General features: G+C 45.8%; 4 protein-coding genes across 5 annotated transcripts; 2 read left to right on the plus strand and 2 right to left on the minus strand.

Moving 5' to 3' along the window:
- Nucleotides 1-215: 215 nt before the first annotated feature.
- On the plus strand, nucleotides 216-1171 carry LOC136506715 (uncharacterized). The gene is made up of 2 exons (XM_066501609.1): nucleotides 216-445; nucleotides 666-1171. Exon 2 carries the CDS (start codon nucleotides 763-765, stop codon nucleotides 1063-1065), a length of 303 nt encoding a protein of 100 aa, XP_066357706.1. The 5' UTR covers nucleotides 216-445; nucleotides 666-762; the 3' UTR covers nucleotides 1066-1171.
- A 17861-nt stretch (nucleotides 1172-19032) lies between these two features.
- On the plus strand, nucleotides 19033-20394 carry LOC136506938 (uncharacterized). Its single transcript, XM_066501820.1, has 3 exons — nucleotides 19033-19639; nucleotides 19708-19985; nucleotides 20104-20394. Exons 1-3 carry the CDS (start codon nucleotides 19033-19035, stop codon nucleotides 20392-20394), a joined length of 1176 nt encoding a protein of 391 aa, XP_066357917.1.
- Nucleotides 20395-21991: 1597 nt separating this feature from the next.
- On the minus strand, nucleotides 21992-24967 carry LOC136506801 (uncharacterized). Of its 2 annotated transcripts, XM_066501699.1 has the most exons (5): nucleotides 24508-24967; nucleotides 24298-24393; nucleotides 23066-23169; nucleotides 22824-22960; nucleotides 21992-22276 (listed from the first exon to the last, which is right to left on the minus strand). In XM_066501699.1, the coding sequence occupies exons 1-5, from the start codon at nucleotides 24715-24717 to the stop codon at nucleotides 22194-22196; spliced, it is 630 nt and encodes a 209-aa protein (XP_066357796.1). In that variant the 5' UTR covers nucleotides 24718-24967; the 3' UTR covers nucleotides 21992-22193. The 2 variants fall into 2 exon arrangements, with proteins under 2 accessions (XP_066357796.1, XP_066357795.1); XM_066501698.1 differs by having other exon boundaries at nucleotides 24298-24967.
- Nucleotides 24968-25107: 140 nt separating this feature from the next.
- Nucleotides 25108-31163, minus strand: LOC136506800 (alpha-L-arabinofuranosidase 1-like). The gene is made up of 18 exons (XM_066501697.1): nucleotides 30856-31163; nucleotides 30134-30350; nucleotides 29975-30029; nucleotides 29662-29858; nucleotides 29167-29288; nucleotides 28940-29087; nucleotides 28254-28323; nucleotides 28002-28147; nucleotides 27873-27918; nucleotides 27745-27797; nucleotides 27017-27161; nucleotides 26669-26787; nucleotides 26465-26536; nucleotides 26211-26314; nucleotides 25979-26035; nucleotides 25698-25890; nucleotides 25465-25608; nucleotides 25108-25342 (listed from the first exon to the last, which is right to left on the minus strand). The coding sequence occupies exons 2-18, from the start codon at nucleotides 30308-30310 to the stop codon at nucleotides 25220-25222; spliced, it is 1971 nt and encodes a 656-aa protein (XP_066357794.1). The 5' UTR covers nucleotides 30311-30350; nucleotides 30856-31163; the 3' UTR covers nucleotides 25108-25219.
- Nucleotides 31164-65506: the final 34343 nt, after the last annotated feature.

Here is a 65506-nt window from a genome sequence, read left to right on the forward strand (position 1 = left end):
AGTGGAATCGAATCTCACCGAGGAAAGCAGCACTTCCGCGACGGCAGAGGGCGACAGGTCAGGGCTGCGGCCGTTCCTGGCCATCCGACAGGTCTGGGCTGCGGCCGTTCCCCGCCATCCGACAGGTCAGGGCTGCGCCGACAGGCCGGCCGTTCCTGGCCATCCGACAGGTCAGGGCTGCGGCCGCTCCTCGCCATCCAGCTGGAGAGAGAATTGAGTGGAAACGAATCCCGCCTACGGGAGCAGCGCCTTTGCGGCGGCAAAGGGCGGGTCGCCGCGGCGCCTATTCCTCGGCGGTCTCCTGTGGCGTGGCGGGGCGGGATTGCAGGAGCGGAGCGGGCATGGTTGCTTGGGCCGGTCGCCATTCTCTAGCTAGTATATAAGGCACCGGCGGGCAAGGCAACTAAGAGCAGCAGCCACCGATCGCAATTCGCAGGCGCAGCTGGTCTGATCTCTTCTCCTCTCCTCTTCCTCCCAAATCCTCGCCAGTCGGCAACTAATGTTTTCCCATATTATTGTTCAATTTTCTGCCTTACTGTATAACGCATGCATGGCTGGCTCATCATTCCGTATTTTTCAGTAGTTTTCTGCCGATTTCTCCTCGTATATATGCTTTCCTGCCGTGTTTCCCACTTTCTTGACTCGTCTGCTCGAACACACTACAGGGACACAGCACAAGCATCCAGTCATATCCACGTCTATCCAACTCCGGAAGTGCAACAAAACTACGTCAAGTGCCGTACGAGTACGACTGCGCGCACAATGGCCAACGCGCCTCAGGCCGACGAGCCGGCGGAGCTGATCGCGGCCCCCGCCGTGCCCCTCGGACACGTTCAGCGCCGCCTTCTGGACGCGGGCCGCATCCTCGTGACCGGCGGCTGGCTCGTCCTCATCAACTACACCATCAGCAACCGCGACGGGAACGCCGCGCACGCGCTCGTCGGCCTCGCGCTTCTGCTACTCGGCGTCTTCCTCATCGAGCTGTCACTGGTGGCCGACCAGTTCCCGGGACCAGCAAGGGTTGGCGCCGCCGTCCTCTTCTACCTCTTGGCGCCGGCGAACTAGCTCCAGGGAGGCTGGGAATCAAATTATTTAATTAATAAGCGCCGTTAGTGTGGTTTGCGTTTTGTTGCATTGGGTTGCTCTGTTTCAAGTTCACAAAAGATAAAAGTTGCTCTGTTTCGCTCTGCTTGCATGGCCGGGTGCAATCACTTTGTGGTTTGGGCCTGTACTTTGCTTAACATTTCCACAATCACAGGTTTCCTAATTGTGAATTTGGCTTGTCTATCAGATTTCTTTGGGTTTGGGTTTGTGCATTTTCCCAGTTCCAAGGTTACTCTGACTCTGTTACAGTGTCCGTTCGTTCCGCTGTAAAATTGGCTTGGGAAATGGCCATGGAAGACAGAATTTTAAGGCTTTCACGCAAAAAAAAAAAAGGTTGTGCTGCTTATAGCGAACTCCAGCACTCAAATTCCTAATCTACAGTGAGCTGTACATGCGAGTTGCCGGATTTGACAATCCAGTAACTTTCTTAGTTCTTTCTTTCATGAAGAAAACAAACTGTCAAAAAGAATCTCTCGACGTCACAACCAGGACAATCAGCCAATGCAAGTTGCAGCTCTAGTGCTCTACTGAAGCAGCACAATTCAGTCAGTTAAGGGGGCCAACGCCCAAACCTCGTGGAGACCATAATTACGAGAACAAGGCCCATTTACACCTCCTGCTTAGAATGCAGCTAAGACCAGGACTAGTGGATAACGACATGTTTGTCTTTTTTTTAGGCTAAGGCTAATCTATTCCATGCCAAGAACGAACGTTTGTTGCTGATATGACTAGAGCGCTGCCACTGAGCAAAAGACCGTAGATCGCATATCCACATGTTTGATTGCTAAATAAACTAGATCACTGACTTCGGTCATGTGTAGTAAGTTAGAAACATATAGAGTATTTTGAGATATTTTGGGCCACTTCATGTATTTTTCACAATAGTAGAGGGCAACATTTTTAATAAAAAAATTAGATCCAACAACTATTATTTGCGATGATGACTAAGTTTTTACCAAATTAAATGCTACGTATTTTTCATTATGGAAAGAATATCTAGAATTTACCTTTTCCTCCTACCACGTTTCATGAGGATTGCCACAGAGCCTCCATTGAGGACCTTCTGTCACAATAGTGACTAAGAATCTAATAAACTAAACGGTTAGGATGATTCGTATTACTATGAGAGTGTCTAATTTTTTTTCTAGCGCATCCTGTGGGATTTCACGTCGAGGCTCCATTGAATATGGTGGCACCCATAACATTTTATTTGCTTTGAATTTAACACCGGTAGATGCAGTTAGTTTAGAAATATATATTAGCACACTGTAAGTATCGTGACGTCTAAGATGTGGTGAATTAGGCAACTTAAAATTATACTTCTAACTATGGCCTCTAATTTTCACCTTAGCAAAACCTATGCAAGAAAGTAATCTATCTAAACGTGCAACTACGGTTTTGCTAAGGTGTTGCTATCTCTCCGCAAAAGAGTTATACAACCTAGGTTCCAATCCTATCAACTAGCCTATCAACTATGCTAGGAAAGATGAAGCACACAACCAAGATTACAATATAAATGCGGAAGGTAAAAGGGCGATAGAGATGCAAACTTCCATCGACGACTTTGGTATTTTTACGTATCGAAAAGCACTCAAGCTTCCCCCTAGTCCCCGTTGGAGCCCCTCGCAAGGAATCCTTTGCAAGGGCCAAGCTCCCGGTCGGGGTAACTCCGTGGATAGCCCCGGGCCTTCCCCACACGCAAGTGGGTCTCTGGAGTGCCTCTCCCGGACCGCTCCCCACCGTCTTCACTATCAAGCTTCTGGCCGAACCGCCGCGGGCCTTGTTCCCTTCGATACACGGTGGCGGTCACACCACAAACGCTGTTGGTGTGGTCTTGCAAGACTTACAAGCCCCGCCGAGTACAAATGCGGTGCGCGCAAGTACCTTTGGTTGAGAGGTATGCAAACCTCACTAGCGACTAGACCTAAGCCTAGAGGAAGCACATATGAGAGTAGTCTATGAGCGTGGTCTAACTAACCTAAGCGCTTCGCAAAGCACCGCAAAAAAAAGCTTCCGGTCGAACTGCCGCAGGCCTTATTCCCTTCGATACATGGTGGCGGCCACACCACAAACGCGGTTGGTGTGGTCTCGCAAGACATACAAGCCCCACTGAGCACAAATTTGGTGTGCGCAAGCACCTTTGGTTGAGAGGTATGCAAACCTCACTAACAACTAGATCTAAGCCTAGAGCAAGTGCATATGAGCATGGTCTAACTAACATAAGCGCTTCGCAAAGCACCTATGCTAATCACCTTGTGATCTTAATGCCTTATGCAAGTGGAGAGCTCCAAAGTGGTGCACAAGCACCCTCTTATCTTCCCTCATCTCCCACACCCTTCAAATGGCCGCTTAGGGTCCCTTTTATAGCCCCTAAGTGGAGAACTAGCCGTTGGGACCGAGCTCCACTTTTCCTATGTGGGCAACAGACACACCAGTGTCACACCGCCACCCCTAGGGCGGTGACCCTCCAACGACTAGTTTTTGAACTATCCGTTACAGGGTGGGCACCGCCACAGCTAGGGCGGTGACCAGAAGCAATATTCCCCACTCTCGGGAATAAAAGGGGCAGTGCACCGCCACCCCTATGGCGGTGACCAGGGCGTTGCACACCGCCATGTTCGGTGCCACCTCCTCAGCTGCCCGCTTCTACCACTACTACAAAAACTTTACTGGAGGCGGGCGTTTTCGGTTTCCCACGGTGGGCAAAGCCGTCCGCCGCGGCCTAGAGGCCACGGTAAATCGTGGCTTAACCGTGGCGGGCGGCTTTGCCCGCCGCGGTTAACCGATTTCCCGCGGCGGGCACTTTAGGATGCCCGCCACGGTTAATAGTTTAAAAAAACAAAAAAAAACCAGGAGCCCGTCGGCGAGCCCATTCTCGAGCCCATCGACGAGCCCATTCCCAGCCCAATACCAGCGCCACCGCACCTCGCTGGATCCACCGTCGGGGTCTCCTCCTCGCCGTATTCGCCGCCGGAGAGGTCATCCTCGCCGGATCCGCGGCCAGGGAGGACGACCTCACCGGATCTATGGCCAGGGAGCGTAGATTGACCAGATCCGCGGCCGTGGATGAAGAGGAGGCCGAACCCGCGCCGTGGACGACGAGGGTGCTGGATCCGCCGTGAGGCCATGGAGGAGGTTGTCATCGTCGATCCGCCGCCGGGACGCCTCGGTCTGCCGTCGGGAGCCTCGATCCGTCGCCTTGGTCGCCCTTGGACGAGGTTGTCGTCGTCGCGCCCAGCTGTCACGGCCCCGTGCGCGCCGTCGCCCGGCCGGCCGTCGTGCGCCGCCCGATCGCGTGCCTCTCGATCCACACGACTGGATCTGACCCCGCCGTGACTAGATCCGCCGCCGTCGCGGCTCGATCTGTCCCACCCCCCACGAACGGATCCGCCGCCAAGGGGTCGCTGCGACCCGATCCATGCTTGGTGGCAGGGAAGAAGGTGGAGGGACGCCGGATCCGGCCTTCCCCCACCGCTGGCGAGCCGGCCACGCTAGCGAGACGGGAGTGGAAGGAGAGGGGTGCGGTGAGATGGGAGGGAGAGGAGTGAGGGGAGGGCGAGCTCCACCACCGCGCGAGAGTCCTTCGGCTTCGCGGCCGTCTCACGGCGAGTGGGTGAAACCCTAACACCTCCCTTTTATATGAAGCCCAGTAGATCGGCTGATTTGGGCTCAAAATTGGGCCAGCATTTTACGTGGCGGGCCTTATAGGATGCCCGCCACGGTAAATCGATTTACCGTGGCGAGCATTTTAAGACGTCCGCCACGGTAAATGCCCTATTTACCGTAGCGGGCATCTTAAGACGCCCGCCACGATAAATCGATTTACCGTGGTGGGCTAAAGTGCCCGCCACGGTAAATAAAAAATGCCCGCCGTGGTAAATCGTGGCATCTACCACAGCGGGCAAAAATAGGTGACCGCCACGAAGTGCAAAAATGCAACGCTGCGCATAATCGTTTGTGTAGTAGTGTACTTCTTCGACCGGCCTTCTTTGTCTTTATGTCTTGGACCTCTTGCTTCCCTTCCATGCTTTCAACACTTCCTTTATTGTCTTTCATTCAGTGTTGAACCTTTTCTTCAAGTTTCATTCTTGGTCCAAGTCCGCCATGCAACCTATTGCACTATAAAACAAACACTTGCAAACAAGCTAGTCTAATTTGGTCTTGTTGATCATCAAACACCAAAATCTAAACTAAAATGGGCTTAGGTCCATTTTCCTTACACACACTTTATGACTATTTAATCATTTTCTATAATATCTTATATTAGAAATTAGGTGTAGATTTGAGTGATGTTTTAATTTATACTATATAATGACAGAGGTGTGTAATTTATGTGCAAATTAAGGGTTTAATTTATATTATGTGTCATAATAAGAGAGATGAGTAGCTTAAAATGGTTACTTTATAATATGTTTCATAGTGGTAGAGGTGGACCATTTATATGTAAAGTAAGAGTTATTTTGTGTATTTTAAATAATAGCAAATGTGGGTAGGTTTTTAGAAAATAAAATAGATACATAGCAAGATTTTCCTTGCAATAATGATTAGATTGTACCAAATGAAATGCCATATATTTCTAATTATTTGATAATTTCTAAAATGGACACTTTCTCTTAGCGCATCTCATGAGAATAATGTGTATAATGCGTTATAGGTTCCTAATTGGTAACATTAAAAGAGGTGGACACTTAACTTAATGCTCCCTCTATGTCGAATTGTAAATCGTTTTGGCATTTCCAAGTACAGTAGTTTTTACTATATATCTAGAAAAAATAAAATAACACAATTTAGACAGAAAACAAGTACAATACTAACACAACCTTTAAAAGGTTATTGCGTACTAGTCAAAGCAGTCAACAGTCAGACGGCAGCGCAATGAAAGAGGCCAAGTCACTGACTTCGGCCACGACTGGCCATTTCTTTAACTTCTTCTTTTCTCTAGAGAGAAAACGGAGCTCAGTGTTTGGAATTATGGATTCTGTAATGTTGTTGCAAGGTTTCAGAAGCTATGTCTTTGCAACTTGCAAGTAGTGTCGCTGGCTTCTAGGAGTACGACTGAGTTTTTATGTGTGTGCCTACGCGGCATGGGCCAGACGCCGTTAGTAGGAAAGGAGGCTAAGCTAGAGGAAAGGTGAAGCAAAAATTAAGGAGATCATAGCGGTTAGTAGGAGGAGATGGGCCAGACGCCCGTCGCTGAAAGGCGCAGCGGGTGTGTGAGGCCTAAAGATGGCAACGGGCGCAGAATGCCCGCATGCCCGCGGGCATGGAACCCGATGGGCAAGGATACGGGCACCACTTCTTGCCCGCGGGCACCATCCTGAACCCAGAGGATAGTTCTTCGCGGGCAAAGAAATTTACTATCCTCGTCCACTTATCCGCCAGACCCGCTCCACAGGTCTGACATGTGGGACCTACAAGCAAATATATGTATATATACACGATTTGCTGTGAATCTGTATCTTCATATCTCTTGTAATGTACTATGGTTTATGTATATGCTCAACCTGGCAGGCACACGGGCATGCCCGCGGATGGAGGGCGCGGGCGTGGTTTGTTGCCCGTGGCGGGTCGCGGGCGCGGGCGCGGGCGAGAGATTTAGCTGGCGGGCGCGGGCGTAAGAAGGTAGTATCCGTGGGCACCACGCCCGTTGCCATCTTTAGTGAGGCCAGGGTGGCTGGAGAGACGGTGAAATGGGTGGACGAGCACAGATGAGTGAGGAGAAGAACTGTAGGTACATTTAATCTATTCAAACTTGACAAAGTTTGACATGACACTACTTTTTAGAACGAAGGAAGTACTCAACTAAGCATCGTTTTTGTACTCTCTCCATTCCCAAAAAAATATACAATACAATACAATTTTAGGTTCGAGAGTAGTTCTCAAGTCTGACATATTTTATAGAAAAAATAAATATTTATGTCTCTAGATTGATTTACTATGAAAATATATTTCTAATCATAATAACTAATATGATATAATGATATAGAGAAATGTTAGCATTTTTTATAGAGGTACGAGCAGTGAAAGTTGAAATTTTCTTTGACTGATTTTGTTATAAAATGGAGGGAATATGAGATAACTGACGTGGCACTTTGTAGTATGAGCATATGAGAGCAAGTATAATAATTGGCTTAGAAAAACAAATGCTAATGTGGATGAGAGAAGAGATATGAGAGCTTGGCTCTCGTGCAAGAGCAACAAGCTGAGCACGAATGCATATGGAGTGGTGCATCAATACACTAAGTGAATGTGTGGAGGATTAGAAAAGAAAATGTGGGATATAGGTAAAACTAACTAACAATAAAAAAAGGCTTCTTATAGACAATAAGAGACCATTATTGTATAGTTTGGTTCTATTAACTTAGGCTAATAGCCAAACACTTTACTCTATTATTGGGCTCGCTCCGAGGTGACTTGCCCTCGTCCTACTGTAGTGGCATTTTTTCATCGGAACACAATAACGCATCCAATACTACTAGCTCTGGAGGACACCGTACGTACGTATAGTATCGACCAAGAGGGCAGGTGGACATTCTGCTTCCATCATCCAAGACGTGCTCCTCTTGTTCGTCGTGCATTTCCCTCTCTGCAATGGATAGCTTTCCACCTCGGCGGGCGGGCACGTCCGGGCCGACCCGGTTGCTACGAGAATACATCTTTCTATCTAGGAAACCTGGGCCGGCCCAATGCCTCCTACTCTCAACCTGGCCCGTTACCACAATTTTGTTGCACTGTGCCAGGATGAAGGCACCTTCCGCATTTAATCCCACCTCGCTTGCTCAGGGAGGCAAATCGTAGCTTAAAAATATGAACGAGGAGCGTTGGCATTCTTGACATTCTATGTATCTTCAGCTCCTCGAGAGGAGTCCTACCAGCCTATTCGATCCTGCATAATTTTAAGCAAAAATCCACACCTGCTAACTGCTTGTACGCCTTGCTAACAAAAAAGGAAGTCCCTCCCCAAATATAAGTCTAAATATCAATATAAGTCTAAATATCATTATCAATCGAGGGCTAGAAATTCTGGATACACTCTTCCAGGTTGATGAATTGCTCATAAGCTTATACTGTGAGGGGAAGATTAAAAGTAAAGATGAAAGAGGGGGTGGCCTTTGCATCACCGAGGGGAAGATTAAAAGTAAAGATGAAAGAGGGGGTTAAATTTTGCATCACCGAGGGGAAGATTAAAAGTAAAGATGAAAGAGGGGGTGGCCTTTGCATCACCGAGAGTTAAATTTGGTTTCCTTGTAAAGTGCTCGATAAACCTCTCGGCTCCTCTTTCAAATGAACAAAAATCGTCCCACCGCTACTGAGTGAGACCTCCAGCAGGGTCCACCAGCATGTTGTTAGGCTTGTTCAAGCATGTTGTTAGGCTTGTTCAAACGAAGCCATTTATCAATTACATCTTAAGCCTCCTGTCTCATACCCACCACTATGTAACTCATTCTAGGTGCACCTAGCCAACGCTGCCACAACCAAGAGGAGATGGTGTCACTGATGGCAATAGTCATTCACCGTCTTAATGTAATTAGCTGTGTTGACCAGAGCTCCGATGTGAGAGAGGTTTAGGGCGCTTCAATGAATTGCACCGGGCCAGGTAGTTTGTCAGTGTGCTTTCTCGCCTCGCTGTCCTCGCTGAAGAAGCACAACGAGTTGCACTGCGCCGGGCAGTTTGTCGGCGTGCTTTCTCGCCAAGCTGTCCTCGCTGAAGAAGCACAACGCAGCCGAGACGAATGGTTGGTGGTAAACAACAAATGGGACTGATGGCGCTGAGTGCCCTTCAGAAATTAGGTGAGATTCAAAGTTGTTCCTACCTATAATCTATTGTTTTTTTATTTGGGAAGAGGGTGCTTGGGAAATAAATCAAAAAGGTATTCACCGTACATACTGTAGGTTATGCTCTCAAATTTGGAAACTTTTAATGTTTCCTATCTTGCATACTCTATTGTGTAATTCTTCTATTGTTTATTGGCATCTCTGTCTTAGGATTGCAATTCTTCTTGTCTTCTGTTGTGTACCTTCGATTTTTACTTGTATAATATCACAAATATAAGAATATTTGTTCATTGTTTACAAAAGCATATGACCCTTGTATACATCATTTACATGTTGTATATATTGCCTATTTACTATGTGATTGGTGACCTAATGACTATGATTTAGCTTTTATGACAACACTGACACTTTGAGTCATCCTACCACAACATGACATTACTTGTCTTCTTGGGGTGAAGAGCTCCCCGTGTATATATATAGTGTTAGAGCAACTCCAGCAGACTACCTAAACACACTACCTATCCCCAATTTGGGTAGTGGGGGCAAAAAAATCAGCTCCAACAGACTACATACTAAACCCCCCCAGATTTGTTGGCTACCCAAATTCCCCCTCCCACTACCCATTCCTATTGGGCCAATAGCTAGCTACCCAAATTTCTATTCGACAGTTCCGGTACACGCGCGCTCGAGTCTTCTCGTTTCCGCCTGGTCTTCGTCACCGTCGGCCCTCCTCTGTCGCGGCTCCCAGCGAGGGAGCGACGTGCCTCCCCGGCGCATCCCAACCCAGGCGTAGGCTGCGGGCACGGCTTCTCCCAGACGGCACTGCCCTGCCCCAGACGAGGAGTTCCGTTTTCCCGCCCGAGCTCCCTGGCGGCTCCCAGGAGCTCTGCCCGGTGGAGATCCCAGGTGGCTCTTAGGAGCTCTCCCCGGCGCAAGGCCCTCCTGGCGTGAGCTAGCTGCTGTCGCGGGCAGCCCTCCCCCGGTGCGAGCGACATGGCCGAGTTAGGTAGTTGGAGGAAGATGGCATGTGTATCCCACATGTCATCCTCTACTAGGATGGATTTGGGTAGATTGTTTTAGGTAGTACTGGTGGAGTTGGGAGCAAAATTTAGGTAGTATGAAAATGGGTGGCTACCCAAATAGAGAAATAGGTAGTCTGTTTTAGGTTGTACTGCTGGAGATGCTCTTACATGACCGTTGGATTAGTATTAAGTGCTCACCATCCAAAGCATCACATATAAAATATGTTTACTCTAGAAAAATAATTATCCTTATCGAAATACTAAATATTTCATACATTCTAAAATATCTAGTTCTAGAATCTTCTCCACTTCACCGTGAATCAAGGTTAGTATCTTATTTCTTTTTCTATCACTATGTTTATTCAGGTGCGTTGGATTGGGAATATGTTGTACCATTACCACAAAAAATATGTTTTGAGTGTTTATCTTCATAACATTCTGTTCATAGCCAATTGTCACTAGTACTACATATGTTCAATGAACAATTAGCACTAAAATGTGAAATCAAAGCAACCAAGCCTAGACCATAATAACCATGTTCATGTGGCTCTCTATTCTACCACGTCTTGCCTGTGATGCGTTTAAGATAGCCTTATAGTCTTCTAAAATAATCTATAGCAACCAACATGAAGGGATGTCCCTTTGATGAAAGAGGATGAATTGACCAATGAAATATAGCTCCCATACTCGAAACGACCAAAACTTGATAATAGGATGCATCACCACAGTAAGCACCAACTGAATATTACCAAATTGTTGACACTTTGCATCCTTTGTAGTAGCGGAAACAATCAACAATCATAGTGGGGCCAATAGAAACTAGTCCAGCCTAGCAACCACTTCATTTTCGGAGTCGATTGATGTGTACCACATATGTCCCCTCGAACCTCTCCCATTGCCACTTTAGGTTGATTAAAATCTAAACACTTAAGAAACAAGTCTTTGGTAGTTCTTCGATATGATTCATCATTGACTGAAGCATACTTAAATGCAACCCATTGAAATTTTTTAATAACTTTAGCACTTGGACCACGTGAATAATCAACAATGGAAGTCCTCTAATCACCTAAATTGGTTTCAAGTTCATTTAAACAAATTTGGAGTCGATTTGGTACTTTATAAGGAAAACTGGCTGGGTCAGCTTGGTTGGTCAGTAGCCAGGGTCAATAGGGAAAACTTGGCTGGTCAGCTAGGCCAGTTTTGTCAGCCTCACCTCAATTCTATCATTTTTCATTGGTCTTCCTTTGATATGAAAATTTCACCTTTAATGTCAAAGCCCAATGCTTGTTGAGCCAATATATTTGCCTTATGTTGGTGTTTTATGGACCGACCAGTAAATTTAGCGCCGTGCTGCTCAAGGGAGTCGATGGCTAGCACTCAAGACACAAGGAATTTATACTAGTTCAGGACGAAGCCCTAAGTCCAGTGCCGGAGACTGCGAGTACGTGCTCAGTTCAAGTGTTCCAAACGGCTTACAACAGGGGGGATGCAAGCTAGGGTTCTACGGATAGAAGGGATTCGAGATAGGGAAAATCGAATGTCTAAGAAGAAAGCTCGGCTCCCCTTATATAGTCGCGGGGGCCAGGATACATGTAGAAGTAAAGGGTTCCCCCGACCCGAGTGGTCGAGAGTCCGAGGGGAGGGAGGAGTCATCTAGCTTGGGCAGTAGTCCATCCTAGTCTTGTTCTGGCTTCTGTTCACACGTCCGGGTATGGTCATCGAGATCTTGCTCCCCACGCCATGGCATGGCATGCCATGGCGGCACTGTGCCAGCCGTGGCGGCACTGTGCAAATGGTGGTAGTTCACCTGCTCCCTTGTATGATGTGAGCGTGTAATGGGCGTCATGGTCTTTGTCCTGGCGCCCATTTCTTCAGGATGAAGTCATGGAGCCACTGTATGGGGAGAGCGGTTGTCCCTCGCAGGCCGCCCGCTCTCCTGGTCGTGGCTATGTTGCCCCGACCTCTTGTGGTCAGGTCATGGGCATAGGATTCGGCTGGTTTGGAGGGAGTCGGCTCCCGGTCATGATTCTCATATCGTAGTGGGTATGGTCGTACGACCGTCCATAAGGTTAGGCAGGACTTGGATGGTGTAGAGCCACACGAGGTGATGTAGCCGAGCCCCGGGTGTCGTCTTGTCTATCAGAAGGGCGCAGCCCGAGGGATGGCTCTCTACACAGGGTCTGACGGTCTAAGGGGTGGTCATACTTCCCATACCCGGTGGAGTGCACGCGTGTGCGCGTCCCGTCCGGGCAAGCGCATTTGATGTGTCCACCCACCTCTCGTCCTTCCTAAGCCGTCAAGGCAAGAGGTGGTCGAGGTGTCTGTGCTGTGTATGATCGGGAGACGAGAGAGGTCAAGACGGGCCTCATACGGCTCGGGAGAGGAGAGGTCGAGGCAAGCCGTGGTTAGCTGGGCTCTGACCAGCTAGGCCGTCCTAAATGATTCTCTTATCCATGTCTTGGGGTACCCTGGTTACGTACCCCCGACACCTTATTGTTTTCATGCCTTGAAATATGCCAAATTTGGAATTCATCAAAATAAGTAATGATGTTAAGGCATTTATTAAGATATACATTAAATGATCCTTCTAAACATTAAAATAAACCAGCAACTTGTTGTACCACTAGGTAAGAATCAACCAAGGCTTCAACATGTTTAGCTTTCATGGATTGCAAAATTTTCAAGCCGAACAAGATAGCTTCATATTTGTCTTGATTGCTAGTACAAAATAATTCAATTATCTTGAGGTCTCAAAAACAATACCATTGGGTGAAACAATTACCACTCCAATGCCTTGACCTTCTTTACAAGCCGATTCATCGAAACAAAGTTTCCATGGAGCAAAACTAACATAGCTAATTTCATCTTCTACATCAATTCTATGTTCAACAATGAAATCAGCGAGAATTTTGCCTTTTAATGTTTCCAAAGGTTCAAAAGCCAAATCAAATTCAGCTAGTGCGTATGCCCATTTGCTAATCCTTCCGCTAAGGATTGGCCGATGTAACATATGTTTGATGACATTGACTTGGTAAGCAACCACACAAGTATTATATAAAAGATAATGTCTCAACTTAGTACATGTGTAGCATAACCATAAGCACAAATTTTTCAACATGGGCATACCTTGTCTCAGAATCAAGAAGGTGCCAACCAATATAAGTGATAACCTTTTCTTCTGTCAAAACAACACCGATTACCTTTTCTTTAGTAGCAACATATAATTTGTATGGAGCTCCTTTCCTAGGTGGACGGAGAGTAGGTGGTGCTAATAAGTATTCCTTGATCTTTTCAAATGGTTCTTACTGCTGTACTCCTTCAATTAAATTCAGCTTCATTATTCAGCCGAAGGATACAAGTAAAAGGAATAATCTTTCCAGACAAGTTCATGATAAACCTCCTCAAGTAGTCCCGCCTTTCGTAGGAATTTTTGTAAATCCCTCTTGCACTTAGGCGCCCAAACCTTCTTGATGGATTTAATTTTCTTAGGATCAATCTCTATGCCTTTCTCTTGAATAATAAAGCATAAAAAGTTATCAATCTATACACCAAAAGCATATGAGTGGATTCATTTATAAACTATACTGACACATTCTTTCAAAGGTGAGACGCAAATCGACTAACAGCCTGTTCGTTTGGCTGTGGCTTGTCGTAAATGATCGTAAATTTCCAGCCGGAATAATATTTTTCTCTCACACAAACCAGTTAGCAGTACTTCTTCATGAACCAACAACAAAACGAACCAGCCAACCGAACAGGCTATAAATGAGATGCCTGTATAGCGGGTTTCATCACAATATCATATATGAAGACTTCCGTGATGACACCAAGCAAGTCATAAAAAAATAGATTCATAGCCCTTGATAAGTAGCACTAGCATTTTTCAAGCCAAAAGTCATGACAACCCACTCGAAGATATCAACAAAACTAGGACATATGGGCCCGTTCGCTTAGCTGAAAAAATAAGCCTAAACACTGTTCCGGTTGATTTATTGTGAGAGAAAAATACTGTTCCGGCTGAAAAAACAAACTGAAAAAGACGGATTATAAGAGAAGCGAACAGGGCCATGAAGGTTGTTTTCAAAGTGTCCTCTTCAACCATACAAATCTGATTATTTTTAGACCAAGGCAGATTTGGCCAAAGAAACTAATACGATGACAAAGCATGCTTTTTAGCATAGTGTATCTTTGACACTTTTCACTTAATAATACAAGGATAATTTTTTTTTTAAAGTAAGCAATATATAAAAATCATAATATAGATTCCAAAAAAACTTTAATGCCAATGAACAGTAAAAGATCATTTTCATGCTTTGATAAAGATTAATATGGTTGTAATATTTTTCAATAGTACCTATGTGTCGTTTGTGGGTGGTAAAAAAAATCTATACATTAACCGGACTGCATAAAACCGATGCAGTACAACAGTAGCAGTTAATTTAGTAGTACAAAGGCTCTGTTCGCTTTGCTGAAAAGCCATGACTAAAAGTATTGTTCGTTGATTTGTTGTGAGAGAAAAACATTGTCCGTTCGCTAGAATAGTACGGCTTATAAGACAAACGAACAGAGCAAAAAAAAAAAAAAAAAAAAAAATCCGTACGGGGCATCATTATGTGTCCAGGCAACCTCCACAGCCATCCAGGCGATGGATTTTGCTCGTCTGGGCCTGGCGCTAATGCCTGGTGAGTATCCATGTTCGCAACCAGACAAGTGACAGGCAATGAATCCGCATCCAGGCGCAAAAGCGAGCCAGGGCCTTAACCAAACAGGCCGTAGTCCATAGTAGCCATGGGACCGCTCAAGCTGCTGCAAACTCCTTGACGGACAGCACGCACCCACGGCTCCACTGGTCGTTGCGGCACAGGCTTCAGCAAGAGAGACATTAGGGACCTCATCGTGCAAGAGAGGGATCTGTGTCGTGTTCGCTGGCTTGTTTCGCGGTTTCGTTCTCTTTGTTCCTTTTCGTCTCTTGCCCTTCTGCCTGGTAATTTTTGGTTACCTAGAATTGGACGTTTCGTTGTATCATTTGGTGTTGTCTACTTCTTCTTAATGAAATACATGCTACGGCACGTTCTCTAAAAAAAGCAAGAGACATTGGTGACGGTGACACAGCAGTACAGCACACTGAGGCCCTCAGGGTACTCAACTCGCACCAATGACAACTAAAAATTGCACAATACTCAGGGGTCTAAACAGCAAAGCCAGAAGAGATTTTGTGAACCTGCAAGTAAAAGAAAGAAAATGCACAATAGTTTGTCTGCGAGAGACTAAGCTGGCAACCATCGACCAATCTTTAGTGTTGCCAATTTTGGGACCGAGTTTTGTAAATAATTTTGCATACCTGCCAACACAGCAAACTCGAGGAGACATCCTTTTGGCATGCTCAGAGGATTTTTTTTCCACCCTCTCCAACATACAGCTCCTACAACACTCTTTGACTGCTAATGTCATTATGATGGCCCAGGGGGTGACTCGGGCAATAACGGTGGTGTATGGGCCACAACAAGAAGACCGGGAGAAAATTGCCTTCCTGGAGGAATTAAAAAAACATAACAACGCCTCACCAGGACAAATGGATTGTGCTTGGGGACTTTGGCCTCATCTGTCAAGCGGAAGACAAGAGCAACACCAATTTAAATCGCCGGCTGATGGGATCCATCAAGGCTGCACTGGACACACTGAACTTGAAAGATCCTACCCGCACGAGGATCTACTACCGAGTTTTTTTTGTACAGTTGATTGGGAGACATTTTTTTCCAAACTGCTATCTGCATGCCCTCTCACAGACGTGTCAGATCACAGCTCTTCATGGTGACATTTTACCTCCTAGCATGAACGCTTTTCGCTTTGAGAAGTTTTGGATTCACATGGAGGGGTTTCAGCCTTTCAGGAGACGCTGCAACATTCTTGGAATAGCGGAAATGCTCCTACACAAGCGTCCGGCGTGTTTCCTTTGTGTCAGACGCTTTTTACTGGTCCATAATCTATACAGCCTGCCAATGGCCCAACAGTCTTCATCTTTCTCTCCCACGCCGCTGCTCGTCTCCCTCACGCGGTTTCTCGTCTCCCTGACGATGACGTGGCTGCTCATCGCCCCGATGTGGCTGCTCGTCTCCCCAACACCACTGACCGCCTTACTCTCTCATTGCTTGCTTTCGTCCCTCACGGCCCCGCCCGCGCCGCGCCCGTCCTTGTTCTAAGTGGACACCTCTATGGTGACGTGTTTCTCGGCTATGAAATCCTCCATGGTCGGGTGTCTCTCGACGACGAACTATATGGCGGAGATGTGGCCTCGCTGGTGACAAGCTCCTCCATGGTGGTCGGGCTCCTTCACAGGCAAGCGCAACCGGATCTGCACTCTACAGTGGGTTATGTTGTAGTATGTGATATGTTGCAACAGTCAATATTGGATGTTACATGTTTTATGGCACTCAACATAAAATTGGATTTTGCAGTGTTGCAATAATAGATTTTGAGATGTTGCAACAGGTGATTTGAGATTGTAACATGTTTTTCTGGATGTTGCAATAGTTGATTCAAAATGTTGCAACATGTGTTTTTGTATGTTGCAACAATCTATTTAAGATGTTGCAACATGTGTTTTTGGATGTTGCAACAGTTGATTTGTGACGTTGCAACATGTTTTTTTGAATGTTGCAATAGTCGATTTAAGATGTTGCAACATATTTTTTTGGATGTTGCAACTGTCGATTTAAGATATTGAATATGTTTTATGGACTCCGCCTCGCCCGACCCCCGAGGGCTGGGCTCGGCCTCGCCCGACGGATAAAAGCTAGGCTCCACCTCGCCCGACGTCCGAGGACAGACCTCGCCTCGCCCGATGTCCAAAGACTGGTTCCGTCTCGCTTGACAACCTCTCCCCGCTCCCTCATGATGATAGGTACAGGGTAAGACAAGACGTTCGGGTCAACCGCGGCATCGAGGACCATACCCTGCGCCCTTGCAGGAAAGTACCATCAGGGCATAACGGGACGGGCGTTTAGACCCTTCCAGGCGTGGCAGAGCCTGAATAGTGTTGCGGGCGCGTGCTCTTCGCCCTACAGGGTTGTAGGCGCCGCCTTCAGCCTCCGGGCGAAGAGCCCGACGTAGACATACGACAACCACTACGGTTCAGGAAAGGACTCGCGCCCTCCACAATGACGGATGTGCGGTCACCACGCTGTGGTCCCAAGGGAGCGGCGCCCACTCCACGGCCCCTCGAGCCCACCAGATCGGAGCACTCGCTTCGGCCTCCGGACGCCCTCTCCGATCGGAAGGCCTTGTCCACAGCGCTACTTCAAACTCCGACCCCGCATCCCTCCAACGGGGACTCATAGGAACCAGAAGGTGTGCGGAGCAAGGCTGGGCAAGACTCATAAGTCAAAACCACTGTACCAGAGTCCATACCTTGTGCGGAGCAGTACTCTGTAGCCATCCTGACATTCTACAGTGGCATCGACAGTATTGTAGGCGCTTACCATTATCTGGTATCCGCCAGAATGGACAACAAGGCTTGGTAGACGTGAACAACAATGCTCGATAGCATACACACCCTTTCCCTCTCACTTGTAAAGTCGTCCCCTTCATCTATAAAAGGGGAGGTGCTTCCTCCAACAAAGGGACCGACTTTTGATGGACAACACAACACACATCACACACAGTCAAGCTGCTACTAGGCTTTTGGCATCCTTTCGACCCTTCCATCAGAGACTTGGGCCAGTCCCTCTCTCGACCGTTTGTACCCCCTACTACGAACCATTTTCGGTGCTAATAACACGAGCAACAACAGACTGGACGTAGGGACATTCAGCCCGAACCAGTATAAATCTTGTGTCCTTTAGCGCACCATCCGGGCCTAACGCGCATAAATATAAATTTACTTGCCGGTGTTTATTCGAAACACCGACACTTTTAAAACATCCAGATGCAACAGTTGCAATATACAAAAGAAGACAGATGAAACATTTGAAACATGTGTCTGAAACACTTGCAAAAACATCTGAAAAACACTTAAGAACCATTGCAAACATATGCAACATCCAGATAAAACACCTGAAACACTAAAAAAATACGCTTGCAACATGCATGTATATGCAACATCCAGATCTATTTTTGCAACATCAAGATGAAAATACTTACAACATATGTCTGATACAGATGAAACATTTGGAACATACACTTGAAACATATATGTATAGTTATTGTAACATGTGCAACATCTCGACCTGCCGAAGTCCAAGAGGGAGGTGCCGGCAGGAGAGGGATGCTGTTGGCGGAGAGGGAGGAGCCGCCGGCGGCCTAGTCGCGAGCCACGAGTCCCGAGAGGTCGCGAGCCAAGGGGAAGGACCGAAGGAGTTGTGCATGCCTGTTCAGGTGGTTCTCCCCCAGCCCCGAGTTCAGCGTTGATGTGAAAAAAAAGAGAGGCACCCGAGAGTCGAACCGTGGCCGTCGAGGGAGAGGGGGGAGTCACGCGTAGGGTGAGAGAGGGATGGGATGAGTGATGAGGTTTGGTGCAAATAACCTGGGATGTTGGATTTGAATGAGTAAGAGAAAGAAGAGGCTGGAGTGAAAGAAGAGGCTGGAGTGAATCTCGTACATTCGTTTCAAAGGTTGGTTGGTTGTGTGTGTAATTTTTTGAATGCATGTAGGAGAGTTCATGACTGCGGTAGACAATTTCTTAGGTAGCTGTAGGGAAGTTCACTACTAGTAGTGCATTATTAGTGGTAGAGATAGAGAAATTGTTGTCCTTTTTCACTTTGTTTTTCACAATTATTTTGTACTCCATGTTTTCTCTATGAAGTGGAAAAACACGTTATTACTTTGAAGAATCGAAAACGGCTGCCTCCTGTAAAATCGGAAAGGCGGTGGCGTGGTGCCCTCGCCACCTCACGGAAAGCAAAAGTATGGCGCGAATCCGACACGGTGAAAGTCCAAATTCGAACACGGAATACACAGCCAACAGCCCAACACCGACTCATCTCGTCGAACTCAGCTCAGCTCTCCCCCCATAAATATCCACCGCCGCCCCCATAGGCCATATCCCGCAGTCCCCTTCTCGTTCCGTCGTCGCAGAGATGACGCCGCCGGCCCTAGGCCAGGAGATCTACAGCCTCGGGTTCCGCTTCAGCCCATGCCAAGGACCGACGACCGCTTCTTCTTCGCGCCCTGCAAGAACAAGGCCGTGCGCGCCGCCAGCTGCCCCAGCTCCTGGGCCGCGCAGACCACGGCGGAAATCAAGGACGACGAGGGAGTCCAGGTCGGCGAACTCAGGAAGTTGCGCTACAAGAAGTGTGGCGTCCTCACGGACTGGCTCATGGACGAGTACTCGTCGTCGTGCGGCGACAACGACCAGCAGCAGCAGTTCGTGTTCTGCAAGGTGTACGTGTCTCCCAGGGCTGCTCCGAGCTCCGACGCGCGCCACGAGTCCGCTGCTTTCTTCGCTTTGCCGCCGCTGCCGCCTGCCACGCCCGCCGCCATCATCGCGCAGTCCGCGGCCAAGAGGACAGCGCCTCCGCTGCCGCAGGCTGCCATGCCACCGTGCGCTAAGAGGACAGCACCGCCGCCGCAGGCTGCCATGCCGCCTTGCGCCAAGAGGACAGCGCCGCCACCCCAGGCTGCCATGCCGCCGTGCGCCAAGAGAATGCGGGGTCCTGTTGTGCAGCCTCCAGCGCCGCCAGCTCCGACCAGATCGCCCGTCACCGCTGTTCGGAAGCTGTACTTCGCGCCACCACAGCCGTGTGCGCCTCTCCGTAGTTCGCCGGCTCCCTCGGTGACACAGACACAACCGTCTCCGGCTCCAATTCAGGCGCCGGCGCCGCTAGTCTTGACCCGTCCTGTGGTGGAGCCGCGTCGCTCACCAATGCCAGCGGGTCCTATTGTGCAGCCTCCGGCGCCGCCAGCTCCGACCAGATCGCCGCTGACCGCTGTTCGGAAGTTGTACTTCGCACCAGCACAGCCGTGTGCGCCTCTCCGTGGTTCGCCGGCTCCCTCGATGACACAGACACAGCCACCTCCGGCGCCAATTCAGGCTCCGGCGCCGCCAGTCCCGACCCGTCCTGTGTTGGAGCCGCGTTGCTCGCCAATGCCAGTGCCACCGCGGCCACTTGCGCCCCTCATGCAGCAGGTGTTGCCGACTCCTCCGGTGGTACACGCCTTCTGCCACATGCCTCGGCAAGCACTGGCACCTCCCTGCCAGCCACAGGTGTCCGTCCAGTCGAAGCAGAGGAGGATACTTGATCCATTTGAAGCCGCCATACTGAGAGAACAAGCAGAGGAGCAAACGGTGGCTGCAGCACCTGAACCGTCGCCATACAAGCAGTTCCCTGCTGCTGCGCCTGCGCTTCAAGACGATGATGACGACTTGGTCAAGGACTTGGAGGACGCCATGTCGACAGCTGAAGCAGAGGAGCAAACGGTGGTTGCTGCGCTTCAAGACGAAGACGAAGACGACAACTGGGACGATTTGGCCAAGGAATTGGAAATTGAAGAATGAAGACGTCGTGAAGGAGAAGATTAGCAAGCGGCTGCTACGAGTAAGCTACCCAAGAGCTCCAGAAGAAGACATTCGTAGTCATGCTGCCCAAGAGCTACAGAAGAAGACATTCATCGTCATATCTTTTAGAGTTGTTGTAGTAGGTCGCAATTCTTATAAACTCTTATATGCTGAATTAATTTGTTGGGTGAAACGGGGAAGAACTCTCCCTCCAAACCTTAATATATGGCGTGACATCTCTAAGTCCTACTTTATAATTGTTTCTCGGGAATTGCTAGCGCCCGAACGTCCGATGGGATAGGATTCCGTCAGACAGTAACCTGGACACACTCCCACCAAACGGCCTAGCAGAATGGCCCATCAGAAAACGCCATCGCGTGACCCCGACTTCAGTCGCTAGCCCGCCCACCCACGCCTGCAGCTGCACCGTATCGCTGTTGCACGCGCGTGTCCGTCTCCATCCGCCTTGTCCCGCCCCGCATGCGTACCCCCGCTCCGCCCGCCACGCCCCACCCACGCTCATCGCTCCTTCCCCCTGACCCCCTCCTCTCCCTCCGCTCGAGCGGGACCCGGGAGCCAGGATGAGGATGAGCACACCCCGTCCCACCTCCGAAGCAGATGAAACATTTGGAACATACACTTGCAACATGTGTGTGAAACATATGCAACATCCAGATAAAACACTTGCAACTTTCTACATGAAAACACTTATTGCAACATAAGACTGAAACAACTGAAACATTTCAAACATACTCTTGCAACATATGTGCGAAACATGTGCAACATCTAGATAAAAAACGCTTGCAGCATATGTCTGAAACAGATAAAATATTTTGAACAAACGCTTGCAACATGCCTCTGAAACACTTGCAACATTCCTCTCAAATACTTGCAACATATGTAACATCTCGATCTACTTTTGCAACATACATATGAATCACTTATAACGTACCTCTGAAACATTCGAAACACTAACATACATTTGCAACATAGAGGAGGGGAGGTCGGGGCCGGTTGATTCCGGCCTCAGGGTGGGAGCCGACGGTGAGCAACAGCGCGCAAGCACCACCAGCATGGGCCGCACTCGTGGGTGCCCTCGACTCGGGCGGGACCGACCTGAGGCGCACGACGGCACCACCAGCACCAACCGAGGCAGGCGACGCGCCCAACGACGTGGGAGCGAGCGACGCGGGTGGGGCGCGCGGCGGGCAGGAGTGAGGAGCGCAGGATGGGGGCGCGCACGGGGAGATGTCCGCGGCAACGAATGCAGAGTGGGGCGGTCAAACGGCCACATAGCGTATTTTTGTGAGAGATGGGGAAGACATAGAGAGGAGGCAACCTTGTTGGGCCAGTAGCACGTAGGCCCAGGAAGACGGCGTCTGATGGGACGAACGCTCAGCCCTGAGCATTACCGTTGTTTCTGTTGTCAAATTCACTAGTTTGAGAACAGTAATAACTATCTTACAAATTGCCAACTGGTGATGGGCATCAATGTCTCGTTTCTTAGTTGGCAAGTAAAACCTACAAGGATAAATCACAAACCCTTCCTCAGAACCACTGTATCAAGCACAATAAAATGCAGTTTGAATACTTGCCATTTCTTATCTCGTCCAAGAATGCATTTCTATAGAAAAAACATTTGGACATATGAAAGACAACATAGCATGCCAGTACTGACTCTTTTCAATCGTTACATGATTATTATGAGGAAAGCACATTATACCACTAACATAATCACTGACCCCCTAAAACCTTAACTATGGTCACAAATACTGAATTCAGCACAAGCAACGTGGCAGCTATAGATCAGGCATGCCAATTCCAGCTTTATCATCGTAGGTTTTCTCCAGTACAAGCTCAATCGGTGTATCCTTTGGGCCAGCTGCATGATTGGGGCAGACAGATCAAGAACAGAACACATCCTCTAACAAAATGGGCATGCTGAGGCAATGCACAAACAGGAACAAAATGAATTTGCTTGCATGCAACAAGAAAAATAGACCATATAGAAAAGGCAGAATAGTATATATCAAAATGTGTGCTTAACATTTATGCAGTCTATATCATCTTTTTCATTCCATACTAACCCAAATTATATACCATCTCACAAACATTATTCACAGTTTCAAACACGAATCTACAGTGAATCAGTTGTCTAACATACACAATATGTATAGCATTCCAATGCTGAAAAAACTATGAGCATCAGGAGGGAAAAATAAAAAGGAAACATCAAACATAGCTACCATATGGTTGTTATAATTTTATGGCACAAAAAGTTCCACTTAGTTTAGTTACATCCTTTTCAGGGAATTAATGCACCTTGAAAAACACTATATAATGACTAATGAGCATGTAAGATGTGTTTACAAGACATGCTTGATGTGCATCACCATCGGTGAGCTTAAAGAAGTTTTTATGAGACATACCTGATGTGGGTCTCGGTTTCCTTCTCTCCTTCAGAATTTCTGGCCGGGGTATCACAGCACCTGATGCATTCATCCCCCTAGCAAACCGTACTTTGGTCCCATCTTCCAAATACTTATATCCAACCTTACATGGTTTCCTGTGGTAAACATTGTGTTCACAATGATTTTACAAACTTATATAGAGGTCAATAAAAGTAATATCTCTATATGTTGTAAAACATGGACAAGTATCATATACATACCCAGTGACAGCATCAACTACTTGGACATTTGAAACATGAAGTGGAGCTTCAATCGAGAAAATACCACCTGTATGCCCTTCCCCTTGCTTAATGTGTTTCTTAACCTGAAATGGCAATAGCTCGGATATTTACAGAGTTCCTGACATGCAAGAGGAGATAACACATGATAAATGAAAATGATGTTTTTCCCTTTGCAGGTTGCAGTTAAAAATACCCAGAATAGACAAGCAAATGTGAAATTCAATTTTAGTAAAGACATAGTGATATGAGAAAGATGAGAACAGTACAGTTTTGTTGTTCTTGTCTGGTATTCACCACAGCTGTTCCACAAGACAAATCTATTGGCTATGATGTTATAATTTTATTGAGTTATTGAGCATATATTGGTTATAGGCTTACTGCTTATGTGATGATGTCCATATGCAACAATTGAAACGGTACACAGGTGTTCCCCAAAGAGAATCAGAAAAGCATGTAAAAGGACAATGCAAAATATGAATAACAAGAATACTGGTTTGTTACACAGCAAGAAAATATGCTTTTCCTATGTTCCGCAATCAAACAAACTATACGAAAAATGGATATTGGCGGGTCTTTTCCCCGAGTGCCACTGCTATTCTTTGATCTCTAACCAATTCATAAAGTTGAAGGCCTGCATCCACTTATAGGTACAGAATGTGCACAACTATTCAGTTCTCACTGACTATTAACATGTGCTCTCTTCCTACTTTGCTATCTCTGTGCCATGATGGATGGGTAGGGCTTTTGGGGGAAAGGCTATACCGATCATCTTATCAATCGGTACTCATAAGTCAAACTCATATGCTCAACCTCAAAGCAGGGTAACGAGGATAAAGCCTGGGCACCATCTAATCACTATTCACTGACAACACAATATTCGAAACATGAGTGCAGCTTTAATACTAGTCTGAGCTCCAAAAGATTCAAATCAATTTATGATAGGCCACCTTCCAATTGCAATGGCCTGGGAATTTCAACATGAGTGCAGCTTCCAGTTACAGTAGTCTGGTCTGGTAATTTCAACGAGCACCTGGAGCACGATGTAATGAGGGGCAGGTTTGCTTAAATCTGATACAGCTAATCACAACGAACTAAAGCACTAAACAGCCAATTATGCAACTAGTATCAGTCCTATGCAGCCACAAACTGTTATTTGCTACACTGATTCCACACTCAGGCTAAGCAACTGGGGAAGAACGGCAGCAAATTACCAAGTTCTTGCCCTCGACGATGACGCGATTCTGAGACCGAATGACACGCTTGATGAGCCCGGTCTCCCCTTTGTCCTTGCCTCTGATGATCATCACCTGGCAGTAATAAAACAAAAGAAAAGGAGAATGGGAGATCTTGCGACGAGAAGAGAGTAAAAACCAGTAACAAGAGTAACTGAACGGGGGATGGAGTGAAGCACGAGAGGTTACATTGTCTCCGCGGAGGATCTTCCAGTGCCTGATGAGCTTCTCTGCCGCCTTCCATCCCATCTTCCTCGGAGCGCTGCGGTGGCCGGCGCGGCGAGGGAGGCGGCGGCCGGCGAGGGATGGTTGGCCTGAGGGGGAGGAGTGAGTGGCGGCACTGGGCGCTGGGAGGCCAGAGCGTAAGTGGGCCCGAGTAGAGAAAGAGGTGGAGCGCATGGGCTGATGGGGAAGGCCTGGCCTGGTAGCTCTGGGCTGAGCCCAAATTGATTTAATTCACACATTTATCATTTTCTAATTAAAAATATAATTGTGTTTCATGAACTCAAAACATGAGCTCCACGATTTCCCAAATTTGACCTCCAAACTAGTCATAGCAAAACCTGTAGCTGTATGAACAAAAAAACATGTTACGACTAGAGCAACACGAGAAATCCCTGTCTGGATGTAAGACACATTTTTCCAAATTATTAGAATCATTTTATAACAGACCCTGGACAAGTCGGACCATTGGCAAACCATTGCTGTTTTAAAATTTATAAAACAAAAAATTAAGTAAAATGACACAAACAAATTAAGGAACAAAAAGTAAAGTACGGAGAAAGCAAATCACTCAAACACCAAGCAAACCTGATGTGATCTTTATTAATTAAGTACAGTACGTATATATCTGTATCGTGGTACACCAGTAGTACAAAGCTGTTATCAAGATGCTAACACATCACATCTCCGCCACAAGCTTGGACTGAGCCAGCGCCAGATCGAACGTGGTGAAGGAGTGAGGAGCCAGCGTGACCAGCATCTGCTCCGCAGCGTTGCTCAGCTGGCTTTTCACCGGCGCAACCTGCAAGGTGGCCGTTCACAAGCAAGCAAGTTTTTGGTTCAGAACAAGCTCTACAGATCACGACACTTCTTTCATTCAGAAATAAACAAGCCAGTTTGATATATGATCATCGGTACACAGACCTTGCTCGGGTTACTGAAAGAGTTTTCATCCATAACATTGCCAGATGTGATAACAGTGGCGGTTGATCCCAGCGTGTTGACACTGGCCTGAAGTCCACTTGTGGAGATCGTGAGGCTAACAGTGTCCGACCCAAAGTTTACAACCTGCACAGAAGCTTCTTGAGATCATTACAGTCTACAGGTTTGTAATCCTTTAGGCACAGGCTAGGATGGTTGAGACAGATTTTACTTGCCTTTACTCTAAGGAAGCTGTTCTCTGAATCCTGCCACGTAATTGCAGATGCAGCTAGCGAGCTTGAGTACCGGGAACTGATATTAATTGGATGGATCATGGCACCACTGGACTCACCGAAAAGTGTCTGCATCCAGTAACTAGGAGTTCCATAATGTTGCCAGGAGTTGAAGACAATAGCATCCGGGTTCCACCTGATTGTTTTGTTCGAACACAGTTATCACGGTGTTAGACCGACAAGAACAGAAGAATTAAGTAGAGGATAAAACCATGGATACTAACGTTTGATCATTGTCGTTCACGAAGAGTGGAGCGTAACTTGCCATCTGAACAATATCACTGCAAAGAACCAACAAAAGGTCATCGAACTTGCAGTAAAGACTATCTTAGTAGTAGAACTGGAGCAGGCCGAAGTCCGCCCATGATGCCTCGATGAGCAAAGAGGATAATATACAAAATTTACCAACAAAAATAAGGATTGCTCATCAACCAACTTGCAATCAAGAGAGATCACCTGTTTTTCTCCAGACCAGTAAGGAAAGCAGCTTCAGCCAATGAAGCAAGAAGACTTCCTCTACCCGCATCACTTCTCCAGACAGCGTACTCACTCACAAAAGCCTGTGTTCGAATCATTTCAGTAACATTTATTACTGTATAGACAGGATATGGTGATGTTGTAAATAAGCAAGAAAATCATTGGAGTTTCTGTAAATGATTGGTCATGAAAGAGGGCTGTTTCATAAGAATCCTTGTGAAAATGAGACTTACCTTGGGTCCACTACGAGATGTTCTGTCAAATGTGCTCCTCATGTTAAACAAAGTCTTAGAATCAGTATAGACCTGGAAGAAAGAAGCACTCTTTAAATTTAAGAAGGCACGTTGACCTTGACAATGAATAATTAGACAGAACCACAGAATGAATAATTAGACAGAGAAAAATAAAAGAAACAGACTTGGCAGTAAGAACTTTACATGGAAGTCATACAAATCCGCAGGATGGTCAAGTGGTCTGGATGAACCATCACAGTTTGAAATCATTTGAATGTCTGGATAGGCCTGCCTAATAGCATTGTAGAATTTGAGGTAATTACCTGTTTAACAGACATAAAGACTATCATTCCATGCAATTAAAAGCAGGCTTCATATGTACAAAAAAAATGTAGGTGAAGTATTTCCTTTGCCGACTACCACTGGGAGTTATGTTCAGTTTAAGTAAGTCTCTTTGCTAGTACAGGGACATCGAGTACATAATTGCCCTTGTGCAGAGGACCTTTTCAACTTATTAAAGGATGCAAATAAAAATGCAGTTGATTAGTTTACCGCGGTAAAACTTTTTCCCGCAATCTTCATTTCCAATCGCAACATGTTTCACCGGGAAAGGTTCAGGGTGCCCCATTGCAACCCTAACAGAGCCCCATGTTGAATCTGCACTCCCCCTTGCAAATTCTAGACTGTCCAATACATCCTGTAGAAAAACAAACAGTTCAATAACAATGAAGCTAGAAGAATTATAAGTATAAAAACTACCTAAGTCTACAGGAGACATGGTATCTTATTGAGTTTGTTACTATTAATATAAACAGAATTAATTAGTTCATGGCCAATCTTGGTAAATGTGAGTGTACAAATCAAGCTAAGCGTCATCTCTGCATGTGAATTACCTGAATAAAAAGTAAAGGGTCACCTACTGCTGTTATATCTTTTTCAGCATTCATGAAGACGAATAAAACTTTAGCATTATTCAAAAATCATAAAATGTCTTCTCACTGCGATCTGAGCGATAAAGTTTTAATCGTTTTTCTCAGATGCACAAGATTTGTATTAATAAAATAAAAGTTTTAATCTTGGATATGCTTTCTAGCTCACGGAAAAAGAAAGGTAACATCTACAGTTTTGATATATACAATGGTAATTTGCACCCTTGACTGAGAAAGTACAATGCATTAAAAATTGAAGGCTCTTATATCATTATATCAACAAATTTTGAAGGCTTTATATCAACAAATGCTTAGTCTACTTGAGATATAACCAGGGAGCTCAAAAGATACCTTTACAAAAGGAGCAATAGCTACAGTATCAACTTCGTCATTGTGGCTGATTCCTGAGTTATAAGAGGCAAATACCATCAGTTAAGCCCCGCAGTGATAAAAGATTTAACAAATCTGAAAACAATTACCATTGTTGAATACCCAGATTGGGGCAGCACCCAGGTCCTCCGCAAGCTTTGATGTAGTTTTCAAAGTAACAGTTAGGGGGGTCATGATAGGAAAGAAAAAAGTCAAATCGAAGCAGTGTAAACTGGTACCTGAAGAAACTCATAATATCCAAGCCCATCATCAGTCCAGTAATGCCAAACATCCCCAAAGTGTCCAGGCCTCTCTTCCCATGGACCAATAGATTCTCTCCATCTGAATGCATTTCTTAGCCACTCACCTTCGACAAAACAACCTCCTACAATAGTTGCATGCAATCTATCAAATATCTGAAACATCGAACATATACAATATATGTCCAAACATGAAGAACCTGATTTTAAATGTGAAAGCACCGTGCATACCAGGAAATCTCAAGAATCGTGGTTTTAAATCCAAAATCATGGATATAAGTTCTGTGCGGAAACCATGTCCCTGTGCGTGCAAAGAACCGGCTGTAAATACTCGGATAAACTTTTGCACAACGAGAATTACCATACACTAGAAAGAGATCGTTTCTGTTCTAGGTTTCTGGCAAGATAAATGAATCTAATACATTCGGTACACTAAACAGGTAACTAACATATAAATTCAACCACACAGGGCATCCATCAGAAACATTTAATTGGTGGTTACATTCATCATACAAACCAAAGGAGTAAACTGGGTGTCATACTATTCTTGTCTTGTGGTTATGGAATATAAGTGGCCAGAAGTTCATTGGTTTGCAGCATGGTAAAGTGCACTAGTGCAGACCATAATAGCAATTTTGCAGTCAAGTGGGTACCATGAAGCACACTTGCACATGACCGTAGCCATCCAATATTCCATTATTAATTGGAAGTGGAATGTAGTCATTAAGGATTGCTGAAAAGAAGATCCTTCATCTACTGGCCTAGTTTAATTTGCCACCATGCAGAATTAATTGACCGGTGCTTTATACTCAGAGGTTCAGTACTAACATTTATTTATAATTCATATTTTATACATGTTTTTTCTAGGCCTTCATTGTGTTTTTCACTTTAAAGAATAATAAAATAATATAGCATACCTTGTATGTGTCTTCAGGCATGAGTGATACTTGATCAAGCCATACAACTCCTTTTTTGTTCGTTGTTATTTGAAGCCTTGAGGTTCTATTGGTTCCTTTAGCAACCAGCTTCTGCTCCACTTTTGTCCAATTTGATGTGCCAGAAACTCTGCAGCAGTGCAATCCTTTCAGCTATTGTGAATAAGGAAATATTCTCCTTTCTAAACATTGTGAGAAAAAACACTAACGTTATCGTAGATGAAGCCAAGTTTTGCAACCCATCAGAGCTTGTTAATGAAACTGTTAAATCCGTTGTTTCCGGGGACTTAACATACATAACGAGATTGTAAGCCTTCCCATCTTCTATGTTCTGTAAGTTAAAATGGTAACATTATAGAAAAGAAAAAATAGGAAAGGTAGGAAAACAGAACATGTATTGAATATCAGCCTAACATCAGAACATGAAAGGTAAAACCTACCAGAACAATACCCAAAAAAAAAAAAACATGGAGCTCTGATGCTTGTAATTCCAAATGCTACTCCTAGAGCAAGAAAAATGCATGGAGCTCTGATGCTTGTAATTCCATATGCTACTCCTACAGCTATTGATATTGTTACTGCTTTTGGAAATTGGCATCCTAATTAATTAAATAACCAAATTGTTGATATTAACAAGATACTTCTTTATGAAACTATCCATTTCTAATACTTATCTGAATAAGAAAGACATGATGAAATTGTACCATGCCCCAAAAACCTGGGTTGTAAACACCAACACCACCAACTGGACAGTCATTACAGAGGACCTCCATCCTTAGAGCAACAATGTTTCGACTGAAACATGATGTACGATCAGTCGCCACGAATACGGAGGAGTCATCTCCAATGATGGACCACGGGGCAATGTTTGATGGAGTGTGAGAGCCTCCAGCTTCGAAACCTGAAGTAAAAATCCAGCTCCAAAACCTTGAACATCAACATCGGCAGCAGCTTTCAAAATAAGTGCATCTAGTGATATTTCAAAAGGCACACAAAAATTAAGAATAGCTGAGGTACCTCTGTTACTGACAAGCTCTGCCCATATGCCACCAGCTCCTGCATGGTTGATCTCCTACAGTGGGTCATGTAGTATATTTGGATTATTCTTTCTGATTATATGTGGTCAAACATAAGAAGCCGACGGAACTAGCATCTACCAATGAACTACTGCCTCACCTCAAAAAATATCCCAAATAGTGTTTCAGGGATCTTCCGGGCAAGCTGTGGCGAGGCATCAACCTTGAGGGTTGCTGTCTGGGTGGCCTCTATTTCTAAAGGCCAACATCTGCAGCCCACGCAGAATAGAAGCAGAAGGCAGAAGATTGCAGTGGAGGAGGCGTGCTTGAGATCCATAGGCTTCCACTTGTGGTAAGCACTAATGCAATGAGTGTGTCTGTTGGAGAAATAGAGTATAATTGGCAGGTCAGTTGAGTTAGATGGAAACAGAAGCTACTACAGCATGGCATCTCCACTTAGAGAGAAGTGGAGAGGCATCAGATCAGAACAATCAAAAGGCAAACGCATAGTACTGGTGCATATGGACCCCAAAAAAAAGGATAAACATCGACAAAAACAATGAACATAAGCTAGCTACTTTACATTCAGCTGTGCATAGGAAATAAGAATGAAATTGATTTGGTAAATAAAGCATTACAAATAGGCAAAGAAGGCCTTTTGAGATTATCTCATCAGACAGAAGCACTTGGGATTGTGTTCCAGTTAAAGCAGGGTGCCTGTTTTGTTTCGCAAAAGAAAGAAATGGAGGCCCTGTTGGGCATTCCATCAAACCACTCGCCTGCACCAACCAGGCAACCACCAACCCAAACTCCACCCAAAATCGGCAACTGAAGACAAAATTCCGAAGCAGAATTGGAGTCGGTTGTCGTCGAGTGTCTCACCATGCATCCACCATCCGATACCTCCTTTCCAAATTCCAAAGGAAGAAGTGATCGAGCTACCGGATGCGAGTGCCCGGCCGGGGCCCTCCGGCCCTGCGCTTAAGTAGAAGAAGAGACGAAGCAGTGGCTTTGAAGGGAAGCGTGCCTACGGACTACGGAAGCCACGCGAGGGGTGTGGGGGAGGGAGACCTATCGGGTGCCGGAGACGGCGGACGTCAGGGTCGGCTCGCGCCGCGGCGTGGCCACAGTTGGCTTGCCTTGCCGGGGTTGGCTTCGTTCGGCGGCGGTTGGCTGCGCGCGCCCGCCGACACGTGGGGCCCCCTGGCTGTCAGCGGCGCTGTCGCCTTATCCGCATCCATCATCATTGGATTTTAATATATATTTTTTTGTGTGTTCAACAAAGCATATTTTAAAAAATATTTCTTTTTTTTTGGTTCAAACAAAATATTTTGGGTTTGGATTTTATGCCGGCGTATTAATCATGGAAACGGGAACGGATTGTGGAACGACTTTGGTGCCTTGGTTTGGTTGTGGCTGTATCTTTGTTGTCTCTTATATGTCTATTTGCTAATCATCAGAACTTGCACTAAGGCCACGGTAGCACAGGTTTTGATCGATCACGGCCACGCCACCATCAAGAAGCAGTATCCGCACAAATAATTTTTTTTTCTCAAACACGCACGAGACGTACGTATCATTGCATTAAGAAGAGAAGAAGTTTATGTCACAAGAAAAGCGACCGTTGGTCACGCGCTCCTTAGGGGCTACATTTGCTGAACAGCTACCTCCCGGCTAAAACCCCCAAGCCGTTGGCCCCAGCTTCAATCCAGCGGTGATTTGAAGAAGCTCGTTGACCGAGGCCGATGATCCCCGGAAGCATCTGGCGTTCTGTTCTTTCCATACTTGTCATGAGAACAAGGCGAACAGCGTGTCCATGACGAAGACCGCAGTCGCCTCCACCAGCTCAATGTTGTTTGATGCAAGCTGTGGTAATTGTTGGCCGAGCAACTGTAGGATGCAATGATATGGTCAATTGTCTCTTGTTCTTGTTTGGTCGCACAGATAGCAAGTTGCCCTGGCGTCCAGACCATGCCTCAGCCTTCTATCGCCCGTCCAATGGCGACGTCGCAAGGCCAACCAAAGAAAGATTTTGACTCGTAAAGGAGCCCAAGTTTTCCAGTTTAGACTGTGAGCGAGCGCTGAATTTGGTTGAACCTGCGTGAAGCATCCTATATGTTCATTGTGCGGTATAGCATCCGTCTTGAGTCCACCGCCAAACTAGCTTATCTGGCTGATGATCGCTTAACTGGACCAGCTCCATTGCCTCCCTAATAAGCTCCAGATATTCAGCAATGGCTTGTAATGAGAGGCCCCCGGTGATAGACTGAATCCACTGCCTGCCTCGCCCGTGTGCGCCTGGGTACTAGCTGGTAAAGGCCGTCACCATCGATCCTCCCAGAAGAGTGCCTGGCGGCCGTCACCGAGTACCATATGAGTGTTGAAGCTCTGAAGAAAGCAGCTTGGACTTGGGGAGCAGTCCGGATCGGTAGCTGGCTCCACGCTCGGTCCTGGTCTGTTTTCTGCAAACATAACCATCGTGTCTGGAGCGTTAGCTTGAGGTCGCTGACGCCGAGTCCCCCGTACATCGTCGGCTTGCATAGCGCCGGCCAAGCAACCATGCATTTGCCTTGCACGGATTCATCGTTTCCTGCCCAAAAGAATTTCCTGCTGCAAATGCAGTCGATTTCTTTGCGTGCCCATGGCGGCAGGTGCACAAATAATTAATCAGGCTACTTAATTAACTAAGATTCTAATAATAATAACAACAACAAACCGATCGACCGACTAGGAGAAAAATATATACACCTCAGTCATCTAGCTAATTGATCATTATTTGACGTGGCGCATGCACGAGATGCTGTACGTGTCATCACCATCAGACTTAGTCAAGCACTCGACAACTAGCAAACAAAGTGATGCTAGCTAGTATCCGTTCACAAAATCAGGCCAGTCTATAACTATACTAAGAACAAATTAACGTAGTGATTAGAAACTAATTAGTATAAATTACTTCATTTTCCATATTTGATGTGGCGCACGAGATGCGTGCCTAGGCTAGAAGTCATCGAACTTGCACTGCCCTAGTGAAGCACTCGACAGCAGAGGTGGTCTTCACTCTGTCGTCTTTAAATAGATGGGACTGCTGAATATTTATAGGCTTCGATTGGATTTGCATTGGAAGAAGCACTCTATTATTATTAATTACCAGCTAGAGATTTCTTTAAATTCTTCATTTTAATCCTCGCGACTGTTGCTGATCGAGTTGTGGGATGGGCAAATTTGAAATGCACCTTTAGAAGAACGACTGTGAACGATAGTCTGTTGGTTTTTTTTTTTTTGGGGTTAGAAGTTGGTGCAATTAGCTTCTACAATTTGTTTGACTGATGCTAGAGGATTATCTAGTTTGGTAGTTGCACACTCTTGTCAATATAATCCTTGGCATTTTCTCAATTCATAGCCCTGCTGTTTGGAGTTTGAAAATCCCCCCAGTGCACTGGCTTTTATGGTTTCTTCAAAAGAAGGTTCTTACTAGAGATATTTTGAAAGAAGAAAGGTGAAGGATCCTAGCAGTTGTGTGTATTCTGCCGTGAGCTGTAATCAACACATATTCTTTGATTGTGTGGTTGCAAAACGACTAATTTGGTCTGTCTTATGTGAGTTATTAGAGTGAGAAGGGTACATAGGTGTGTTTCCTCTTTTATTGAAAAATACATATGCCCATGTACACATAGGTCGCAGGTTCAGGGCATGTTTGCTTCCCACCGCAAACCGGACGTGCCACAGTTGTGGCCGCGCCACGAGCGTGGCGCACGATTCGGCCGCCAGACAGTTGACGAGATGTGGCAGGAAAAATGAACTTGCTGCTGCAGTGTACGCCAAATCTTCGGCAAAACCGCGGCGCAGGCGTTTGGCCGACGCGGCGCGACGAGCTGCGGCGCGGTGTGGACGTGAGCCAAATATGCCCTTATTTAGGGCCTATTTGGATGCTAGGGGGCTAATTGTTGGGTACCTAAAAGTTTACCAAAATTAGCCATAATGACACATCCAAACTGAAGAGGTAATAGGTGAGCTAAGTTTTTAACTACTTGTTAGCTAATTTAGACTAGATTTTAGTCCTAACTAGTAAGTAGCTCTAATTGATCTAAACATGGCCTTAATTTCACCCTCTCTCTCTCTCTCTCTCTCAAGACATTGCAAATTGATCTAAACTTGGCCTTAATTTCTCTCTCTCTAAAAAATCGCATGACTGCTATGCTATCTGATGATGGATCTCTCGATCGCTCTCTGAAGTCTGAACGTGCATGCAGTACGCACGCAACCTCGCATTGCGGCCATTGCCACACACGCGTACGTACGGTGCCCTACCGATCGATGCGCGCATGCCTAGTGTTGCGTCGATCGCGCGCGCGCGGGCCTCATCTATCTGAATATCTGATCGCGTAAAAATGGACGGAACCACCGGCACAACACAGAAAGCTAGCTGTGATATGATATCTGGCGTGCGTGAGAGAAAAGATGCATCATACGTACATATCCACGAGCGAGATATATCCATCGCTGCGTACAAGCAATGCAAGAAACCTACGTACGTGATATATATCCGATCCTTTTACAAAACTGCACGCCTACGCTCCTCGCGAAAGCGACGACCGTGTAGTGTTGCACTAGGCACTAGCTAGCAGGCCGTCCCGAGTAGAGCGAGCAGCTTAGCATTCCTTGTAAGCCGTATTTTTTCGGTCAACGAATAATATTTTTCTCTCACACCAAATCAGCCAACAGTACTTTTAGTCCAGTCAAACAAGCTCAAACGAACGGAGCGATATGCTATCTAGATATACAAGTCGATCGAATCACTTACAAGCTGGTTTGCTACTTGCCTACTTGTCTCCTCGTGCTGGCGCATGCATTGAGTTGGCCATGCTACAGATAATAAAGCAGGCGATCGACACGCATGCACAAACGGCCGGTAGCCATGGGCCATGGCTAGCTTCCAAGTTCCTTCATTCCAGACACACACATCGATCATGCGCGTTGTGTTGTGCTTGCTTCCCCATAAATCGATGGAACAGCTTTACTTTACTTTTCTTGCCTTTGCGTCTACTCCCGTATATATATGTGTACGTTTGTGTCATCACACTCACACTACTATAAAAAGTTTCTACACAGTCGGTTTCATGCTCCAGGAGACCCAGCAGTAGTCCAGGTCCAGCGCGACGTGCGTGCCCTCTCACGGCGACACCTATGCATACCTCATTTTATTTTATTTCTTTAATATTTCTTATTTTGGCTCTTGTTGGCTACGAACAATTTTAATTAACTAAAAAGCTCATCCACTATTGAAAAAGGGAATTGTCCTGTGGGTAATAAATTTTTATGTTGGTTTCTAGTCACATCGATATATATAGGGAAATCACAAATTTCAGAGTTCGCAACTTACAATTTTTTTTTACTATCGCACTAGAAAACACAAACAATGATTTACTACCTCCGTTCCCTTTTATAAGGCGCCCATGCATATTAAGAGTCAAACTCTAAAAACTTTGATCAATAATTTAAATAATAATTTTTAATTATCATAATATAAAACTAATACGATTAGATTCGTAAGCAATTGTACTATCCAATAATTATAAATTTATAAGCATATATATGCAATATAATATAGAGTAAATAAATGGTTAAAATATAATTTAGAAAACCGTGTCATTTCAGACCATAACACCTTAAAAATTTCATCTTTTGAATTAGCCTAAATTAATTTAATTACACTTTTATGTGTGCATACAAATTTAGGAGAATAATATTTTTTGCCAAATTAAAATAAATCATAAGGTTAGTAACATGGTGATGCATTCATGTTGCTGCATTTTTATTTTTGTATTGTTTGATTTTGAGCAAAACTCAAAAGGATTCAAAATCTTATTTGAAAATGCCTTTGAAAAATAGTTGAAAAAAAAGAAAAGGATTTCATCCTCCCCTCATTCTTTTCGGCCTGCTGGCCCTCTCCCTGGGCCAATCTTGGCCGGCCCAACTGTAGGATCGAGATGGCGGACCAGAGGGGGATGAATAGTTCTTTCTAAAAACTAATCGCACCGTCTAACCGAAATAAATACGGAATTAAAACTATCGGTCTAGCCAAGACTACACCCCTCTATCTAAGTTCACAAGCACCTTAAAAAGATCCTAATTAGGCAACAAAGGTGTCGGGCTAGTTAGAGCTCACCTAACCAATCTAGCTTGCAAGGTCACACAAACCTATGCAACTAGTACTTCACACAACCGAGGGAGCTCCTACACAATCTAGTAAGCAAAAGCATAAAACCACCTAAGCTCACTAGCAATGCTCAATAACAAGGCTACAAGCCAAATTAGAGAGCGCAAATTATTTAGCTACACAAACTAAGCAATGTGACTAACAATGTTACTAAAACCAAATTAGCCACATAAGGGAGTTACTTCTATGCTACACAAGTAAGAATGTAACTAGCAAGCTACACAAGTAAAACTAGTTACAAAAGCAACTACATAAGCATAATATATTAAATGTAAATACAAGCTTGTGTTGTGCGGAGTGCAAACCACCGAGAAGATGATGAAGACAATGTTGACACGGTGATTTTCTCCCGAGGTTCACTTGGTTGCCACCAAGCTATGTCTCCGCTGTGTCGACCACTCACTTGGTGGTTCGGCGGCTAATTGGCATCACCCGCCAAGCCCGCATGTCGGGCACCGAAAGAACTTACCATGAAAGTGAGGATAGCTCAATGATACGCTCAACTAGAGTTGCTCTTCACGATCCCCATGGTATGAGCATAATTCCCCTCACAAATCCTCCTTCGGAGCACTGCACAATCTTCTCGCGTGCTTCAACGGAGTCGCAAGCCACCAAACCATCTAGGAGGTGGCAACCTCCAAGAGTAACAAGCACCACTAGCTTACAACTCGATCACCTAGTGGCACTCTATGCAACTTCACGATGCAATCGCACTATAATCACACACTCACTCAATCAGATGATCACTATCAAGCACAAGTGAGTTAGAGGGCTCCCAAGCACACCTACATAAGCCACCAAGGCTTAATGGTGCTCAGCAACCAGCCCAAGACCGGCCAAGTGCTCTATTTATAACCCCACGAACAAATAGAGTCGTTACCCCTTCACTGGGCTTGTTGCGCACTGGCCGGACGCGTCCGGTCACTCCTTTCATGCCACGTGTCCCGTTCAAACGAACATAGTCATTGGCGCCCAACGGCTAGCTCAGACACGCGCGAACACCACCTGATCGGACGCATAGGTCCATGATCGGGCGCACCCCCACAGGGAGTCCAATCACCTTCGCCCCAGCTTCTTTAGCACAGAGACCGGACACACCACTATGCGACCTGACGCTCGACCAGCTAGAGTCCGATTGACTCCAGTAAGGGTCCAGAGAGGGAAAATGACGACCGGCCTGACCGGACACACCCTTGCGTCCGATTGTCTCTAGATCAACCTCCGCACGCCACGTCACCATGACCTGATGCATGAACAGTGATTGCTCAGCGTCCGGTCACCTCCTCAAACCAGAGTCCAGTCATGCGCCTCAGCTGATCACTCCTAGCTAGAATACCGGACGTGTTCAGTATCGATATCGAACGTGTCCGGTCACTGCCAACTACCCGAGCCTGGGTAAATACCGGACGCGTCCCGTCACCCCATGACCAGCGCTTTCGACTCCTTTTCTTCACCAACTGCAACTCCTTTGCAAATGTGCCAACACCACCATGTGCAAGTGTGTTAGCATTTTCACAATCATTTTAGCCACTCGGTCCTAACACGTATGCAAAGTTGGATCGCTCAAGTGGCACTAGATGACCGATATGCAAATAAGTTTACTCCTCTTGATAGTACGGCCATCTATCCTAAACCTAGTCATCAACTTCTGAACACACCTATGACCAGTGAAATGAAATGCCCTAGGTTATACCATTGCCTTGCTCATTCCATTCCATCTCCTTCGATGTCGATGCAACACATGCACCAACCAATCACCAAATGATATGATCCACTTCATATCATCATATGATCGTATTGGTTTATCTATCTTGACTTCACTTGCTCTTCACCGTTGTTTTGGTCCATCAGCGCCAAGTCATCAATCAACTTGCCCTTCACACTTGCAACCAGTCCATCGAATAAAGTCTTGTCTTGATCTTCTCCACCTTGATCACATGACTCCATGTCATGTCTCATATGCAATGAGCTCCTTTCATCACATGTGTGGGCCTTGCAACAAATCCAAGCCATCTTCACCATCATGGCATGAGTGCTCACACAAGTACCTATGGACTAATCTCCTATGTATCACACATTAAACACAATTAGTCCACCTAAGTTATCACTCAATTACCAAAGGGAAAATTAGTTTCATAGCACCGAAAGAACGCGAGATCTAGAAAATACCATCGAAAGTTCATCGCACCGTAAAATACCATTGAAAGTGAGCATCCGTTCCGCTATCTAGCACTTTGTTACTTTCGCTGTTAACGTCGTTTGTTGGAGTCGGTTCGAGGCTCCAAGCTGCACTTCACCTCGGCTGCCCCGTTGGCCACTACCTCTACTAGGGCCCCTCGCTCCACTCGCTCAACACTTATGGTTGCCATGTTTGTGGCCTCTCCGACGACCACGGCCCCACATGCTGGGAGTGGCCGCACCCCAACCTCCCAAAAGGCCTTGAGGTCCTTGACTTCTCCTGTATCGCACTGGGCTAGACTTCCTCCATAGCATTGACAAGCTCATCAAGATCAGCATGAGCTGCTTAGGCACCGTTGCTCACACCTATGCCCACGCCCTTCTAGAACGTTGCCACTAGCCATCGCCACACCTACGTCATCGACGCGTAGGGCGGCTTCGCCCATCGAGGTGCCTACGCACAAGCTGTCGGGAGACCTGCTGACTATGGCGCTCGACAACGACACCACCTGCATCCTCTCGGCCAGCGGCCAGGTCCAGTGCTAGGGCATCGTCTAGGTGTCGGAGGAGTATAGGAACATGGATTTCCTAGCCATCGAGGCTGACACGACGCGGTGTGCGGCATCCTCAAGAGCAACTACTCTATCGCATGCTGGGGGAAGGGCGACCGCTTCAGCACCGGTGGCAGTATGGTCTACAACAGCACCATGCCCGGCGCCTGCGTGTGTAAGAAGAGCTGCCAATGTGACATCATCTTTGGCTATGGCACACTCTATGGCACCAACGACATAGAGGGCGGCGAGGAGCTCGCTGTCTGCCAGGCCTACACGATGCCGCTCAACGCTTCCGGGATCTTCATTGCCAATGGCAGGGCGAGTACAGGACTAGCTGTCGCATGAAGCCATAGCCCAAGCAGCCCTTGTCACGATGTTCAGCAGCAGCAGGCCTATGGGCATGTCCTTGCTCTACCACTACGCCTGCCCGGGTTGATGCAGTGTATAGGTTATTCTATTAGAAACAGTAGGAAACCAATGTGGGTTGTTCATAAGAAAACAAAAATGTCAAGATCATACAACATGCATTTGGTTTGGGTAGGTAGAGTTGGTTCCTGCTTGTTATTGAGTGAGATGAAGGCACGGACGGTGCCAACAAACGACGTTAACAGCGAAAGTAATAGAGTGCTAGATTGCAGAACGGATGCTCACTTTCAATGGTATTTTACGGTGCGATAAACTTTCGATGGTATTTTTCGAATCTCTCATTCTTTTGGTGCTATGAAACCAATTTTTTTATTACCAAAACCAAATAAGAAACTTTCACCGGTCCCTCTCGATGCCTCCATCCCACCTGGGGCTTGGCCCATTACCGCACAACAGCAAAGCTCGGGCCGCGCCCCTGCTCCTTCTCGCTGTCAGGCGGCCCTGCCTGCCAGCAGTAGGTCTCCCTCCTCCACCGATAGGCTGGCCCCACACGTCAAGCTCGCCCCCTACCTCCTGCTCCGCACAGGACAAATGTTGTCGCCGACAACGCTTGGACCACGCCTGGCCACGCCCTTCTCCCGCGTCCCCTACACGACCGAACCCCAAGCAGAACCTTTCTATGCACTACAGCCCCCGATCCACTCGTCCTACAGCGCCGAGTCAGAGATCCGCCATTGTCGGCATGGAGCCGAGCTCCTTGATCGGCCTTTCCTCTCCTCTCGCGATCTCTCTCTCCCTCTAAAATGGTGCCTAGAGTGTCATGTGAGCACTCCGCACTCACTTCACTTCTCCCCATGCTCCCTCTCTCGCTCTACTGGCGCCGCTGCCTCATCTCTAGCTAGCAGTGCCGCCGCCGCCGTCGATCTCCTCCTCTACCGCTTTCCAGCCGACGCGAGCTTGTCGACGAGCTTCGGGGCATGGTAAGGCACCCTCCAGTTCTCCCGTGCTCTTCCTCTCCCTCTCTGCGTGTCACTCTGGCTTGCCGGAGTTGCACCACCACGGTCGAGACGCCTCGCCGCACGTACCGCCGCCTTCGGACGTCCTCCACTATAGGGAATGTCCTAGGTGAGTTTGACTCATCGCGCTCTCCACCCCTGTGTAACCCACACAGGCGCTAGCGCTCCACAGCGCCACCCCGCCGAGCTCGCCGTTGCCGGCCATGGGTGCCGCCACATCTCGTGCTGTCCGGTCCACCAAACAGTGTGGACGCACTCCACCGAACCACCTCAACCGGTCCATCGTGGACCACCCATACCGCTCGCACCACCTCACCGCCAGCGGACCCCACTGGTCAGCCGCTGCTATTTTGCTATTAGGCCCCTGAGCTTTGTCATTATCGAACCCACAGTCCACTCCAGTTTTAAAATCTGATTTTCATGTATTTTAATACGAAAATAGTTCGTGATAATTACAGTTTTGCCATCCGTAGCTTTAAATCATCATATCTTCTCCGTTTTAAGTCCGATTTTAGTGGGTCTCGCGTCTATGTGTTCATAGCGACGTGTAGAATAGTTTTACAAGCTTTTTAGTTTATTTTCCATTGTTGGTGTACTGTTCTAATTGCAATTCTTGTTTGTTTTGTGCATGATTGCCTGTGGATGCTTGTATGTTGATGTATAATTGAGTATAGATAGTGAGCAATACTACGGTGATCAGGAGCAATACTTTGATGATTAGGACCAGCAGGGAAACTTTGAGCAAGGCAAGTATAGCATGAGATCATCCTTATTGTCCTATTCACCATTTAATTAATTAGTCATATGCATGTGTCAATTTGTTACCTGTAAGGACACCCTAGCCCTTATCTTGTACTTTGTTAACTATGGGTTATACTTGCATATAGGTAGTTGCTAGCGCTCAATTTAATTATGTATGATCTAAACAATGACTAATGGTTCTATGCAATAAATGTTGAACTTGTTTTTTAGCAACTTGGACATAGGGCGAGAGAGCTCTTGTTTTTATCATGATGCTCTTGGCCCTCCCTAAGGACTTATCTATCGGCAAAAGCTGGGACTTACAGTACAACCGGGAGTGCAACATGGCTCTGACTTTAGCTCAGTAGTAGGACCTTTTCTAGCTTGTTAGTGGTTACCGAAAGGCACAAAAGAGGTGTGTTCTAGGTTGGGTGTAGTGCGGCCTCTGTTCTTAAGCGTATAGCTTGCGCGGAATGTGCCTTTGGAAAGGGGAGCTCTACATTTGCAGGCCACAAAAACATAGTAGCCACTAACTTGTTAGGGAAACCTTTGAAAGGCTTCATAGTGAGCCCTGTCGACATTGGTAGTGGGTCAAGAGATTAGCAACCTCGGGTGAAAGGGTAAATCACGGCTCACGATGAAAGTGTACAACCTCTATAGAGTATAAAACTGGTATATCAGTCGTGCTCACGGACACGAGCGGCCCGAAAAACTCACAGAATAGAGGACTATTATTGTTGATGATTAATTATGAGATAAAATATTACTTTATATGATCATGTGGTATAATTGGGGCTTAAGTATAACTAAATGCTAATATAGTGTTAAAATATGTGACTTTATAAAATGCTAACCACAGTACAACCAGTGTCGGCCTTTTGAGCTTCATAATCCCATGTTATTCTTGTTAAGTACGAGATGTACGTCTATCTTTTTCATTATTTGGATAAAAATCTCGGATGAGTAACAGATGACAATGGTTGAGGATTACTAGACATGTGGTTCACCAGTCAGCCGTCCATGTGGAGTTTTGGAGGCTTCACCTGAAGTTTAGAATTTGAGTTTTCGCTACTTTGATAATTTATCTGTTCCAATGTATGGATTATCGATATTGTCACACCCAATTTTAAGGATAAAATTGAATGCACAAAACTCGTGTATGCCCAGGAATCAATCACACACACAAGCTGACAAATTACAATAGTATCATCACGGTGTATCATACATCAGAGTTATAATAAAACTTAGTCTTATACATCACAGCGGAATAATAAAAAGATAATAAACTCTCGTGGCCGTCATCATAGGGAAGGTCAACTGGTTGACCACAAGCCTAGTAATCCTCCAGGAAATCCTCATACCCGCTGTCATCTGTTACCCATCCGGGATTTTTATCCAAGTAAAGAAAATAAACAAGTGTAAGTACATTCCGTACTTAGCAAGCTAATATGGGGTTATGAAGCTCAAAAAGGATAGACTCTGGTTTACTGCAGTTAGCATTTTTAATAGGTCAAACTTTTATTCTCAAGTATTATCAAGTTCTGCTTAAGCTCCCATTTAATTCCCATAAGAACATATATCAAGGTCAGGTTTACCATATTTCATCATAGAACAACTTAAATGCTCATCATCAAGTAACCAGTTATTCTGTGAGTTTTCCGGGCCGCTCGTAACCATGAGCATGGCTGTTATAATAGTTTGTTACCCTCTGCAGAGGTGGTGCACATTCACCGCGAGTCGTGATCCCCATATGCCCGGGTTAATTACTCCCATGTCACTTCCAAGGTGAGCGGGCAGGGTACACTATGAAGCCATTTCATAGGTTTCCCTAACAAGTTAGGGCCGCTAGGTTTCCTTGGCAGGCAGATGTAGGGACCCCCCTTTCCTATGGCACAAATCCATCGCGGCTATACTCATAGGAACAGAGGCAGCCCTATACCCAAAGTGGCAAGCCCCATTTGCGCCAAAAAGGTAACCTCTAACCAGCTAGGAAATGTCCTATTACTGAGCTAAAGTCAGAGCCATATGACTCTCCCGGTTGCACTGTCAGTCCCAGCTTTTGCCGACAGATAAGTCCTTATGGAGGGCCGGGAGCAACATGAACAAAGGTCATTTGCACTTTCGCCCTATGGAACAGTTGTTATAATTCAGGTTACTCTCTTTGTTCCATAGTATCATTCATCAATATGTATATCAAGTTCAGTTAGAGCACTAGCAATCTACCCATATGCATTTAACCCTTAGGAGACAAAGAACAGGATAACAATCACTAGGATGTCCTTACGGGTATCAAAATTAGACACATGCAAATGAGTAATTGCTTAAAGTGAAATAGGACATCAAGGAAGGCCCATGTTATACTTGCCTTAGTTCACAAACTCGTGTTGGTCCTGCTGGTCGTCGAAGAGTTCTTGGTCTCCAACATTTTCCTCACCGTCTGAACGCGACCAACACGGCAACATACAACATTCCAATAGCATTCATGCAAAGCAAACATTCCTATCATTAGAACTGTACACCAACAGTATTGAAATCAAGATAAAATGTCTGTAAAACTAATCTACGTTTTGCTACGATCACGTCAACGCGAAGTTCACGAAAAACGGAGCTAAAATGTGATAGTTATGATTAAAACGGGTTTTCCTAAAGCCATATATTTAATTAAATCTAATCATGAATTTACAAAGTTCCAAACTTGACTAACAGTAGCTCCAACATGTAGCTTATGAAATTACGAAGCTAACGCGATTTGAATGGATCAATTCGAAGTTAAAACGACAATTCTATAAGCGAAACAGTTCGAATGGCATTTCTATAAATACTGAAAGCGTACTTTAGACTAAACCAGTGAACTATACGCTTTCAAAACGAGAATGCGTACTCGAGGAAATACGCTAAGGACGGCGGGTTCTATTACACGAAAACAGGAGGGCTCTTTAGCAATTTGACCCACGAAGGGGTATCGGCCAACGATGGCCGTCGGATTAGAAATGGACGGTCAGCAACGGATCTGGGGGGTTCGGCCGGCCAGAACAGTAACACCGGCGAGGCTCAGCCATGGCCGGCAGCAAAGAGTACGCCGGCGAGCTCGGTTAGGGGGCTAGGGTCCGCCAAACGGGGAACCAAGGGCACCTGAGAGCTCAGGGGAGAAGGGGGGGTCGCGCTTAGGTCGAGAAGACGGCCGGAGGGGAAGGCCGGGGCGGCGGCGCCATGGCCCGCGGCCAAAGCTCGTGGACGCTTGCAAATAGGGCCCCAAACGGCCACGAAATACCAAACCGAAAGCATAGGGGGAAGGAGGGAAGCATTGCGGAGCTCACCATGACTTCAAATGGGGATGAGCGCGACTCGAGGATGGTGTTCCGCGGACGGCGAGGACGGTGGTCGGCGGGGCTCTTTCGTGTGGCGGTTGCGGCTGGGACGAGGCGAAAATGGAGCGGGGAGCGAGAGAGAGACACGCGGGGGGGCTCGGCTTCGCTTAAAAAGAAGCCAGGGCGCGCGAGGGGGGCGCTCCCACGACGCCAGGGGCGACGGTTGCGGCCTCGCGACATGGCCGGGCGGTTCCGAGGCGCGGGGCAGAGGTGGGGGACGCGCTGACGGGCGGGGTCGGGCTATCAGCGGCTGGGCGCGGGAAGCAGGCACGCGGTGCTGGGCCGGTGGTTGCCTGGTGCGGGCGCAGCTGGGTTGGCGAAGCTGGGCCGGGCGGGAAAAAGGGAGGCGAGCTGGGCTGGGGCTGGTGCTGAGCCGCGGGAAAAAAAAAGAGAGGGGGCCAGCGGGCCGAATGTGAGGAAGGGGAGGAGATGGAAGGAAATTTCCTTTTGTTTCTTTTTATAAATAAAATTTTCAAACTCATTTTCAAAAGGTTTTTAAAATCTTTTAGCATTTGAACAAAACCACCCGTCACAGAAATAAATATGCAATAGCATGAATGCATCAACATGTTTCTATTCTTGTATTTTCTTTTAATTTCATAAAAGAAATATTATTTGCTAAATTTGAAATGCACATATAATTGCATATTTAAATCAAATTTACTATTTTAAAAAGAATTCAAATTTTAGGGTGTTATAATTCTACCCCCCTTAAGATGAATCTCGTCCTCGAGATTCGGGTGATTGCTTACTCAAACAGTTGGGGATAAGTCTTTCTCAGATCCTCTTCTCTTTCCCAAGTAGCCTCATCCTCTGTATAACGATTCCACTGTACCTTGCACATCTTTACTGTTCGGCTTCTCGTAACTCTTTCGGCAATTTCCAAGATCTTTATCGGATACTCTTCATAAGTAAGATCTTCCTTGACAACAAGTTCTTCCAAAGGGATTTGTTCTTCTGGCACCCTCAGACACTTTTTCAACTGGGAGACATGGAACACGTCGTGCACACCGGACAAGCTCTCAGGCAATTCCAACTGATAAGCTACTTCTCCACGTCTCTCTAGGATCTTAAAAGGTCCTATATACCTTGGGGCTAACTTTCCCTTCATATTGAATCTTCTCACACTTCTCATTGGTGACACTTTCAGGTACACATAATCACCAATCTCGAAAGTTAGCTCTCTTCTACGGGTATCAGCGTAACTCTTCTGTCGAGACTGAGCCACTCTCAAATTGTCTCTAATCATTCTTACTTGTTCTTTCGCGTCTCTAAGGACATCGGGACCAAACACTTGGGTTTCTCCAGTCTGATTCTAGAACAAGGGCGTTCTACACTTACGTCCATACAACGCCTCGAAAGGTGCCATCTTGAGGCTTTTTTGATAATTGTTGTTGTATGAGAACTCTGCGTAAGGCAGACTCTTATCCCAACTATCACCATACTGAAGTGCATAGGCTCTCAACATATCTTTCAAAATCTGGTTGATCCTTTCTGTCTGTCCATCAGTTTGCGGGTGGTAAGTAGAACTAAAATTCAACTTTGTTCCCAAAGATCTATGTACTTTATGCCAGAATTGCGATGTAAATTGGGTGCCTCTATCCGACACAATTTTCTTGGGAACACCATGTAAGCACACTATTCGTTCCATGTATAACTCTGCTAATCTTGCACCATTATAAGTAGTCTTGACTGGTAAAAAGTGAGCGACCTTGGTGAGTCGATCCACTATTACCCATATTGAATCATAACCTCTTTGAGTGCGGAGTAATCCTACAATAAAATCCATGCCAACTTCTTCCCATTTCCATTCAGGGATCTTCATTGGTTGTAGTAACCCTGCAGGTCTTTGATGCTTAGCTTTCACCCTTTGACAAATGTCACACAAAGCCACATATTCTACCACATCTCTCTTCAAACCATACCACCAATACTTTTCCTTTGAGATCCAAGTACATCTTGGTACTTCCGGGATGTATAGAATAAGCAGACTCATGGGCCTCTTGCAGAATTGCATCACGGATAGCTTTCACTTCCGGTACACATATCCGTTTTCCAAACCAAAGAGTTCCATTCTCATCCATTCTGAATCCGGGTGCCTTTCCAAGCACTACATTCTCTGTTATCTCTTTAAGTTTTTCATCCTCCAATTGACCTTTGCGTATCTCCTGCTCTAGTGTAGGCTCTATTACCAATTCCATTGCATTAGTGACTAGGCTCAAGTTGAGATACTCCATTTCAGCACACAACTCTGCTGACATAGGTGTTGTCTGAATTCCATTGGCATAGCTCTTTCTGCTAAGTGCATCAGCTACGACGTTTGCCTTTCCTGGGTGATAATGCACTTCCAAATCATAGTCTTTGATCAATTCCAACCAACGACGTTGTCTTAAATTCAGATCTGATTGGGTGAAGATATACTTCAAACTCTTATGATTAGTATAGATATCACTCTTATGTCCAATCAGATAATGTCTCCAGATCTTCAAAGCATGAACCACAGCTGCCAATTCCAAGTCATGAGTAGGATAATTCAACTCATGCTTCCTTAGTTGTCTGGATGCATATGCAACCACTCTTCCTTCTTGCATAAGCACACATCCGAGACCCAAACGGGATGCATCACAATATATAGAGAAGTTCTTGTTTAAATTGGGCAAAATTAATACTGGAGCTGTAGTCAATCTCTTCTTTAGCTCTTCAAAGTTTGCCTGTCATTTATCCGACCATACATACTTAGCATTCTTTTCCAACAAAGCTGTCATAGGCTTGGCTAGCTTGGAAAAGCCTTCAATGAACCTTCGGTAATAACCAGCCAATCCCAAAAAGCTACGAATCTCACTTACAGTAGTTGGTGGTTTCCAATTCAGTACATCTTGCACTTTACCTGGATCCACTGCTATCCCACCATTGGAGACAACATGACCCAGAAAAGAGACTTCCTTTAACCAAAACTCACACTTGCTCCGCTTAGCGTACAACTTATGCTCTCTAAGCTTTTGCAAGACCATCCTTATGTGTTCCGCATGTTCTTCTTCTGTCTTGGAGAATATTAGTATGTCATCTATGAATACTACCACAAATTTATCCAGAAACTCCATGAACACCTTATTCATCAAATACATGAAGTATGCAGGTGCATTGGTCAATCCAAAAGACATAACGGTGTACTCGTATAATCCATACCGTGTAGTGAATGTTGTCTTGGGTATATCCGAGTTCCGAATCTTAAGCTGATGATAACCAGATCGGAGATCAATCTTGGAGAACACATGAGCTCCTCTCAACTGATCAAACAAATCATCTATCCTAGGCAAAGGGTATTTATTTTTGATGGTAACCTCATTAAGTGAGCGGTAATCCACACACATCCGTTGACTACCATCCTTCTTATCCACAAAGATCACAGATGCCCCCCATAGGGAAGAACTAGGGCGTATGAAACCTTTTTCTTGCAACTCTTTTAGTTGTTTCTTAAGCTCTTCTAATTCATTAACTCCCATTCTATAAGGACGTTTAGCTATTGGTGTAGTTCCAGGTAATAATTCAATAATGAATTCAATGTCTCGGTCAGGTAGCATACTTGGCAAGTCATCGGGGAAGACATCCGGGAATTCCTCCACGACATGATCTTGTTCATTGACTTCATCATCTAGCTGATTCACTGTGGCTGTAGGCTGAGCTTGCACTACTACTTCTACACAGATTCTATCCCCATTGAGTGATGTCACAACCACAGATTTCTCTTGACACTAAATCACTGCCCGGTGTTGTTTCTTCCAATCCATTCCCAGGATAAGGTCAATTCCCGCTGTTCTCAACACAATAGGCTTCACCTTGAAGTCTACCCCCCTTAAGGAAATGCTAGTTGAGGGGCTCCAATAAGAAGCGGGCATACTACCTCCCGGGGAATTCACTAGTATTGGGTTTTTCATGGCACGCAAAGGTATGCTATGCATTCTAACAAAAGCTTGAGAGATAAAAGAATGCGAAGCACCAGAATCAAAAAGTACGGTAGCAAAAATAGAGTTGACATTGAACGTACCCAACATGACCTCAGGCGTCTCCTGAGCTGCATCAGATGACACATAGTTCACCTTTGCTGTGAGAGGTGGTCGGGCGTTGAACTTCTGATTGTTGGCCTGGTTCTGAGGTGCTTGTTGGTTCTGCTTCTTAGGACACTGATGAGCATAGTGCCCTACTTCTCCACATCGGTAATAGGCATTGGGATTGTTGGGTGCACCACTCTTCACAGGAGCATTGTTAGGCACTCCCTGGCGTGTTGCAGGATTGCTAGTCTGTTGCGGGGGACGCTGATTTCCAAACTGTTGCTGATACTGAGGGCGTTGTTGGAACTGGTTTCGCTGAGGATACTGACCACGATTTCCCTGATGAGTTGGTCCTTGATTCCTCTGCTAGAAAAATTGCTGGGGATAAGCACGTGGGCGAGTGTTGCTTCCAGAAGCTTGCCCTTGGAGCCTTCTCTTCTTAGCTTCCATTTCCTTGCGCTTATCATCAATCACGATTGCGCGATTCACCAAAGACTGGAAGTTAGGATAAGTATTAGACATCAGCTGGAGCTGCAGTCCATCATAGAGTCCCTTGAGGAAACGGCGTTGCTTATCCTTGTCATCTGCCACATCATTAGGAGCGTAGCGAGATAGTTGTGTGAACTTGTCCTGATATTCCGCCACAGTCATTGATCCTTGCTTGAGAGATCTAAATTCTTCCTGCTTCAGTTCCACTAGTCCATCAGGAATATGGTATGAGCGGAAACTGTCCTTAAATTCCTGCCAAGTGATATCAGGGGCGTTGTTGGGACGTCCAAACTGGAATGATTCCCACCAATCCTGAGCAGCTCCTTGGAGTTGCCCGAAAGCATACAACACCTTCTCCAGGTCGTTGCATTGTGCTATGTTCAGTTGTTTCTCCACAGCACGCAACCAATCATCGGCCTCCATAGGGTCTGTGGCATGTGTGAACACCGGTGGACGACCTTTCATAAACTCTCCACGCTTATCTCTAACCTGGACAGGCGGTGGACCTCTTGCAGGTGAAGGGTCGAGATTGGCGACTAGAGGGGGGGTGAATAGTCTTTTCTAAAACTTAATCGCGTCGGCTAACCGATACAAATGCGGAATTAAAACTATCGGTCTAGCCAAGACTATACCCCACTATATATGTTCACTAGCACCTTGCAAAGATAACAATTAAGCAACAAAGGTGCCGGGCTAGCTAGAGCTCTCCTAAACAATTCTATGAGCAAGGTTACACAAACCTATGCCACTAGTACTTTAAGCGACAAGGGAGCTCCTACACATGCTAGTAAGCAAAAGCACAAAGCTAACTAAGCTCACTAGCAATGCTCAATAACAAGGCAACCAATGCCTAATTAGAGAGCACAAATACTTAGCTACACAAACTAAGCAATGTGACTAACAAGGTTACTAAAACCAAATTAGCCACGCAAGGGAGCTACTTCTATGCTACACAAGCAAGAAGGTAATTAGCAAGCTACACAAGCTATCTAATTACACGAGCAACTACACAAGCTTAATATGTATAAAAGTAATTGCAAGCTTGTGTAATGGGGATGCAAACCAACGGGAAGAACAAGGTTGACACAATGATTTTTCTCCCGAGGTTCACGTGTTTGCCAACACGCTAGTCCCCGTTGTGTCGACCGCTCACTTGGTGGTTCGGCGGCTAATTAGCATCACCCGCTAAGCCCGCACGTCGGGCGCCGCAAGAACCTACCCCTTGAGTGAGGGTAGCTCAATGACACGCTTTACTAGAGTTGCTCTTCGCGACTCCCGCGGGGCGAGCACAATGCCCCTCACAAGCACTTCTCCGGAGCGCCGCACAAGCTTCTTGCGCGCTTCGACGGAGACCACCACCAAGCCGTCTAGGAGGTGGCAACCTCCAAGAGTAACAAGCACCACCGGCTTGCAACTCGATCACCTAGTGCCTCTCGATGCAACCTCACGATGCAATCGCACTAGAATCGCTCACTCACACAATCGAATGATCACTATCAAGTATATGTGTGATGGAGGGCTCCCAAGCACTCACAAGCATGGACACTAAGTCCCTTGAGGTGCTCTCCCCCAGCCATGGCCGAGGGCCACTTCTATTTATAGCCCCAGGGGCTAAACTAGCCGTTACCCCTTCACTGGGCAACGGTCGGGCCGACCGGACGCTCCGGTCGCGTTGACCGGACGCTGGACCTCAGCGTCCGGTCGCCCACAGACGACCACGTGTCCCGGTTCCAACGGTCACTTGACCTGACCGGACGCTCCAGCTTCTACTGACCGGACGCTGAACCCCCAGCGTCCGGTCGTTTCCAGTAAGCTCCCGAGCATGACCGGACGCGTCCGGTCGAACGCGATCGGACGCAGCCAGCGTCCGGTCACTCTCCAGCTACTGCGTCACCGTACGTCAGCGCGACCGGACGCAGCCTGCCAGCGTCCGGTGCATTCAGATCCAGCGTCCGGTCAGTTGACCGACGCTGGCATCTTCGCGACCAACTCGTTTTCACTTCTAACTTCTTCACCCTTGCTCCAATGAGCTAACCACCAAGAATTTGCATCCGGCGCAATAGAAAATAGGCATTCCATTTTCCCGAAAGCGCCGAATCCCGCCTCGCAAGCTCGGCGGGAGGGAGAGAGGGACCCAAAACCCATCTCACCCCTGCAAACACCACCTCCTTTGTAAATGTGCCAACACCACCAAGTGTACAACACAATGTGTATGTGTGTTAGCTTTTCACAATCATTTCCCAAAGGATGTTAGCCACTCAACTTGCCACGCCACTCGATCCTAGCGACAATGCAAAGTTAGATCACTCGAGTGGCACTAGATGACCGATATGCAAACAAGTTTGCCCCTCTTGATAGTACGGCCATCTATCCTAAACCCGGTCATAAACTTCTCTACACACCTATGACCGGTGAAATGAAATGCCCTAGGTTATACCTTTGCCTTGCGCATTCCATTCCATCTCCTCCAATGTCGATGCAACACATGCACCAACACGATCAACAATGATATGATCCACTTCATATCATCACATGATCATTTTGGTTCATCGATCTTGACTCTACTTGCTCTTCACCGTTGCCATCGTCCATCGGCGCCAAGTCTTGCTCAAGCTTCACCGCCACGCGGTCCATCACTCCAAAGCCTTCGACTTGCCCTTCACGCTTGCAACCGGTCCATCAAGCCAAGTCTTGTCTTGATCTTCTCCACCTTGATCACATGACTCAATGTCATGTCTCATGTGCATTTAAGCTCCTTCATCATCACATGTGTGAGCTTTGCAACATCTCCAAGCCATTTTCACCTTTATGGCATATGTTGCTCACACACATGTACCTGTGGACTAATCACCTGTGTATCTCACATAAACACAATTAGTCCACCTAAGTTGTCATTCAATTACCAAAACCAAACAAGGACCTTTCAGCAGGTTCATTGTCCAAGCGCTGCATCATAGCTTGCATCAGCTGCGCTTGCATTCCCAATATCTGCTCCATGGTCACAGGTGGCGGTGGTGGATTTATAAGAGCATCATGCCCACGACCACGGCCTCTGCCTCTTCCTCCTCTTGCGGCCATCTGTTTTCCAACAAATGTGTAAAATTTAGAGATTTTTCCAATTATAGAGAGCTTACAAGAGATAAGAAACAATGCTGAAAATTTTCTGGGCAAGATTCAAATTCAGCAGTTCAGTAAAACTGTTATAACTCGAGTTTCAGAGATCCAACAGAGGTGCACCAAGATTCGTTAGAAAGCTTAGGACATCAGCTACAACTTTCATTTAGACCACTTTTACAGATTCGAACTCGCACATAGTCAAAAATAGAGCTAAACCGAAACTGTTCTGAGTTCCAGACAGCGCAGGAACATCAACTTGTGCCAGCTAGATCTCCCAAACCTGAATAGCTATTGACATGATTCGAAAGACACTTGAAAGATACAGAGGTCTAGTTATCTCCACAAAAATTTTAGAATTTTTATCATCCCAGATTTCGAGTTACCAGATAAAGAACACAGGCTGCTCCAGAAATTAGCACAGCAGAGATAAGATAAAATGATACTTCTACATTAAGATTTCATTCTAAATTTAAAGTTCTAATCTAAGGAAGTTGTGGACATGCCCACAAACTTCCAGCAATCAAGCAAAATACCAACTCAACCAAGTTCACAAATCAAACATCTAATCAACCAAGTTCACAAGACCAACAAGACTAAATAAGGACACAAACTAACGACGTGATAATCTAGATCAAGGCACCTAATACCTATGAAGCGGTGTTAATCATGGTGAAGGAACGGCGCTTCTTCTTGTAGATGGAAGGCTGTCCCAGCTGTGCTCGAAGTTCATCCACTTGTTTCTGAAGATGTCTCTGCGCCCTCTGAGATGCACGTAGTTCTCCTTTGACCTCATCATCCACTCCCTGCATAGCGTGGACATACTGCACCGTTGCCTCCAGAGTTGGGTCATTCTCTGGTGGAGCCAAAACCTGCCAAACACCCTCATGATCATTTCGAGGAAGGAACCTGAAGTGATCCTCCCTCATGGCCTCGAAGCGACGACCATAGTAGTGGATGTAGGCATTCTGTGCTGCATCCTCCATGCCATCCAAAGCATGGGCTCTCCTGGTAGAGGCACTGTGGACAGTCTCCACCTCATGTCCATTAATGATATCAGTCCATGCGGTGACCACCAGCTCTACCTTCCAGAAGGTAGCCTCCAGTGGGTGCTTGTACTCGGCGCAGTGGTAGCTGATGGAGGCGTGCAAGTCGGGGAAGTAGTCGTCCAGCATGCGGGTGAGGAGAGTGTGGTAGTAGGCTGTCTCTAGAGCTGGCTTAAAGTAGTACTTGCACTTCCAGCCAATCTCCTCGTCCTCCACGGGGGCAGCTGGGGAGGGTGCAGGTGTAGGGAAAGTAGCCGTCGACTCCTCAGGTGTAGCTACCACAGGGTAGACGGGCACGGCGACTGGTGTAGGAGTAGGTGTAGGCGTCGGTGTAGCCATCTCCTCGTCGTCGGAGATGATCACAATCTCCCTCTCCGCCGGTGGGGCACGCGGGGTGAACATGGCACGATAACCGGCGGTGCTGAGTCGAGCAGTCTTCGGATTATGAGACATCTATAGATTTAAAGTGAGATAGAAATTAGAATCAACAATTTTAAATAATAGATTAAGATATGAAAAGCATAAATGTTTTAATAAAATAACAAGAATAAGTCAGTAAGCAAGAAACCAGAGGAGCAAAGCTGCTAAAACAACCATTTTCTAACTAGGCTTGCGTCCTACAGTCAACACGGCTCTGATACTAATTTGTCACACCCAATTTTAAGGATAAAATTGAATGCACAAAACTCGTGTGTGCCCAGGAATCAATCACACACACAAGCTGACAAATTACAATAGTATCATCACGGTGTCTCATACATCAGAGTTATAATAAAACTTAGTCTTATACATCACAGCGGAATAATAAAAAGATAATAAACTCTCGTGGCCGTCATCACAGGGAAGGTCAACTGGTTGACCACAAGCCTAGTAATCCTCTGGGAAATCCTCATACCCGTTGTCATCTGTTACCCATCCGGGATTTTTATCCAAGTAAAGAAAATAAACAAGTGTAAGTACATTCCGTACTTAGCAAGCTAACATGGGGTTATAAAGCTCAAAAAGGATAGACTCTGGTTTACTGCAGTTAGCATTTTTAATAGGTCAAACTTTTATTCTCAAGTATTATCAAGTTCTGCTTAAGCTCCCATTTAATTCCCATAAGAACATATATCAAGGTTAGGTTTACCATATTTCATCATAGAACAACTTAAATACTCATCATCAAGTAACCAGTTATTCTGTGAGTTTTCCGGGCTGCTCGTAACCGTGAGCATGGCTGTTATAACAGTTTGTTACCCTCTGCAGAGGTGGTGCACATTCACCGCGAGTCGTGATCCCCATATGCCCGGGTTAATTACTCCCATGTCACTTCCAAGGTGAGCGGGCAGGGTACACTATGAAGCCATTTCATAGGTTTCCCTAACAAGTTAGGGCCGCTAGGTTTCCTTGGCAGGCAGATGTAGGGACCCCCCTTTCCTATGGCACAAATCCATCACGGCTATACTCATAGGAACAGAGGCAGCCCTATACCCAAAGTGGCAAGCCCCATTTGCGCCAAAAAGGTAACCTCTAACCAGCTAGGAAAGGTCCTATTACTGAGCTAAAGTCAGAGCCATATGACTCTCCCGGTTGCACTGTCAGTCCCAGCTTTTGCCGACAGATAAGTCCTTATGGAGGGCCGGGAGCAACATGAACAAAGGTCATTTGCACTTTCGCCCTATGGAACAGTTGTTATAATTCAGGTTACTCTCTTTGTTCCATAGTATCATTCATCAATATGTATATCAAGTTCAGTTAGAGCACTAGCAATCTACCCATATGCATTTAACCCTTAGGAGACAAAGAACAGGATAACAATCACTAGGATGTCCTTACGGGTATCAAAATTAGACACATGCAAATGAGTAATTGCTTAAAGTGAAATAGGACATCAAGGAAGGCCCATGTTATACTTGCCTTGGTTCACAAACTCGTGTTGGTCCTGCTGGTCGTCGAAGAGTTCTTGGTCTCCAACGTTTTCCTCACCATCTGAACGCGACCAACACGGCAACATACAACATTCCAATAGCATTCATGCAAAGCAAACATTCCTATCATTAGAACCGTACACCAACAGTATTGAAATCAAGATAAAATGTCTGTAAAACTAATCTACGTTTTGCTACGATCACGTCAACGCGAAGTTCACGAAAAACGGAGCTAAAATGTGATAGTTATGATTAAAACGGGTTTTCCTAAAGCCATATATTTAATTAAATCTAATCATGAATTTAAAAAGTTCCAAACTTGACTAACAGTAGCTCCAACATGTAGCTTATGAAATTACGAAGCTAACGCGATTTGAATGGATCAATTCGAAGTTAAAACGACAATTCTATAAGCGAAACAGTTCGAATGGCATTTCTATAAATACTGAAAGCGTACTTTAGACTAAACCAGTGAACTATACGCTTTCAAAACGAGAATGCGTACTCGAGGAAATACGCTAAGGACGGCGGGTTCTATTACACGAAAACAGGAGGGCTCTTTAGCAATTTGACCCACGAAGGGGTATCGGCCAACGATGGCCGTTGGATTAGAAATGGACGGTCAGCAACGGATCTGGGGGGTTCGACCGGCCGGAACAGTAACACCGGCGAGGCTCAGCCATGGCCGGCGGCAAAGAGTACGCCGGCGAGCTCGGTTAGGGGGCTAGGGTCCGCCAAACGGGGAACCGAGGGCACCCGAGAGCTCGGGGGAGAAGGGGGGTCGCGCTTAGGTCGAGAAGACGGCCGGAGGGGAAGGCCGGGGCGGCGGCACCATGGCCGACGGCCAAAGCTCGTGGACGCTTGCAAATAGGGCCCCAAACGGCCATGAAATACCAAACCGAAAGCATAGGGGGAAGGAGGGAAGCATGGCGGAGCTCACCGCGACTTCAAACGGGGACGAGCGCGACTCGGGGACGGCGTTCCGTGGACGACGAGGACGGTGGTTGGCGGGGCTCTTTCGTGCGGCGGTTGCGGCCGGGACGAGGCGAAAATGGAGCGGGGAGCGAGAGAGAGACACGCGGGGGGGCTCGGCTTCGCTTAAAAAGAAGCCGGGGCGCGCGAGGGGGGCGCTCCCACGACGCCAGGGGCGGCGGTTGCGGCCTCGCGACATGGCCGGGCGGTTCCGAGGCGCGGGGCAGAGGTGGGGGACGCGCTGACGGGCGGGGTCGGGCTGTCAACGGCTGGGCGCGGGAAGCAAGCGCGCGGTGCTGGGCCGGCGGTTGCCTGGTGCGGGCGCAGCTGGGCTGGCGAAGCTGGGCCGGGCGGGAAAAAGGGAGGCGAGCTAGGCTGGGGCTGGTGCTGAGCCGCGGGAAAAAAAAGAGAGGGGGCCAGCGGGCCGAATGTGAGGAAGGGGAGGAGATGGAAGGAAATTTCCTTTTTTTTCTTTTTATAAATAAAATTTTCAAACTCATTTTCAAAAGGTTTTTAAAATCTTTTAGCATTTGAACAAAACCACCCGTCACAGAAATAAATATGCAATAGCATGAATGCATCAACATGTTTCTATTCTTGTATTTTCTTTTAATTTCATAAAAGAAATATTATTTCCTAAATTTGAAATGCACATATAATTGCATATTTAAATCAAATTTACTATTTTAAAAAGAATTCAAATTTTAGGGTGTTACAGATATGTAATAAACTCTGAGCTTGGTACTATGTAATTTGTCATCATATTTGTGTGATTGATTTCTAAGCACACATATGATACTACATATTCGTAAAATCGGGTGTGACACAGACCACGCCTTATAAAGGGAACGGAGGTAGTATATGATTTTTTCACGAAAATCTTGTGAAAAGGTTGTATTTTGTGCTTAATCACAACCTCGCAAATAGTGGGTGATAAATTTTGTGCTCAAGGTCGTTTAGAAATTCTAAATTTTGAATTTTAAAATTTATAAATATGGAACACATATTTAGGACTCTAATAAATAACTTCAAATAAAAAAATCAACTACAAAGTTGTAGATTGTATTGAAAACTACAACTTTTGTATAGACTATGTCAACATCCAAAATTGTTTGAAAATTTTAAATTTTAAATTTCTAATTTCGTGAACTTACAAGAATGATTTGAGACCCTAAATAGTTTCAAGTAAAAAACTTTTTCAACTATAAAGTTGTAGATCACATCGAGGGCTACACTTATGATATAAAACTTGTCTTCGTCTAAATTCATATGAAAAAGTTATAAATTATTTTTGGATATAAGAGATGGACATCTTAAGCCGTCCACCTTTGAAAATCAATTAACGGAGGCGGTTATCTTACAACTTATTAATCATATGAAAATCAATTAACGTAAAAAAATGTGATTTTTCTAAGACATATTAATCATATCAAATCATTTTTGTACGGAATTAAATGAAGATAATTTTTATACAAAAATTGTAGATATTGTCAAGATCTACAACATTCTAGTTTTGAGTTTTTTTTCATTTGAGGTCGTTAAGATGCTCAAAAAATTAATTGCGTATTCAGACCTGAGGGTATTTTTGACTTTTTGCACCCACAGTTTAACATCGTTAGAGCCAAATCTGACAAAAGTGGCGTGGAGGGCAAAAGAGTTTAGAGCAGTGGCACATGTGAGAACTCAACTTTTTTAGTGGCTTGTGTGTAATTACCAACTTTTATAATGACACATAGGTAAAAGCCTCTTGATTGTCCATTTTACTCTTTGTATTACTTGTGTTGTTCAATTCATAGAGTAGAGTAAGTTAAAAAATGCATAGAGTAGAATTAGTAGAACTTGTCATCCGGGTGTTTACCAATTTACCTATTCCAGTGACACGGCTTAGAAGCGGTCATTTCTTCTCTCATTTAACACCAAAAACTAATAGGAGAATCATAAAAAATAAAGTTGTGGTCAGTAAGAAAGAAAGAAATTTCAATGCCAACTTGCCAAGCAAGAAAACCAGTTAACATTCAGAGCCAAGTCAGGAATTCTTTGAGGCATATACTACTACTAGCACGATACACGCGCTCCGCCGCGTGCGCAACTGGTCTACGCACCCATGGCAAATATGTGGGCCATTAGCTTTACCGCATAGAAAATGGAAAGAGTGCCATGCATAATCATGACAATACTGCAACATGATGTTCCTCGGGTACACAATCATTTAGTGATGGGTTCAGAGAATTCCAAGATAGCATGGTTTGTAGTTAATTTACACACGAAGAGTACATTTTCAATGCTCAGGTGAACAGAGGCCATCTACTGAGACTTAAAAGAAACAAAATTATGAATCCATACTTTATTTATGTAGTGTTTGTGCACGTCTTGGGATGTTGTTATGCACAAGCAACATGGTGATTTGCCTTCTGAACCTCGCTGTCCTGAAGACTGGATGTTGCGATAAAAGCTTCCACTACCAAAAATGAATTATATCAATTGCCTTAGGCTATGGATGCATGAGATCGCCTTCATTTACTTGGTGCACTACATGTTCAAATAAAAGGCAATTTTGTAGTCAAACTGAGGGAGCATGTGTTAGACAGAAAAGATAAATTGCTGAAGGTGACCTACTCTGTTTCATGGGAAAGGGTGGTAATCTGCAATGTGCATCTGGTACTGCAGTGTGTCCTGTTATCCCTACAGCAATCATTGTATATTGTATAAGTAATATGTCATGGTTGCAGTTTTTGAAGACTAAGATGTTTTAGGGACAATGGTTATGGCAATGACAGTATTACCCGGATGTATCAACTGTTTCATGCGGTTTGGACTTGATTTTAGACAGCAACTATGATAAGTATATAGCATCATGGAGTACTATTACTATTAAAAAAACAATAGCAGCTATAAAAGAGGACAAAGATAATAATAATAATATTGGCATATGTGAGATGATGCAAATGTTTGTGCTGCTGGCCCGAGGGAAAAAATATATGATCAACAGATAAACTGATGATTGTTAGGGAAATAAAGAACTATCTCAGTATATGCTAGTAAAGTAATGAAATAGCTTGGATATGTTACCTTTCTAGGTGTAGTGGCTGTAGGTGCCATTGTAGGCAAAGCATGGGTATGCAATGTCTGCTCGGCTGAGGGTTTGCCCTGTTCAAGACTTGTTGTAGGCAAAGCATGGGTAGGCGAAGCATTGGTAGGCAAGACTTGTTGTAGCTGCAGGGTTGAGCAGGTACAAATACAGATTATCTATATAGATTTATGCAAAGTAACTATAACTGTTGAACGAATAATAATTAATCACGGTCATCTCCATATAAGCCTTTGATACAGATGCTTATATGATCCAAAACAAATATGATTTGGGCTAAGTATCTCATTCAGGTGACATTATCAAACATTGTAAAGTAATATGAAGGTACAGCAAAATATGGTTGTAAGCAGAAAAATAAATGGTGATATCAAAATATGCATCATACAGACGTCCATAATCTCTTGGGTAAACTTTAACAGACCAATAAGTGAACTCAACAAATATCTTTTCTATTTGATAGGTTGCATAGCTGATTCATATTATTCCCCAAACACCCTGCACTATGGCCATATGCAATTCTCAAACCGATAAATATATAGGTCATGGAGTTAAGTCTACATGACAACATAGTTTAGTATAGGTCATGGAGTTAAGTCTACATGACAACATAGTAGGGCAAACTGCAGAAAAATATGGCATATCTGAACTGATTTAAGATAACATGTAGTGAAAACCAATGCCATGCAGTCGCTCTGTTCTGCTTACTTATCATAAATAATCTTGTAGCCTTGCATAATAAATATGGCGTAAGGATAATTCCAAAATTATTGACAATTGTTTGTTTTCATGGCAAATGCTAGATGTATGGCTTAAGGCATGAAAAGGCTGCAACTGTACCAAAACATGGGGTTAAAACATCAAACCAATTATGGGTTGAACCTTATTGCCTTGTAGTTAAGATTTGTCTCCTATGCTTGTTATGGTTTACCTGTTTGGAAATTTCAAGTCCATAGAGAGCTCTTTAGTGCTGGGGCGCAGGGCAATAAAAGGCGACACTGAGCTTATTTCATAGCAATTTTGTCCATAAAGCTGAAAAAAGGAACACAGTTTTACCCAATGAAAAAGAATCAGCTAAGGCAGCTTCGAATGGTAAGGCAAATGAAAGATCAAAGAAGGGGAATAGAAAATAATGTCATCTACAAATAGATATCCAAATAAATCCCAATAAGACAAGAACATGGGAAATGGGAGTGCTGGCACCCGGACGCTCGATGGATCGGTATCCATTGGACGGTGCCGCGGACGCAAGCCCCCGCACGTCTACATGATGGAGACCCACGCTGCTCCCTCGTTTCTCTTCTGTGCTCGTTTCCCCGTGCCGCTCGCCCCGCGTGCGCCCCCAGCTCGCCCCCGCAGCCAGTCCCCACAGCCCGCCGCGTTCGCCTTCGCACCGCCCCACGTGCGCGACGAGCATGCCCCATCGTTGTAGCAGAACCACCTGAAATAACACACCTTCGGAGGCGCTTGTCTTCCACTAGACACTAAGCAACCTGAAAGCAAGTTACATCGGACGGCTCCGTCGAGCACACCCCAAGGGAGAACTCGAATAATCCACGTTTTTCCTCCATGATCCAATAATGAGAACGAATTTATAATACTTAGTCCATTTCATACATCCAGAGTTCTCAGAAATACATTATTACAATACCAAGTTCAGAGTGTAGTATTACAATACCAAGTTCAAAGTGTAGAATTTAAACAGCGGAATTGAAATAAACTTCTAACGATAAGATACAAGAATCCGTCTGTGTCCACCAGAAGAATCCTCCACTCAACAGCTACTCCTCAAGCTGAACCTATAACAGGGGTAAATAAACCCTGAGTACACAATGTACTCGCAAGACTTACCCAATTAGTGGGAATAATTTCCCGACTCCAAAGGATATAATAAGCTTTATGGTTTGTTGGGTTTCCTTTTTACAAAAAGCAACACTAGGAGTGAAACCTTATGTATGTGTTTTATTAGTAGTCATGATTAGTTCATTAGCTAACCATTCTATGTAAGCACCTGTTCTACTTTCAAGCAAGAGTTGAGCAATCAGATTCATTTCACCACTTTTCATCTTCCAGTTCTTACTACGGTGCTAGATCGTAGACAAGTCATACCGTATTACATGGTGATTCGCGAACCAATGTAGCCCAGCTAGGTACCCCAAAATACACGCCCCGCTTGTACCCTAGGCACAAGCAGGACCAACCCACCACTCTCCTGTCAAGGGGTCTAGGTCCCCACCCAAACTTAGACTCCAAGCCCCTACTCCTGAGTCTCGGACTCAGTGTGGTGCTTAGATCTCCACCATCCCCGCCTCTACTCAGTCGGTCCGAAAAGAGCCAGCACCCATGTCAAGAGAGCAATAAGCCTTCCCTGCTCCCATAAATAAGTATGTGCTCAAGATAATAAGTCTGTGATCTGACTAGAATCCAATGCAACGCCCAGTCCTTAACCGACACGGACAGGGAAAACAGTATAACCAAGCCATGCCCCGTTGGCCACGGGACACAGCCTATTACACCCACCAATACCCGTACCATATCCCTGCCCGGTCTCTATTTTCCTTTCACCATTTTGTTATGAGAGTGATAATAATAATCATCTATTGCGAGTAATGGCAGGTTACTCATGCTACCGATGGCCTAAGCATAGCAGCTACTCGATCTATGCTAGTAGGACTCATATGTAGGTTATATCTATACATATAGTTTCAATATAAATCCTATAACGTAAATGCACATCACACACACATATATATATATATAGTGATCATTCAAAATAAGGGTTATGCACTGGGGCTTGCCTAGGGCAGGCGTGGTGTCAGCTCAGTCAGTTAGTGGTGGCTCCGGGACCTCCTCCTGCACGAGGATGTCCTCCTCGTACTCCTCGATCACCTCCTCAAACTCGTGGTCTCCGATGGCCATGATCTCCGTGAACTCATTCTCTACATGCATGCGATGATGATGCAACACTTAGTATTTTAGCAACAACAGCTCCTAAATTAAGAATACACATGGTAAACTACTAAGCTAGCTCTAATGACTAATATACTAAGCTAACTATCATCTTCATCAAGTAAAGTGTTGGGTTCAACTAACAAACACCTAGCTTTACAAATAAAGGATATATCTTTATTTCTACTAATGATTTAATGTATATTTAAAACAAAGAGCATTTAACTACCCTTATGTTAAGTCTATTCTAAAGCTACAAAAATTACAGTGAGCACATAATAATATGATGAAGTTACTGTAAAATTTGTAAAGCTACAGCTATCACCATATTGCCACAAAAATTCCTACAATATTTAACCTAATAATATTAAGCACTCTCAAATAATTTAATAGTTCCTTGTATCAACAAATATATATATGAACTAAATACACAAACAGATAGAGCACAAATTTAGGAACTAACAAAATTAGTTTCACATTTTTTAAATACCTACATGATTTTATATGATTTACCAAAGTTTAGCTCAAAATTAAAATGAAAAGCTATTTCTATTCTCCACGAAAAAGACAAACTCAATTCGGCCCAACACGGCCCACGCGGCGCAACGCGCGTGCGCACGAGCGCGCGGCGGCCCATAGGCAAGGCGCGGTCCATGCAGCGAGGAAGCCTGTGCACACCGACACTCTTCCAAAAACGCCTCTAGACTATGAGCAAAACAACCCACAATCCACGTTACTGTTTCTATAGATAGCGACTTTGTAATGAAACCCTTTGATCTTTTTCCTCTTTACAACGGCAAGGTCCTCGACCATCCCCGCGCGCTCCGACACAGTGAGCGGTGGCATTGGTGCTTACGCCGGCCACACGGGACCCCCGCTAGCCTATCTACGAGGCCAACTCTCACCTAGGGTTCGACGTGAGACGATGGGTGGTGGTTGCATGAGCTGGGATGCCGTAGAGAGACCTATCCACGACGACGGGCACCCTGCGGCAATGACGACGGTGTTCAGGCGAGCCACAACAACAACAAGGTGGTAGGGGTAGCGGGTGAGCAACGACCACTCACCAGTGACCTTATTGAGAAGCTGGCTCGGCCGGAGACTACCCGAGCGAGGCTGGCCACGCGCGCGCTGCGAGGCGAATGGCGGATAGCAAAGGCACGGCCGGGTTAGCAGCGAGGAGGTGGCACTAGAGCTGCGACTAGCGTGCACACGACGAAGAGGGAGCCAAGGCTAGCTAGTGGTGAAGAGGAATTAGCACGGGGTGAAGAGGTGGAGACTGGCCACGACGTGGGCAGCGACGGGCTTTAACGGTATGGTGGCGAGCAAAGCTCCAAAATTGGAGCTAGGCGTGACGTGAGTCAAGGCGGGGTAGGGTCGGCTGAAGAAAGGGCGTGAAGGCGAAGACGCGAACACGAGCAATTGATGAGAGGTGCTTGCTCTTTGGCTTCACCATGACATGACGTGACGGCGGCAAAAAACAGAGGGAGAAAGAGGAAAAGAGAGAGACAACGTGGCAGGTGGGCTCGGCTCGTCCATGCCTTGGCGGGACGTGAGCGACAAGCATAGGAGGCCAACGCGCTGGCGCTACGGACAACGCGTGCGCGTGTCCGATCGGCGTGGCCCGTGCACCGTAGTGTCATAAATGGCATGGCGATGGCGGCTCACCCATGTGTGCGCGGTAGAGGCGACACGCATAGGGCCAACAACAGTGCAAAGGTGCAGCTGATCAGTACGGACGCGACGATAGCTGCAGCGTCGCGACGTGAGTAGTGCTGGTAGTACGGCCACGACGCCAACGTAGTGCGACCGCGACGGCACCCAAAACGGTAGTGTGAGGCAGAGCAGCAGGGCGCAATGCCAGCGGCTCACTGTGGCCGGCCTCGGCAAAGCCCAGGCGGTGCGACGGCAGCGGTAGTAGCGCGGCACGGCGGCAAGACGGCTAGGCACCGGTGAGTAGCGGGTCCTGCGCCTCACGGTTGGCGGCTAGCGAAGTGCCCACCGCGGCCAGGCCGCGGCAGCAGCAACCGGCCAGCGTGGCCATGTGCGCATGTGCACGCGTGCCCGTCGCACCGACACCGCGACGTCGGGGTAGGACGGCCTGGTGACCGCGCCCCACATAAGAAGACGGCCCGAGTTCATGTTATGCACAAATTTTAAAGCGTTCGAGACGTCTAAACCGTTAATACAATCCCCAAACCACTTTTGCTATACCTTAGAGGGTATATTAGGCTACTAAAATAAACCATAATACTACCCTACTCCTTAACTCAATCTCTCACAATAAATTGCTAAACATAGCAATGTCTAGGAGTCAACAGACTTGAAAATTTCTAAGTTTTAGAGCTGAATTTGATTTCCATTTGCGATTTCTAAGCTAGGGGAAATATTAGTTAGTAATATCATTTTTTGACCATAAGTATTTCACTATCATCTACAAAATCTGTACTTCAAACTTTATTTAAGTATCACACACATATTTTATAGCGTTTTTGCTTAATAAAAATTAGTTTTAAACCCTAAGTGATATAACATGACTATTGAATCAACTTTCGCTCCGCATTTTAGTTGATCGTTTCGAGTTACAGAAATTGATCTACACACTTTATCACTTGCATTAACACATAAACATGATGCTCATGACATGTTTTAGTAAATAATTTACGGTGTAACACCGAGGGTGTTATAATCGCCCCACTAATCGCAGCACCCCCATCTGCTTGCCCCCAACGCTTCCGTCCACATCCCTCCGACGAGGCACGCGCCCCAGGTAGCCTGGCTCGCCCCCCGCCGAACAACATAGAAAGCTGGAATAAAACACATGCAACAACATGAAAACAACTACTGCAATATTAGGCTGAAGCAGCTGAAACACCATGAACATATTATTGCAACAACACGAAAATAACTACTGCAACATTAGGCTGAAGCAACTGAAACACCATGAACATATTATTGCAACAACACGAAACAAACTGCCGCAACAATAGATTGAAGGAGCTGAAACATTTAGAGCATATTATTGCAACACTGGGTATGAAGCATATGAAACAACGCCCAAATAAAAAACACTTGCAACAATATGGAACAACTACTGCAATATGAGATTGAAGCAACTGAAACATTTCGAAAATATTATTGCAACATTTGTGCCAAGCATATGAAACATCCATATTAGAACGATTGCAGCATCATCTAGAAACAAGTGAAACATTTTGAAACAGTGCCTGCAACAAAACCTTTGAAACAAAATGCAACATGGGCAAAACATCCCCCAGATCTACTTGTGCAAGATCTTTACGATTCAACTGCAACATACCTCTGAAGCATCTGAAACAATTAAAAGATACAATTGCAACATATAGAGGTGGAGATAGCCTGCACGGGGAGCCCCATGGCTGCCAGATCTGAGGGCGTCAGAAACTCCGTGTGGGGGAGGACGCCAGTGTTGGGGAGGGACGCCGCCGGTGTGCGGA

Source organism: Miscanthus floridulus, chromosome 15 (assembly GCF_019320115.1).
Source record: "Miscanthus floridulus cultivar M001 chromosome 15, ASM1932011v1, whole genome shotgun sequence".
Classification (NCBI taxonomy): domain Eukaryota; kingdom Viridiplantae; phylum Streptophyta; class Magnoliopsida; order Poales; family Poaceae; genus Miscanthus; species Miscanthus floridulus.

Coding starts and splice junctions, on each gene's coding strand:
- LOC136506715 (XM_066501609.1), top strand. CDS start 763: ATGGCCAACGCGCCTCAGGCCGACGAGCCGGCGGAGCTGATCGCGGCC.
- LOC136506938 (XM_066501820.1), top strand. CDS start 19,033: ATGCCAAGGACCGACGACCGCTTCTTCTTCGCGCCCTGCAAGAACAAG. Junction 19,640..19,707: donor CTTCGCGCCACCACAGCCGT/GTGCGCCTCTCC, acceptor GCTCCAATTCAG/GCGCCGGCGCCGCTAGTCTT. Junction 19,986..20,103: donor GAGCCGCGTTGCTCGCCAAT/GCCAGTGCCACC, acceptor TGCCAGCCACAG/GTGTCCGTCCAGTCGAAGCA.
- LOC136506801 (XM_066501698.1), bottom strand. CDS start 24,717: ATGCGCTCCACCTCTTTCTCTACTCGGGCCCACTTACGCTCTGGCCTC. Junction 23,170..24,297: donor TCGTCGAGGGCAAGAACTTG/GTAATTTGCTGC, acceptor TTGCCATTTCAG/GTTAAGAAACACATTAAGCA. Junction 22,961..23,065: donor GTAGTTGATGCTGTCACTGG/GTATGTATATGA, acceptor TGTTTACCACAG/GAAACCATGTAAGGTTGGAT.
- LOC136506800 (XM_066501697.1), bottom strand. CDS start 30,310: ATGGATCTCAAGCACGCCTCCTCCACTGCAATCTTCTGCCTTCTGCTT. Junction 28,148..28,253: donor ACGATTCTTGAGATTTCCTG/GTATGCACGGTG, acceptor CAACTATTGTAG/GAGGTTGTTTTGTCGAAGGT. Junction 25,609..25,697: donor ACAGCTTCCTTAGAGTAAAG/GCAAGTAAAATC, acceptor GCTTCTGTGCAG/GTTGTAAACTTTGGGTCGGA.